At 48.0% G+C, this 59,810-nt stretch overlaps 3 protein-coding genes across 14 annotated transcripts; 2 read left to right on the top strand and 1 right to left on the bottom strand.

Moving 5' to 3' along the window:
* The first annotated feature begins 3,672 nt into the window (after positions 1-3,672).
* Positions 3,673-19,326, top strand: ZNF445 (zinc finger protein 445). 3 transcript variants are annotated; one of them, XM_084754777.1, is made up of 7 exons: positions 3,673-3,771; positions 6,748-7,306; positions 11,545-11,713; positions 12,000-12,058; positions 12,315-12,441; positions 14,225-14,335; positions 14,994-19,326. In XM_084754777.1, exons 2-7 carry the CDS (start codon positions 6,869-6,871, stop codon positions 17,006-17,008), a joined length of 2,919 nt encoding a protein of 972 aa, XP_084610903.1. In that variant the 5' UTR covers positions 3,673-3,771; positions 6,748-6,868; the 3' UTR covers positions 17,009-19,326. The 3 variants fall into 3 exon arrangements, with proteins under 3 accessions (XP_084610903.1, XP_084610904.1, XP_084610905.1); XM_084754778.1 differs by having other exon boundaries at positions 3,685-3,771; positions 6,708-7,306; XM_084754779.1 differs by lacking the exon at positions 3,673-3,771 and adding an exon at positions 3,805-4,058.
* On the bottom strand, positions 18,982-58,741 carry TCAIM (T cell activation inhibitor, mitochondrial). 10 transcript variants are annotated; one of them, XR_014773994.1, is made up of 12 exons: positions 53,652-55,274; positions 52,067-52,199; positions 48,032-48,188; positions 40,808-41,060; positions 38,739-38,861; positions 36,528-36,625; positions 36,290-36,381; positions 34,975-35,207; positions 33,280-33,411; positions 32,018-32,272; positions 26,947-27,127; positions 18,982-20,577 (listed from the first exon to the last, which is right to left on the bottom strand). XR_014773994.1 is itself a non-coding variant. In XM_084754784.1 (11 exons), exons 1-10 carry the CDS (start codon positions 53,729-53,731, stop codon positions 32,035-32,037), a joined length of 1,539 nt encoding a protein of 512 aa, XP_084610910.1. In that variant the 5' UTR covers positions 53,732-55,274; the 3' UTR covers positions 18,982-27,127; positions 32,018-32,034. The 10 variants fall into 10 exon arrangements, 8 of the variants coding, with proteins under 8 accessions (XP_084610910.1, XP_084610914.1, XP_084610911.1 ...); XR_014773995.1 differs by having other exon boundaries at positions 25,233-27,127; XM_084754784.1 differs by having other exon boundaries at positions 18,982-27,127.
* Positions 25,418-29,663, top strand: LOC311582070 (uncharacterized protein C3orf86-like). Its single transcript, XM_084754798.1, has 2 exons — positions 25,418-25,527; positions 27,969-29,663. Exon 2 carries the CDS (start codon positions 27,971-27,973, stop codon positions 28,361-28,363), a length of 393 nt encoding a protein of 130 aa, XP_084610924.1. The 5' UTR covers positions 25,418-25,527; positions 27,969-27,970; the 3' UTR covers positions 28,364-29,663.
* Positions 58,742-59,810: the final 1,069 nt, after the last annotated feature.

The raw sequence follows: 59,810 nt of genomic DNA on the forward strand, positions 1-59,810 counted from the left end.
CAAGGGAACTTGGGGACTTTTCAGCTCCCTACCTTTCTCATGAGAAAGGAACACAGCAGGACATTGTGGTTTAGCTCAAGCAGAATACACATTTATCATGGTTTAGCTCATGCAGAATACACATTTATCATCCCTGTCATTGTTTTATTCTATATATGTCAGAAGAGGGCATCAGACCCCAGCATAGATGGTGTGGTTGCTGGGAACTGAACTCAGGACCTCTGGAAGAGCAGTCAGCGCTCCTAACCACTGAGCCATCTCCCCAGGCCCCGCTGTTCTACTCTAAGCAGCAAGTGTTGATTTAAGAGCTAGGGAAGACAAAATGGCTGTTCTTTTTTTTTTTTTTTTTTAAGATTTATTTATTATTATTATGCATACAGTGCTCTGCCTGCATGTACATCTGCAGGCCAGAGGAGGGCATCAAAATGAAAGACCCCCGAAGGGAGACCCTCACTCAAGCCTCGGGATGGCGTGCACCCAAAGATACACAAACGACCGTCTTGCTGTAAACACACGAGGTAGTTTATTGGCGGAGCTCCGGGTCGACACGTATCTCACGCAGGAGACAGAGGGGTCGACCCAGAAGCCCAGGGGTTTGGGGTTTATATGGGCAAGGGTCGGGGGGAGTGGGAAGTTTTGGCGCGGCCACACACAATTGGTTGTTTCAAACATTTGAACATCAGCAAATTGCATAGGCAGATCTGGGGTAAGCTCAGACTTAATCATACGGGAACCGTCCTTGGTTCCTGTTTTTCTTGAAACCCGAGGGTAGATGTTTTATCTGAGCTGACAACACATCTGGTTAAACTCAAACCTGGAACATTGTATGCGGGCCTCAAAGAGGATTAAGCAAACACCATAAAATTGGATGAGGGGTCTTGGCTCATTACTCACTTGATCACGTCCGGTACCTGCTTCTCTCAGGAATTTGTCCTTGTGTATCCTCCCTATCTTTTATGGCCAGCCGGTCCCTGGAACACTCAGTAGGCCTTTGTCTCTTATCTCCGCATTCTTTGTGACTTATCATCTGGGACCTTGGGCTAGCATACCTGTCGACCTGCACTTATGACTTAGAGAGCTCTGCTGTTCTGGTTGCTTTAATGCTAATTAAAATTTTTCCCTTTCAATATCACGTTATAGATGGTTGTGAGCCACCATGTGGTTGTTGGGAATTGAATAATTGAACTCAGGACCTCCGGAGGAACAATCAGTGCTTTTAACCACTGAGCCATCTCTCTAGCCCAAAATGGCTGTTCTTATGTTAGGTAGCAAGGCCTAGGTATGTCCAGGCATGTCTCATGTTGGTGGGCTCCAGCAGAGAGAGGTGGCCTTTGTCTCTTCCTTGAGGAGGAATGCAGGTTTTTTTTTTTTGGTTGTTTTTTTGAGACAGGGTCTCTCTGTGTAGCCTTGGCTGTCCTGGGCTCACTTTGCAGACCAGGCTGGCCTCGAACTCACATTGATTTGCCCACCTCTGCCTCCCAAGTGAGTGCTGGGAGTAAAGGTGCGTGCCACTATGCCAGGCCTCTGGAATGCAGTTCTTATGTTCACCAGTCAGGTGTAGTAAAAGATAAGATCTGACGACTCCAGGCGGATCTCCAAAGACAGAAGGAAGAGCTCGGAGCCTCTGGTCAGCGCATGTGGACGGTCAGTCCGACGGGAGCCACCCTCCTTCACAGCCCTCCTCCTTCCTTTCTTTATCCTACTAATCACACCTTGCCTCATAAACTTCCTGTTCAGATTCTTCAACAACAAACCCAAAAGATTTCTAACCAGACTTTTACTTTTTAAAAAGTCTATTTACTGCAGTGATGTTTTGCCTGCATGTATGTCTGTGTGGGTATCAGATCTTGGAGTTACAGATAGTTGTGAGCTGCCATGTAGGCGCTGGGAATTGAACCCTGGTCTCCACACTGCTGAGCAGCTTCCCCAGCCCTCTAACCAGGCTTTTAATCAGGTCCCTATTACAGGAAGACCAGCCCCTAGCTTTGGAGCCAGAAGCCTGAAGCGCGGAAAGATGCCCTGACAGTCATTATCAGAGTTGCTCAGGGAGCGCCCCCCCCCCCCCCCCCAGTCAGCAGGAAGCATTCTTATGATAATGCCGCCCCTTCTAACCCCTCTCCAGCCTCCTGAAGCCACTCCAAGGGGAAGGTGGCTCAGCCAAAGCTGCCTGCGCCTGGGGAGGTCTTGTAAGACCCGGGAGGCTAGGTCCTACCTCCAGGGGCCCAATCAGAGTCCAGTCCAATGCAAAAGCAGGGGATGGTTTATTGATCCGTTGCGACAGGGCCTACCAAGCTCTATTGAGCTGGAGACGCCCGCATGAGCAAAGCTTGGGTCTTTTATACCCATACAGATGCAGAATTAAGTAGAGTTGTTGGACCATGATTGGGTCTTAAGAATGCCCTTTAAAATGATTGGTTACTAGTTGTTTATCCCTGAGGGAGCAAGAGCTCAGCGTGGTACATCATGTGCTGTCAGGTGTTGGGGCAGGTATGAGGGTGTGGTTTTTCTCAGAAAGTATAGAACAGCCCTCAGGGCCACCTAGGAAAGTACTGAGTGGCCAGGGTTGAAAAACAACTTTTCTATCTTTTCAGTCTTCCTGTCCTGACCCATGGAGGGGGTGAGAAACCCCCATTACTCCCTGAGCAGGAAAACCTACCAGACCCTGAATTCCCAAGCTGAGCTCTTGAAATTCCACCAATCTTCATCCTAGAAATCGCTGCCCCTTAAGAAACCCTGCCTGCTTTTCAATTTGCTGCTGCTGCTTCTAGAGCAGAGGCGGCAACTCCTGGGTTCCTCCCTCTAGATAAATGATAAATCTCTTCTGTGAGCTTTGCTACTTTGTGGAACGTAACACTTTCCCCAGAGCAGAGCTGCAACAGAAGTATCAGCTCCTGCCGCTCAAATCAATAAAGCTGCTCTGGTTAAGAACATTTGGTGCAGCCGGGTGTGGGGGCACACACCTTTAATCCCAGCACTAGGGAGGCAGAGGCCGGCAGATCCCTGTGAGTTCAAGGCCAGCCTGGTCTACAAAGTGAGTCCAGGACAGCCAGGACGGTTACACAGAGAAACCCTGTCTCAAAAAACCTAAAACAAAACAAAAAACCAAGAACACGTGGTGTTGGACCGCATAACACTAGGCTGACCGGGCACGTTAATCAGAAAGACCCGGACGGTGAGTTTCCAGATTGCTGGGCTTGGACCTTGGCGATGAGCCTCACCAATGAGTCTGGCATAAGAAAGTGGCCAAGTAAACGAACAGAGCTTGCTGGCTAGCTTTAGGATGGTGGAAGTGTCTCATAAGGCAATCTAACGGGTCAGCTAGGGCGAGAGGAGGAGGTCAAGACCTTCCAGTGCCATGTTTGCCGTGCCTGGGCCTGTTAGTGCCCTTCAGTGTCTGCACAAGGGGTTGCCAGGTAGTTTACCCTTTACTCAATACACAGGGAGGAAAGAGCTCCTCAACACCCATCTCCCTGACAATGTTCTTCTTTTCTCCCGACACAGAGGGCAGCAACGCATGGAACGCAGGCCAACACGTAGCTTGCAGCCACACCGCCTGGCGAGACGCGAGAGCTCAGCCATCAGAGGGCGCCAGGGCCGAATCCGGGCGGAGAGCAGCTGAGATGGCACTCCTCCGGTTTTCCTAGAGAGGCCCCAGAAGTTCCGCTTCCGCTGTCCTAGAGCGGCCACGGTGGGGGGCGGTCGGGGGCAGGGAAGTAGCTCCGCGGGTCCGAGGCCGTCCTGCTGGGAACGACGAGGGCTCCTGACTCAGTGGTGAGCGGCCGGGCGAGCGCGCTGCCGGCGGGCGGCGGGCACAGCCGCGGTGTCCCGAGCCCGCGGGACGCCCCGGGGCTTCTCCGGGACGCGGGGAGGGTTGGCGCGGTGCTGTGCAGGAGCCTCCATTTCTCGCGGACCCTGGAAGTTCGGTGTCCGCCATTATGGCTCTAGGCGTCCTAACTTCCTGACAGACATTCCACACGCCGGTGCACGTTTAACTGTGTGGGTCGGTTATGCTGTTACTTAAAAAAAAAAAAAAAAAAAGCTCGTTCTCCGTTTGTGAGGTAAATGCTTGGAACCTCTTGGTGTGGTGACTCCAGCCTGTAGACACCGTCACTGAGGAGGCAGAGGCAGGAAGACCGGGACGTTGCAATTTAATGAGCCTTTCTCTCAAAACTTTAAAGTATAAATGATAGGAATAACTTATAAGCCGAGAAGGCGCGTTTGAAATTCAGCTTTGATAATGTAAACTGAAAAATGCTCACAGTCCTAGCCGCATTTGTTTTTATATTTTCGAGACAGGCTTTCTCTGTGTAGCCCTGGCTCTCCTGGAAGTCACTTTGTAGTGTTGGACCTTGGAGTCCAATTTGGGAAGGGGGTCACCGCGAGAGACCACTCAAGCCACACAGGCTGGAGGTATAGGTAAAGTTTATTACTGACACATCAGAAGTCCCAGTTGTCGCTGTGTCAGGGTCCCTCAGCACTCGGGAGGTGGAGGACCCCGAGCAGCTGGGACAGGCTAGGTTTAAAGGCAAAAACCGCAAAGCAGGTGGGGTTATCAAGTTAAGCCATATGGACTTTAGGACATCTGGCGTTGGGAGACCTCTTGTGGGGACTTGGGTGGGGGTCCCTAGCGCAGTTACTGGAAACCGTATGGGATGTCTGATATTTGGAAACTTGCATGTAACTATTCTGGGAACTAGAGGTTAGCAGTTCGGAGAACTGGGAGAAACCTCTGGGGTCAGAAGTTTCGGTTCTAGGCAAGCAAACAAGCATCTTATATTTTATAATTTTTCAGTTTCTCAGTAGACCAGGCTGACCTCGAACTCAGATCCGCCTGCCTCTGCCTGCCGAGTGCTGGGATTAAAAGCGTGCGCCACCACGACCAGCTTTTGTGAGTGTCTCTTGCTCCTGTGTTGGTTCCAGTAACTGAACTGAGGTTCAACTGAAGGGGAGCCTTGACACCAGACTTTACCAGTGGGCATCCTGTAGGCTTTTCCTGCTTGATTCATTTTTCCTGTGAAGTTCTGGTCACGACCAGGCATAGCCATACCGTTAAGGCTTTGCCAATGGGCTGGAGAGATGGCTCAGGGGTTAAGAACACTGACTGCTCTTCGGCCCTGAGTTCAGTTCCTAGCAACCACATGGTGGCTCACAACCATCTATAGTGTGATCTGAGGAGCTCTTCTGGCCTGCAGGTGTACATAGTAATAAATACATAAATCTTAAAAAAAAAAAAAAGACCTTGACAAGATTCTTTTTTAGTTTTATTTTAGTGTGTAAATGTTTTGTCTCCATGTGTGTCTATACATCAGCTGTGCCTGGTGCCTTTGAAAGCCAGAGGAGGTTGTCAGATCCCATAGGACTGGGGTTATGGACAGTTACAAGCTGCCAGACGGGAACAGGGAATTGAACGGGGTTCTCTGGACGGAGCAGACAGTGCTCTTAACCACCGAGCCATTTCTCCAGTCCCCAACATCTTGACCTGTTTTTGAAGTATTTTGCCATTTGCAGTTTTGGAATGTTGTTCTATCTGGTATTTTCTTGTGCTTAAATAAGGTTGGGGTCTCCTTGTTACTGGCATTTGTCAAATTTCACTAATTTTATTTTTTGGCTTTTTGAGACAGGGTTTCTCTATGTAGCCCTGGCTGTCCTGGACTCACTTTGTAGACCAGGCTGGCCTCGAACTCAGAGATCTGCCGCCTCTGCCTCCCAAGTGATGGGATTACAGGCGTGCGCCACAGCTAGGCTGACTTCTTATGTGGAGTGTGGGCATGGAACTCAGGTTGCCATGCGGCAGGTGCTGTTAGCTCCTAAGCTAGCTGCTCCTGACCTGCTTGAGTCTGGCATTCTGTCTTTCACTGATTTCCTCTGTCCACTGCTGGGATTAAAGGCGTGTGCCACCACCACCTGGCTCTGCCTCCTTAATCTCTATGTCTGCTTTCCATCAATCCACATTGACTTGACTTCTGAAGCTATCTGTGTAGCTGTAAGTCTTGAAATCAAGTAGACCGCACTTACAAGATGGCTAAGCAGTTGTAAAGGCACTTGAGCTTAGTCCTAACCCACAGGCTCGGAAAGAATGGACACCAGTAAGTTGACCCCTGACCTCTGCATGCATGTTGTGATACCTAAACATCAAGACACACAAAAATGTAATCAACTCAGGTGCCTGTGTCTTTCACTTCAGTGTTCAAAGTATTCTTTAGCTTATCCCCTTTGCCTTTCAATATAAATTGTATTATTTTCTTTACGTAGCTCTTCTCCTGCCAAACATCTTTTCTCTTTTCTCCCTGTGGTTCTGGGGACTTGTATGTGCTGGGCAGTTGGTCTACCACTGAGTCACATCCCCAGCTTCTTCCCTCCCTCCCTCCCTCCCTCTCATCGTCTTGATATTTTGGTGGGAAGTAAAGTAAACATCAATGTGGTGAGAATTGATAGCTTTCATGCTGTGTCTCCCAATACATGAACTAGTGAGCTGTGTCTACTTCCTTGGCCTTTGTTATCAGCTGCTTGTGTTTTCTAGCCTTATGCATGTCTTCGTGCATTCAGGGACGCTTTGCTAGCTTACCACCCTAGGTCTCAGTCTCTCTGTGCCTGTGCTCCTGCACACGTGTCTCTCACACATCCCAGTGATAACCAGCTGCCATCCTGTGTGGTGAACACTGTTTTATAGAACACAGAAATACTGTGAGAGTGTATTTTCTTTTTAGTCCCAGGTGTAGGAACATTGGTCGCTTCCTCTCTTCCCAGTGACTTCTGATGTTCCAGCAAACAACACTGTGCAGTGCTGAGAAGATACTCCCAGGACAGAGCCGTGACTCAGTGAGAGCAGCAGACTCTGTGCTCATCTGGGTGACTCTGGGCAGGAACGATGCTTCCGCGAAGGTGGTACCCTGCCCGCTCAGCTCAGGCTTCAAGTGAACAAAGGCAACTTCGTAAGGTAAAGAAGGAAGAGGAGGAGGAGGAGGAAGAGGATGGCGGCTATATTTCAGTGCAGACTGCCAGGCCACAGACACTTAACCGCCCTGGCCAGGAGCTGTTCCGCCAACTCTTCAGGCAGCTTCGCTACCACGAGTCTTCTGGGCCCCTAGAAACCCTGAGGCGACTTCAGGAGCTCTGCCGCTGGTGGATGAGGCCAGATGTTCTTTCCAAAGCCCAGATGCTGGAGCTGCTGGTGCTGGAGCAGTTCCTGAGCATCCTGCCTGGAGAGCTCCGCACATGGGTGCAGCTCCACTGCCCTGAGAGCGGTTTGGAGGTTGTGGCCCTGCTGGAAGAGCTGCAGAGGGATCTTGATGGAGCACCACTGACGGTAGGTGGCTCACAGTCTGTCCTGCTGCCTTTCTGTGGGTGAGATGGTTCTTTGAACTGTGAGCTTGAGAAATGTAGGGGCTCTCCCCTTGGGAATTCTCTAGATATTTGAGCATCTGAAAACTGGACTCTGATCATGCACCCTTTAGCAAGGTGCTCTTTCCACTTTATACATGAAGAGTACAGTGAGCAGGTATTGATTAGTCATAGAATTCGCTTATGGATACAGTGCTTTATGTCATGGACAGTCCATCTCCCCATGTGATCTGATTCTGCCTGATGCTGACCGTGGCCTTGTAGAGTGGTAGAGCAGGAGGGAGCTGAAGGGCTAGGTTCCTGAGCACTTCATGGAAGAGCACCAGGGGCAGTGTGGGAGCACTGCGCTGCCTTCTCAGAGGGTTTGAACACGGTGTGGGAGCACCTTGGCCGGGGAAGTTGGAAGACCTCGATTTTCAGCTTTGTTCTACAGCTGCAGCTTTACTAGGCTTAGAGACACTGTGTGGGCCTCTCCCCAGGGAAGACCTCTCAGATACAGTCTGTGCGCCTGTTTAAAGTCTTTATTTCAGCTGGCTGGTGACTACATCTGGGTACTGGGAACCCAAGTATAGTCCCAAGCCTTTCTTAGGCTTTGTATTTAAGCAAGAAAACCACATCCTGGCTGGAAAATCCCCAGAGTATCTTTTTCAAAGCTGTAAGCTAAGCAGATAATTACAAAAGCCAAAATATGCAGCTAGCAAAAATGGTGGTTTGCTCATTTTTGCAAAGAGCCTATGTAGTCATAGTCAGTGTTCTAGTGCTATGAGGAGACTCCTTATCCAAGGCAGCTTTATAAAGGCAAGTACTTAATTGGAGGCTTGGTTACAGTTCCAGAAGTTTACTTCATTAACACCCTGGCCACGTGAGCAGGTACTGGAGCAGTAGCTGAGAGCTACAGCCTGATCCATTGGCAGAGAGAGGCCCTGCCTGCTGTGTGCTTTTGAAACCTCAGGGCCCACCCCCAGCAGCACACCTTCTACAACAAGGCCACACCTCCTCCAACAAGGCCACACCTCCTCCAACAAGGCCACACCTCCTCCAACAAGGCCACACCTCCTAGTCCTTTTAATCCTTTCAAACGGTGTCATGCCCTGGTGACTAAGCATTTAAATATGTGAGCCTATACCCTTGACTTGTGTTTCTTTATGGAATTGTTTTAGTTACTGGCACTTTGCTCAGTAAGACAAATCTTATCTGAGGTACTAAAATGGAGTCACCATAGTTACCCTTTCAGGAGCTGAGTTTATTGAGAAAGAAAGGCAAAAAGGATGTAATTATGAGGGTTTTGTTCAGTAACTGTTTGAATGCTTTGACATGTATCTAGTCCTGACTCCTAGTATAGAGAAACAGGAAAAAAAAAATATCAGCCTGGTCTACAAAGTGAGTCCAGGACAGCTAAGGCTACACAGAAACCCTGTCTAAAACACACACACACACACACACACACACATACACACACGCGCGCGCGCGCACACACACACACACACACACACACACACACACACACACACACACACGGGGGTAGGGGGGGACTGAGTGTGTCCCAGGCCTGTCAGTAGAGTGGTGCCGGGCTGTTTTCTGCATTTTTATTCCTTTTGCACACAGGAAACTGTTCCTTTGCCTTTTGAGGTTTTATTTTTGTTTGTTTGTCTTTTATTTTTGAGACAGGGTTTCTCTGCCTGGCTGTCCTGGTACTCACTTAGTAGACCAGTCTGGCCTTGAACCTACAGAGATCCATCTACTTCCCAAGTGCTGGGACTAACTGTGCACGCCATCACATCTGGCATCTTTTGAGTTTTTCAAAAAGCATTTACCATTTTTTATGCTTTCAACATTTATATAAAACAGCCTATATGCTTAATTCATGCTTTGAAAATTAATAATATTTCTGGTTTATTCCTCAAATTTATTACAAAAATTAAATTGAGTAACATTTGCTCAGTCTATCGGTGGTAAGCAGTAATAAATCAACATAAGTAATGCGTATTAAAGAAAAAATTGTCTTTTTAAAAATATAAAAATATATTTATCATTTTTTACCAAAACAGCAGGATATTCACAGGGACTGATAGTAATTTATTAAGTGACATAAGATAGAACATTTACAAGAGTGTATCTTAGTTATGGCTTAGGGTTAGATGTAAAGGTTCGGTCTGTGGTAGCCTAGTGGCTTCAGTCAAAGGCTTGCACGCGCCTCTGAGCTCACTACCTGCAGTCCTGTGTGCTCCCTCTACATCCAGGGCCGAGCCGCCCTCCCTCCTTCTGTTGGCTGAATGAACAGAGGAGGAGAGTTCTCTCTTGTTTTGTTTCTTGCTGACCCTTCAGGTTAGTATTGTCTCTCTAGTGGTGGTGCTGTCCTGTCAGGTTTACAGTTTGAAAGCCAGCTTCCCTGAGGCCATTGCACACTTCACTATGCTTTCCCTGAGGCCATTGCACACTTCAGTGTGCTTTCCCTGAGGCCATTGCTCACTTCACTATGCTTTCCCTGAGGCCATTGCACACTTCAGTGTGCTTTCCCTGAGGCCATTGCACACTTCACTATGCTTTCCCTGAGGCCATTGCACACTTCACTATGCTTTCCCTGAGGCCATTGCACACTTCAGTGTGCTTTCCCTGAGGCCATTGCACACTTCACTATGCTTTCCCTGAGGCCATTGCTCACTTCACTATGCTTTCCCTGAGGCCATTGCACACTTCAGTGTGCTTTCCCTGAGGCCATTGCACACTTCACTATGCTTTCCCTGAGGCCATTGCACACTTCACTATGCTTTCCCTGAGGCCATTGCTCACTTCACTATGCTTTCCCTGAGGCCATTGCACACTTCAGTGTGCTTTCCCTGAGGCCATTGCACACTTCACTATGCTTTCCCTGAGGCCATTGCTCACTTCACTATGCTTTCCCTGAGGCCATTGCACACTTCAGTGTGCTTTCCCTGAGGCCATTGCACACTTCAGTGTGCTTTCCCTGAGGCCATTGCTCACTTCACTGTGCTTTCCCTGAGGCCATTGCACACTTCAGTGTGCTTTCCCTGAGGCCATTGCACACTTCAGTGTGCTTTCCCTGAGGCCATTGCACACTTCACTATGCTTTCCCTGAGGCCATTGCACACTTCAGTGTGCTTTCCCTGAGGCCATTGCTCACTTCAGTATGCTTTTCCTGAGGCCATTGCACACTTCACTATGCTTTCCCTGAGGCCATTGCTCACTTCACTATGCTTTCCCTGAGGCCATTGCACACTTCAGTGTGCTTTCCCTGAGGCCATTGCACACTTCAGTGTGCTTTCCCTGAGGCCATTGCACACTTCAGTGTGCTTTCCCTGAGGCCATTGCTCACTTCACTGTGCTTTCCCTGAGGCCATTGCACACTTCAGTGTGCTTTCCCTGAGGCCATTGCACACTTCAGTGTGCTTTCCCTGAGGCCATTGCACACTTCACTATGCTTTCCCTGAGGCCATTGCACACTTCACTATGCTTTCCCTGAGGCCATTGCTCACTTTACTATGCTTTCCCTGAGGCCATTGCACACTTCAGTGTGCTTTCCCTGAGGCCATTGCTCACTTCACTATGCTTTCCCTGAGGCCATTGCACACTTCACTATGCTTTCCCTGAGGCCATTGCACACTTCAGTGTGCTTTCCCTGAGGCCATTGCACACTTCACTATGCTTTCCCTGAGGCCATTGCACACTTCAGTGTGCTTTCTCTGAGGCCATTGCACACTTCACTGTGCTTTCCCTGAGGCCATTGCACACTTCAGTGTGCTTTCCCTGAGGCCATTGCTCACTTCACTATGCTTTCCCTGAGGCCATTGCACACTTCAGTGTGTTTTCCCTGAGGCCATTGCTCACGTCAGCGTGCTCATCTGGATCCACTGTGAACCCTTGTTCCTTTAGCTTCCTTTCACTTCTCACCTTTAGACCAGGAGTCAACTAGTGTAGACGCGGGAGGTTTCACTGGGGCATGAGAGGGTTGCTACGACTGACTTGCCAGGTGCGTTCTATGTGAGGTGGGAGCCTGTCCACTCTCCTCGGGAGAGAGGCCAAGGCATGAAAGCTGCTCCATCGCCTTCCTCTCTGGGTCCCTTCTGCCAGGAAGTGATTAAAGGACCTGGTTGCCCACCTCTTTACATATCAGCCATGTAGCATTCTCCGAGTTTGCTTTCTCATTCCTGTGGGAGTGTTCTTATAACATTTTCTTCTTGCCAGGACCCAAGCCTTGCTCAGAATCCAGATGTGCATTGGATAGGCACCGGGGCTCTGCAGCCTGCACAGACATGGTCCCCTGCTGCACGTCTCAAGAACAGCTCTGCTCTGGATGACCACGAGCAGCCTCCACATGGACTAGGAGTTTGTGACGTCCTGGTTGAGCAAGCTGGTACTCCCTGCCTCGTCTCTAGCTCTGTGACATGCCTCCTGTGTTATCATCTGTTCTCTCACAGGCACCTTTTGTGGCCTAGCTCCATGTTGTCTTGATGGCTCCTGTCATTTATGTCTGGTGGCTTCTATCCCACTCTTCTTTCCTGGTCCCCATAGACACTGCGGGCATATTGTGAATCGTGAATAGCAGTCTGCCTCCTTGTAGGTCCAGAAGTTCTCTAGGAGAGTAGGCCTCACGGATGTCCAGAGCTGGGTGCCTCTCTCATGCCTCTTCTCTCCTTCAGGTTCCGCCGCTGCCTCAGTGCCTGCCTGTTTCCAGACAGAAGAGGGCACAGGCTACCAGGTAATAGCCGGCGAGCCTTGGGGGCGCAGTGTAGGCGGGCCCGGGGGCTTTGGGTCTTCCCTGGTGTCTGACGCACTGCTGCCTTAGTGCATAGTGCACCTCTCTTCGCCTTGGCTTGTCACAGTTCCCTGCAGGGTGATGTCTTTTGCCTTTGTCAAATGTATCCAGTGTCAACTCCGTCAGGCCCGTGACCCTCCTGATAGCTAAGGGCTGTGGATCAGCTCCATGTCAGTGTTTTGCTTTGTTTTGTTTTCAGGAAGCTTTGACTTTCCACGATGTGGAGGTGACCTTCTCTAAGGAAGAGTGGGGGTGTCTGGACTCGTCTCAGCGCAATGTTTACCGGGATGTCATGCTGGAGAACTATAGGAACGTTGTTTCTGTGGGTGAGTCTTCAGCATCCCTGGCTGCCTCCACTTTTGCCTTTTTCTTTTTTTACTCTTTAAAAAAACACTCATTTGTGTGCATGGATTGTATGCATGTAGGTGCTTGTATGATATGGCTCCTGTGTCAGAGAAGAGCAGGTGAGAGTGGTCTCTGCGCTGCCATGTAGTTCCTATGAATCAAACTCCAGCTAGGCTTGGCTGTAGGTGCCTTTACCCACTGAGCCATGTTCACCGGCCCTTGTTTTTTAAATGTGTAGAAAGGGGCCTCACCTTAGATTTTGGCTCTGTAACCACCAACCTTATTACTTAATCTGTCACTAACCTCTCCCTCTTGAATCATAGAGATGGTGATGTCTGTCATGTGGGTTATTGAAAGACTAAGGCTGCCTCAAGTTCTAACAACAACAATAATAAATATTCTTCATATATATATGTGTCAGAACACATTGTAGATGGCTGTGAGCCACCATGTGATTGCTGGGAATTGAACTCAGGTCCTCTGGAAGAACAGTCAGTGCTCTTAGCCACTGAGCCATCTCTCCAGCCCACATACAGATATTTTTAATTGATATAGCCAGTTGAGTAGTCGTATGCTTCTTACCTCTGAAGAGTATCCATTATTGTTATTGATGTTGTTAGATATTTTACTTTATGTGTATGGGTATTTTGCCTACATATATGTCTGTGCACTGTGTTAAAGGATTATTAATATTTAATATTGAATTATTATTTTAGTGAAGTTAGTGGTTACTCCTTTAACCAGCTTTATATCCAAATAACCACACAGAGAGATCAGGATGTATTTAATTACCCTACAGCACAATGCTGCGCAATAATTACTCCATCCTAAACCTCCATGCTGGTGTAGTTTCTTTCCATTCAGATTTCCCACATTGTACTTGCTTTCAAATCATCTCCTAGGCCTGGTTTATTTCTCTTGATGTTTCCCAGTCTCTCTTCATGGCCCCGTCCTCTCCTTCTTTCTCTTTCTCCTCCCACTCACTCAACCAGAGTGTCCCACCTTAGTCTCTGTTATTGCTCAGCATTGGCTAGTTGGTTTTTATTGACAACACAGAGAACAAATGAGACATGCTACACAAACTTGAACCTGGAGATACTTAGAATAAACATCACAGTGCAATGTCTGGACTGATCCTGAGAGCAGGGTGAAGAAACCAGCATGTGAATGAACACGGGTGGACTGTGCACAGGCCACAAGGACATTGTGCCAACACAGACTAGAATGTTTGTGGAGGTCAGAAAAAGGCAGCCGATGCCTTGGACCTTGAGTTACAGATGGTTGTGAGCCGCCATGTGGGAACCAAGCCAGATCCTTTAGAGGAACAGCCAGTGCCTTTTAACTGGTGAGGCATCTTTCCAGTCCTACCTCTGGAGAATTCTTGAAGCTCCTTTGCCTGTGGCTTTTCTCAGTCTCTCACCTCTCTGCTTAGGGCAGCAGTTCTCAACCTATGGGTTGCAACCCCTTTAGCAAAGGTCTGTCTCCAAAACTCTCTATGTTAAGATTCATATATAACTAGCAGAATTCCGATTATGAAATAGCAGTGAGGGCCACTACGACCTGAGGAGCTGTGTAAAGAATTGCAGCAGCATTAGGCAGCTTGAGAACCACTGGCTTAGGCCTGTCAGAAATGGCTGTCCAGCCAGCCCTGTCCCAGCCTCTTCCAGTTGTCTTTTTGGCCTCCTCTGTTCTCTACCAGGACTTTAGGTCCTAGGGAGCAGCTCTGTGTGGCCTGTCTCTCATTCCAGTCCTTCTTTTCTGCAGTGAGGTCACCTCCCAAACCTGCTCTCATCTCCTGGCTGGAGGCAAGGAAGCCATGGGCCGTGAATATCTGCACAGTTCAGCTTAAGAGGGACTCAGATGCTACCCCGGAAGGTGAGCTCTATAAAACCCACCATGTCCTGCCCTCTTACATTTGCTCTTTGTCCTTAGCCCTGGGTCCCTCCCTCCTGCTTGGCCTATGTAGGCCATTTCTTTCCAGCCTTGCCCCACCCTGCCGTCTTACGTCAGTCCCTGCTCATCATAGGCCTGTCCTCTTCTCCACGCAGTTGCCGTGCTCCTGTGTGCCTGAGCTAACCTGCATTACCTGTATCCATCCAGCTTAGTCTTCGGGGCTTCCATTCCGTTCTGCTCTTTTTCACTGTTTGATTCTCTTTCCTATGGTGGGCTTGGCACACCTGCTCTTTCAGCCGGTCCCTCCTTGGCGCGCCATGCTTTAAGTGTGGTGCTCCTGTGCCATGGTTTTTTCCTCTGCTGTCTTGCTATGAGTATTCCTCCTTAGCTCTTTTCCCGGCACCATATGGATTCAGTTTCCGTGTCCCTCCACTGTTATATCTGGGCCTTGTTTTTCCCTTTGCTGTCACGTGGACACTCTTTGTTGACTTTGTCTTATCCTTGACTGTTTTGTAAAAAGGTAATGACAGTCTGGCAAGATTCTTCCTACCAAGAATTTTATTTTGTAGTTCATCGTTGCCTTTTCCAGTTTCAAACATAGAGGGAAAGTACATTTGTGTGTGTGTTTGCTTTATTCCAGAAGGTGCACTCCAAATTAAGCCAAGCAAGTTCATCTTGAAACAGGACCCTTCAGAATCCACAGAGACCTTTGCTGTGCAGTCAGTATGTCGCAAGACAAGTGTTTCTGAGGGAACAGGGCTCAAAGAATCTTTTGAACAGAAGCTCTGTGGAGGCCCTGTACAAGTGAGAGAGATGAAGGAAGGAGCCGACATTAGTCACAGGCCAGGAGGAGAACCTGGGGTACTGGAGAGCAGTGATGCCCCTGATGTAAGACATGTTAAGGGTGTGAGTGTGCCTAGGAAAATGCTGGCCTTTAAACATGGCCATGACAGAAGCTTCAGAAAAAGATCACACCATTATAACAAGACATACGGGGAAGGGCTCAGAGACATAGTTGAGGGGCTTGGTGTATCTGAGAGTGCTGGACTGAAAGAAAGAGGAAAGGACACACATGGGAAGGCCTTCAGTCAGAGCTCCCATCTTGACTGTCCTCAGATGTATTACAGTCAGGACAAACTGTTTAAATGCAGGGTGTGTGAGAAAGCCTTCAGGTGGCGCTCAAACTGTGTGCGCCATGAGAAAATTCATACCGGAGTGAAGCCGTACAAATGCAGTTTTTGTCAGAAAGCTTTCCAACGTCGGTCAGCCTACCGTCTGCACGAGAAAACCCACACTGAAGAGAACGTGGAATCCAGGCAGTTCAGAGGAGGCCTCCCCTGCACGCTGGATCGCAGCCGGTGCGGGAAGGACTTCTGCTGTAAGTCCTACGCTTGCGAACACCAAAGGCTTCACACGCAGGAGAAGCCTCACAGATGCACCAGGTGTAAGAAAGCCTTTCGGTGGCAGTCGAACTTATCTCGTCATAAGAGAATGCACCAGAAGCAAGACTTGTGTAAACAAGACAAATGTCGAGAAGACTTAAAGCAGAGTCACAGTCAGTCCCAGGTTCTCTCTCCTGTGGAAGAAACTTTTCCATGTCAGAACTGTGGGAAAACTTTTACACAAAAGAAATCACTCATTGAGCACCAGAAGATTCACACAGGGCAGAAAACATACCAGTGTAGTGCTTGCGGGAAAGCATTTACCTATAGATCTTCTTACATTCTGCATATGAAGCATCATGCTACTAAAAGAAAGCCTGCAGGTGGCCTAAAAAGCCAAGACACTGCGTTTCACATTCCTCAGAGTGGTCACGACACAGACGAGCCTAACAAATGTAAATACTGTAGCAGAACCTTCCGCAACCTGTCGTTCCTTCTTATTCATCAGAGAGTTCACACTAGGGAGAAGCCCTATAAGTGCAGGGAGTGTGGGAAAGCCTTCCGGTGGAGTTCCAATCTCTCTCGACACGAGAGGGGACACTCTTTGTCCTGGCGGTACGCATATCATGAGAGGAAAGAGACTTCAAATTTAGAGTCAAAAGCCCTCAGTCGTCAGAAACCCTTTTGGTGTGGAGAATGTGGGAAATCCTTCACACGCAAAAGAAGCCTTTTAGACCATGAGGGGGTACACACTGGAGAGAGACGCTTCAAGTGCAACTTGTGTGAAAAATCTTTTGATAGAAACTATCGTCTTGTTAATCACCAGAGGACGCACGCTACAGAGAGAGCTTTTCAGTCTCAGTGGCACGACACAGATTTTGTTGGGATCCATGCCCATTCTGTTGACCAGAGAAGAAACAGCAGAGCACTGCAGTCTGAATGGAGCCTGTATTCAGACAGGCCTGGCTTATCTTACTCTCGCGATTTAAGATTAAATATTCAAGAATTAAAACTAAGTGGAAAGCAGCCCCGTAGAGCGTGTGAGAAGCCTTCTGACAAGAGCCCCAGCTTCGCTGTGCTCCAGGGTGCACCCGCTAATGGACACTACCACAAATGCAGCGTTTGTGGCAAAACATTTAGCAAACATTCACAGCTCATTAGCCACAAGAGATTTCACACTAGAGAGAGGCCCTTCAAATGCAGAGTGTGTGGGAAGACCTTCAGGTGGTCTTCTAATCTGGCTCGTCATATGAAAAACCATGTCAGAGATTAGCCTGGGGTCCCTGGTGACAGTGGGGGTGGGGATGGCTCCTGGTTACCTTTCTAGAGAACCTTAGAGGTAGGTACTGGGAAGAACTTTGCGAAGGCCCAGGCCTTTTTGGTTTGGGGCTTCTTGGTGTAGAATTGTAACGACTTAGAAACTCAGTGACTCCTCAGTCTACCTGCTCAACAGTGGTGCTGGACAAGATCACTTCTCTGGAGTTCACAGAGTCAGGCCCAGGACTGGGACAGCCAGATCTCCTTGGATAACGTGCTGTTTGTGACGGAAAAGCACATCTCCGCGGGCTGGTAGGCTGTGTCTGCTGGGAAGAGGCCGTTTGGCTCCACAGTTCCTCTTTAGGTTTGCCTTGTGTTGGTGCCTCTTGTGTTGACTTTAAAAGCAACAGCACCAAGAACATGTCTCCTGGGGAGCTCTGGCTGGGCCTTCAGCTCACTTGGTTTTGACAAGTGAAAAGGACAGTGTGTTGGGCTCCACTGCTTGATCTAGGCAGGCAGCCTTAAGGCATCATTTCTGCTGTGAGCACCCTGCTGTGCCAGTGATCTCTATAGTCACTCATTGAGGTAGGTCATATTCTGGTAGGTGTTGAGGACAAAGTAAACCAGAGTAGAGTGACAGAAAATCTGGTTAGATGTGGATTGTAATTTTAAACAGGCTGCCCAGGAAGGACTGCTGAAAAGATGAAAACTAAACTGGTGCCAGCCAGGTGTTGGAAGGCAGTGGCGTTCCTAGGAGTTCTAGAACATCTAGGGCTACATAGGAAAACCTCATCTCAAGAAAATAAAAACTGTAATTGACTGAAAAGCTAAAGGGAGTTGGGTGGGGGTGAGCCATGCTGATGTATTGGGAAAGGACACAAGGCGGAAGAGATAGGATCTTGTCTGGTGACTTTAGCGGGTAGTGTAGGGTCCTGGGTGGAGCAGAGTGAGCTGTCTGGCCACAGTCTCCACAGAGGTGGTGCACAGTAGTAGTTCACAGTCAGGGGCACCCTGAGACCTTGCTGCACTCCCCTCTGCTTCCATCCCCTTTGAGGCCCAGGCCTTACCTGCTGGGGTCACGGGCTCCCAGTGGTGCTGGTTACTGCAGAGGCACATGGGAAAGCTGTGCTTGGTGCTTTTGCTGACAGATTTTGCAAAACAAACAAAAAACACTGCTTCTCCAAGCTGGGAAAGAGTCTGTACTCGAGTGTTTGTGTTGCTGTTGTCTGGGTGCAGTTCTCAGTGCCCACATGGCGGGCTGCTCACAGCCACCTGTAGTGTAGGGATTCCATGCTGACTTGACTTGTACCAGACATACAAGCAGAGCACTCATTAGTAAGAAGAGCAGTTAGAAATCTGCATTTTAAAATTGCCTCTCTGTAGGAATTTAGCTCTAAGTCAGACGGGCCTCAGGTCAAGACTTGGTGAGAGTCGCACTCAGAAGTCCACAGCTGCTAGGTAGGCGCCATGCAGCGTTGGCCGACAGCCTCTGGTCGTCTTAGCAACTGTGTCTATCTTAAACTTGAGCTTGGACTGGAAAGCACAGACTTCTTTGAGCACGGCCTTTCTCTGCACTGCCTGAGGAACTGACGTGGGAATGAGGACAGGCACATGGGCCCAGGCCCATGGAGGAGTGGGTGTCAGGTGGCCTCTTGGTCTCCTGGTCAGTGTGGTAAGTCCCATCCTTACTGAACTGTCAGGCCATGGTGTGCAGCCGCTGTGTGGACTATGTTCCTGAGACATTACCTGGGTCAGTGTGGCGAACCCTAAGTCGTCAACTCACTGCAGCAGTGCTGAGCTGGTGGGACGGGCAGAGCCCTGCTTCCTCACACAGGACTGCAGGGTTGCACGGCCCTCACTGGCGGTCCATGCCCGTAACCCTCATGTGGGAGGGGTGCCGAAGCAAGAGGCACCCGCAGCAACACCACGACCAGTGACTGTGGAAGAGTTCTGTCCTCCAGCTGCACTGAGCTGCGCACGCTGTATATAGTACACCGTTGTGTAAAGTTTAAGCTTACTAGGGGGTGGGCACATCACTTCCACTGGTTTGGGCTTCATTGTATCTGAATGTGGAGTGTAGTATGGGCCTCGCGGTGGGGGGGGAGCAGTAATGAAATGCATGTATAGCCTTGGGACTGGTGTCATGTAAACATTCCTCGTGTATGACAGTTAATGTTTTGCACAACTTTCTGTTGATTCAAAAGGCATGAAGTGAGTGTAAACTTATGAAATGAGACGACATTCCTCATGTATGATAGTGTTTTGCACAACTTTCTGTTGATTCAAAAGACATGAACTGATTGTAAAGTTATGAAATGAGATGATGTGTGCTAAGCACGGTTCCGTGTTCTCTGGGTATGCGGCGCTGGTAAAATCAGAATGGATACACGGGGCTTCACTTGCTCTTCTAAGAACCATGTTTGAGCTGTTGTGCCAAGCACAGCAGTGGAAGCAGGCGGATGGCCAAGACCGCTGGCAGGCAGGCCTTGTGGTGCATCACGGGGGTTGGCACAGAGCTAGCAGCGGTGGTGGAGCGGACCCCAGCAGCTGCAGAGGCAGTGCTATCATCGCTGCCTGGCCACTGGGCCTCTAGCGGTGGTTCCCGCCAGAATAAATGGAGTTTCAGAGGCCCTCATAGGGGTATGGCGAACAAGAGAGCACAAGTCCCCGCAGCCAGCAGCAAGCCTTTATAAACCCTAGGACAAGGGGCAGGGGTTTTGAGGGTGAGCCTGTCTGAGCTGCTAGGGCTAAGGGTGGCAGGATACTTAATCTGCACACAGTGGTCCAGTAAACAGGACTTAATTATCCTGTGTGAGGGGATGACTTCTAGGCACAAAGGGAATTTGCTGGAGGCTAGGATCTCAGAACAGAGTTGGGTACTTGTAGGAATTTGCTGTGCTTGCTGGTCCAAGTTCCTTAGGAGGAAAGGTAGGGCATATAATCTTCCCTGAGGGCTGTGTGACGCTCCTTACAAAATCTGTGATTGCCCGATCAGGTGGAGTGAGCCCTGCTAAGAACAGAAGTCAGCCTCCATGGACTGAGCATAAAACAGCTCTGCGGAGAAGTCAGACAGACACCCTCCCTTATTGCGCACAGTCCCACAGGTCAGTGTCTCCCTCCGCTCCTTAGATGGGGTCTCACTGTAACTGTGGCTGTTGCCCTCCACTCCTTAGGTGTGTCTCACTGTAACTGTGGCTGTCGCCCTCCGCTCCTTAGGTGTGTCTCACTGTAACTGTGGCTGTCGCCCTCCGCTCCTTAGGTGTGTCTCACTGTAACTGTGGCTGTCGCCCTCCGCTCCTTAGATGGGGTCTCACTGTAACTGTGGCTGACCCGGAACTCACGCTGTACATCATTTTGGCTTCAAACTCACATCTGTCTCTGCCTCTGCCTCCAGAGCGCTGGATAAAGGTGTGTCCCACCACACCTGGCTCCTCTCAAGTTCTCAGCATTCTTATCTGCTAAATTCGTTAAGCAGCTGCAGTGTGACAAATGCGATGTGCCACTTTGAAGAAAACCAGGGTGTTCTGTGTCTCCTCAGCACTATCTCCAAGTTAGGAGATTGTGAGCTATTCTCCATTCCTCTTGCTGAAAAATAGTCAAAATAGACACACACACAAAGACACAGGCAATTCTGACGATGGCAGGGGACTTGGGACAGTGATGCTTGTTAGCCATCCCACCTTCCTGATAGATGGAACAAATGAGTATTTATGTGCCAGGTACCACATCCCAGTTAATACTAACACTGCTAAAAGTGCCAGAACTGTCAGCCAGGGAATAGTGAAAAGCCAAGAACTATACCAATTATTTAAAAGCTCGGAACTGCATATAAAGAGAAAAAGAATGCCAGGGTGTATTGAGGGCAGGAACTGCTCTATCATCCCAAGACCAGGAGAGTTGTGATGGTGTCTGTTCCCACATTTGAAGTAAGGATGCTGACCAAGTCCTCTGCCTTGCATCTGGGCAAGCTGGTAAGGAAGTCCAGGCTCTGCCCCCATGGCACCTTGGGGAGGAGGGAAGTTCCACCTGTGTGAACCCTGGGTTTTGTTAGTACACTGGGTCCTTCATTCTGAGGAGTCACTTTCTGGTCTTGTTGCTCAGGCTAACCCTGACTAGCAGTGCCTACTTAGCTGGGAATGGTGAGCACTTTCGTACGTCGTAGTGCCTTTGGTCTACAGATCTCAGCTGGCTTGGGTGGTGGTATTTGGTCTGAGGGGAAAACCACAAAACGAGAGCAAAGGAAAGTGACTATAATTATTCTAGAGTTAGACTGGCAGAGAGGGCCTGTAGGGATGAACTCAGGTCTGAGGGGTGCTGCTGTGTGATTGTAGGGCCTTCAGACCCACGGTTTTGAGGAAAGGTGACAGTATGAAGCAGGTATCCTTGGGGAAGGAGATAATTCGTAGTGAGACTGGGTTGCAAATGTTGGTCAGTCCTCCCCCCCCCCCAGAAAAAGAAATATGTGAAGGCATATATTCACAGTCTACATCCACTGAAGGCATATATTCGCAGTCTATATCCACTAGCCCCTTGGAGAGGGCATGAGATAGGATCCTGGCGCCCAAGTCAGGTGACTCACACAACCTGTAACTAACTCCAGAGCATCCAGTTCCCTGTTCTGGCCTCTCTGGGCCCCTGTGCTTGACCATGTGTACATATTCACATACATTTAAAAAAAAAAAAAAAAGACTTCAACGAACAACCAAATTCATATCTCGATGGATCACGAAGTGTGACTGAAGAGGTCCAATATATTCCCATAATTGCATCATATGGGCAAACTTTCCTGACAAATCCAGGGAACATTTAGGAATGGATGTTGCAGAATATTTGATCCCACTGTGAGCCCCAAGATTTTGAACAGTAAAAACCTGTTTCAGTTGTGGAGTGGCTTAGCCCTAGCACACATCTTTAATTCAAAAGCTTTTATACACAGATTTTAAGGAAGAAAACCTGCTAGTTCAGAGAGTCAGAGAAAGCTCACAGCCAGCCTTCATACTCAGCCCATGTCCTAAAGTAAAAAGCCAAAAACTGAAAGCTAAAAACAAAAAGCTCAAAGCCCCCCAAAACAAAAGTTTGCTAGCTTAGCAGACACACCAAGAAGAAAAGGTCAAAAGCTAAAAGCCAAAGAGCTCTTCTCCAGGCCATCTTAAATATCTTTCAGCTCACAGTCCCTCCTTCCTGTTTAATATCCCTTGTCATCTGGTTACTTGCTCCGCCTCTTGACCTAGGGTTAACTTTCTAAAATCCTCTTGGATTAAAGGTGTGTGCTAGGGCTGAGCCACACCATAGTCACCTGCTTACAATAAACAAACTTTTTGGATTACAGGTGTGTGTGAGGACTGATCCACACCAAATAAGAAACAGGTTTGTACAGTTCATAATCTCTGAGTTCACAGTGGGATAAATTCTGAAATAAATGTACTTTAAGGATGTAGGAATATGACTCAAGATTAGTGGGGCTCAATGTTAGTCAACACTGGGCAGAATTTAGGCACTGCTGTGCTGTACCCAGATCTTGAGACCCCAGAAAAGACCACCAGGACTCAATACCAGTGCAATACACACTAGGACCTTTAATTTTCTTTTTTGACTCCAGCTGGATTCTGACTGGTCACCAACACCATGGTATCCAGAAAGAGCCCCAAACTCTGAGCTGAGGGTAAACTTATAGGTTCCTATCTCTCCCAGCACCCCAAAGCAGGGGAGTTCCGGCCCCGCAAGCACCTGTTGGCTGAGTAGCATAACGGGGTCTAATGTCCAAAGGTGACAGCTACAGAGGAAGGCGCCAACACCACCCATGGCTTAGCTTTCTTTATTCTCTGTTCACTACCAAGGAAGTGTCTGGTTTCTTATTAACCCTATCTACGATGGGCAGGAAGGAACGTAACCGTAAAACTGGGTCTCTTAGCAACTCTGTCTCTGGTGGGTGGAAAGGCTGGTTTCTCCCTGCAGCTGGCCAGATTATCTCCTGTAGGCCTGTTTCTTAACCTTTGCCCCAGGTGACCCTGAAATCCCCATGCCCTGTGAATAAGTGAAGTTGCCAGGAGCTAAGAGTTCATGCTTTTCAACAGCAGTGAACAGTCTTCTCCATCCTGTCTGGCAGCCTAGAGCTGGGGACTGTGAGCATCTCCTCTAAGCCAGGCGGAATGCACGCAGACACTCTGAGAATGTCACAACTGCCCCAGAAGGTCTTGTCTCAGCAAACCACTCTAGAGAAAGGCAGCTACTCAGACGTGAGATTTTAGATGGCCTTGAAGCTATTCTCAAAACAGGAGGGGGAACCTCTAAATTAGCGAGAGCTGTGGTGTGATTGGTACATGTACAATCCTTCATTTGCATTCGAAGAGACTGGAATTCTGGATCTCATGGCCAAATAAATAACACACCCTGAGGTCATTAAGAGCACTGTTTGCTCTTCCAAAGGTCCTGAGTTCAATTCCCAGCAACCATATGGTGGTTCACAACCATCTATAATGAGATCTGGTGCCCTCTTCTAGTATGTAGTATACAAGCAAAACATTGTATACTAAAATAGGTTAATTTTAAAAAAAGATAAAAAAAACCCAAAACAACCAAAAAACCCTGTTTTCCTACTGTGTGCTGTGTCCATTTAACCTGCCCTCTTTGGTTTAACTTTGGTTTCTTGAGACAGGGTTTCTCTGTGTAGTTTTGGCGGTCCTCAGAGATCCTATTAAAGAGGTGCCCGGCTACCACCAAGCCGCTTGTTTAAACTGCCTTTAAGTTAAGGTAACAATGTAACAACTAGCTTGATTTGCCTTGGCAATCACTTTTACAACGAAGCTAGTATACAGCTTTAATTTTAAACTACATAGTCTTCCATGCCTCTAACCCAGGAAGCAATGTATGTATGTTTGTATGTCTGTTGTAGTAGTAAGTGCTAATAGGTTGAAAGCAACCTTATACAATACATACCTGCCATAAATGCTAGAAACATCATACTGTTATTTTTGATAAGCGAATGTTTGCTTTTTTAGTGTCTCTGAGTCAGTGAAGTCAGTAATGTTTAATCCTGTGTAAAACTCTGTAAAGCATCTCTCATCTTCTTCCTGTGGTGCTATCTGTGCTGCCCAGTAAGAGAGAACAAAGCCCTTCCTTAGACACACACACAAGGACAGATTCACAAGACAGCATTCATGCAGGCACAAATTCAGACTTTACAACAGACAGACTGTTGGCCTTCCTGCTTTGGATGGAAAGGTGTACACAGCTCTGAGAGGAAGCCTCCTGGGCAGAGGCATGGCAGCTCCCAGGAGGATAGTCCCAGCTGAGCTCAGGAGCCTCAGCCCCAGGTCACTTATTTGCTGCTTCTGTTTAGGGCACACCAGGCAGAAAATCTCATAAAAGTGACTGGGAGGGTCCAGGGTGTAGAAGGATGAATTCAGGGATGGTCACCTCTGCTCCCAGGAGAGGACAGCGGAGAACTGAGCAGATACAGCCTTTTTAGGGGAGTGGTGCTCTCTAAGGTAGAGACTTCCAGGGTGAGGATTGGTGGGAGCCCAGGGACTGGGGGTTTTTCCTGTTCAGAGATTGGTGGCTTTTTGTTCAGACTTTTAACCTAAAATTAGCATAATCTGTGAAGACTCCTATCGAGGCTCTGGAGATTATGTTTCTGACAGTTACCGGAGCCTGGAACGGCTGTTATGACAGTTAGGAAGGGCCTGGGGGAGGGGCCTGGCCGCTTTTCCTGCCCTGAGTAGGTACAAAGTTTACAAAGGCAAGAAAGCCTGCGCTGCTGCTTGAGCTGGCATCAATAGAGAACACAGAGCACAGACGTGGAAGACACAGGGCTCCAAAGGAGCGGGCTTCCCCCTCGTTTGACACTGATACATCTGGGGTACTCTGAGGTTATTACTACTTTGTTTAAATTGACACAAAAGACTTTCCCCAAATTGTCTTGTCTGCTGAGTAGAGCAGGCTGAGCTTGCTTTTTGGATTCCCCAAGATGTGTCTGCCTGGCTATACTCTCCCGCCCCCCCCCCCCCCTTAGTTACAATAAACACTCTTCTGCCTTATGGCAAGCGATAAGAGGCTTGAAGGGCTTAGTCCTCCCCCACCCCCAGGTCAGAGGGTCTGAGGTGTACCTGGGCTGGGGCAGGGCCTGGGCAGATGTGAGCAAGTGGGTAGGGCCTTGTTGTGATGAAGACAAGGGCATGGGAAGGGTGTGAGGCATGATGGGAGTTGTGTGTGTGTGTGGTCTGTGCTGAGTTTGTACTGACCTGCCATATTCCTGTTCCGGGAGAGAAGCCATGTGATGGACTGCCAAAACGCAGGAGCTATGGGAAACAAAGGCAATGCCAGGGCTACCTCCAGGCTGGGATAGAGAGGCCCAGGGCAGTGGTGTGTGCTCCCCAGGAGGCATCAGGCCTGGCCAGGATGGAATGCTTTACATAACAAAGACCAGGTTGCTAGGAACACCTAGCTTCTAAAGCCAGCTCTACTGTCAAGCTACCTGCAGGTTCCACCACCCCATAACCTTCCAACAAGTGGGCTGCAGACCTTCAACTCCTGCAGGTCAGCCACAAGGCCTGGGAGGGCTGGGTGGGGTGTGTGGGAGGGAGCTCCTTTGCTGTGCACACAGAGCCTCACAGAGAATGCAGGAGTCAGGGTGGGGCTGGTTGGCCTGGGGGATACATCCAGTGGAACCCCTTCAAGTTTCTCAAGGCCACAGCTGCTGTATCCATTCTAAAGAAAGCAAAGCACTGCGGAACTCTCTGGAACCTAGACTGTGGGGGGCAGCACTCACACACTTCCTGAGCTTCCTGTTGCTGCTAGAACAACTGCTGACCTATTGATCGTTAGCATAGGTCTGGAACTCCTGACCAGGCTCCTGCCTCCACCTCAAAGTGCTGAGTCACAGCTGTGCCACCATGCCTCCCTCACTGTATCGACAGCTGCGTCTGTCACAGTGTTAGAGTCACTATCCAAGCACTCTCAGAGGGAGCAATGTTGCAGGGTGAAAATGTTTTATTATGCTTTGGCCAAGATGCTTTCCGGGGAGTAGGAGGAGGAAGTGGCCCTCAGTTGCAGCTGGGGGACTCTTTTAAGGTCTCTCATGAGAGAGCAAGCTAAGCGAAGCCTAATACAAAGGTGGAACTCCTGTGGTTAGCACTTAGCACAAACACCTTGCGGAAAGTTCCTGAAGCCATGTCGCTGGCCAATTTGAGAATGCTCCATTTCTCAGGTCCTGGTGACCTAGTTCTCAGGAGGTCTTTGTGCTCTGTTGACTTGAAACAGTTTAACAATAGGAACATCAATCTCACTTCACCTAAGACACACAAACGTCAAGATCATGGAAACAAGAGCAAGAAAAAGGAAGAGCGGAGGCCGCCACCTCAGCAGACACATACATACACAACTCAGTGAAGGCAGAAATGGAGGCGTCTAACAGCCCCCTCTCACGGTTTCTACTTAACCCCTCCCATGTTCACTTTAGCAATAGCAAGTCAAATCATTCTCCTGTCCACACTGTTTGGGGAGCCCACTCATAGTATCCCAACCGGAAGTCCATACCAGCAGGCTGGGACTATACTCGGGTATTTGGGACCCAAGTGGAACCCAAGTGCTTAGATCAAGGGGCTTTTAAAGGCAAAACTACATCCTCTAATGTTGCTTGGCAGCTTCAGGGGAGCGTTTTGCACAAGCAGGCAATTACAGAAGCCGAGATAAGTCAGCTGGGACACCCTGACCTCGGTTCCCCACAGGGCTTCCCATCAGGGAGGTCAAGGCCCATAACACAGGTACGCGCGGAAGCCCTCTTGCCAGGTCAGTTACTTAGCTACAAGTTCCGGTGTACAGTCAGTTTTGATGCACCACTGCGCTGATTACACATGAACACGTCTTAGAACACTTAGCAAAGGCAGTGTTTTTGTGTGTGTGTGTGTGTGTGTGTGTGTGTGTGTGTGTGTGTGTGTGTGTGTGTGTGTGTCTTACTTGGGAGCCTTGAGCTCACTGTGTAGTCCAGGCTGGGCCTCCGCTTCTTTGAATCCTGGGAGGACAGGCAATGTCCACACCACTCTGCTTTTGTCTTCTTTCTACACCCTATTTTCCAAGCGATAGTCACTTACTCATTATTGCTTCCCTTATAAAATGAACTTAAGGAGTGGTGGCCAGCCTGTTCAAAGAATAAACAGAAATTACTGTGTAGAAAAATTAGAAATGTAATCATTTACCTCCCATTGACACTGTTAACACATGTACACAGGGATCTGACTGGGTCAGGGGAACCGGTAAAACCCTCCATCATCCGTGGGATTGGCATGGCTTGCGCAGCAGACTCAAGTCCTCGCTGTAAGCTGCAGTGTCTTTACATCCAATGCACCCTCATCTTCTCACACACTAAGGTCGTCCCTAAGACCTGGTGTAAGAGGAATGCTGCGGAGCAGGCGTTAGCCTGCACTGCTCCTGCGGAGGCTCAGGGTAGCCATACACCTTAGGGTTCTACTCCTGTGAGAAAACTCTATGATAAAAGCAACTTGGGGGAGGAAAGGGTTAATTCCAGGTTCCACCTCAGGTCACAGACTCTTATCACTAAGGGAAGTCAGTGTACCTCAGAGTAGAGAACACAGAGGAACACTGCTTACTGGCTTCCTCGGTTTGTTTTCTTTTATACCTCAGAACCCTTCTATGTCATTAATCAAGAAAATGAATCTGAGCATGATGGCACAGGCCTTTAACCTCAGCACTTTGGAGGCAGATCTGGTCTACACAGTGAGTTCCAGGACAGCTAGGGACAGAGAGAGAGAGTGTCTCCCCCCCCCCCCCAATGTCTGTCTGTTTGTCACCCCCCCCCTCTCGTGTGTGTGTGTGTGTGTGTGTGTGTGTGTGTGTGAGAGAGAGAGAGAGAGAGAGAGAGAGAGAGAGAGAGAGAGAGAGAGAGAGAGAGAGTGAAAGACTACTCAAACATTGAGAGCAGCTTTTACCTGCGCCTCCTCATGCCGTTTTCTCCATTTTAGATATGTCTAGGAGTCAGCCTGAACAGGAGAAGAAGTCTCTAGACTCTTTTGTCTGGGTAAATGAGATCACTGGAGAAGTCACCTTCCCTCCAGGGGAGGAGAGCACACCGGCAGCCTCTGGAGAGAAGCTCCCTGCAAGGTCGGGGTCTCCCCATGGGCGCAAGCCCCTCACAGCTGACGCTTACAGTCAGGCTTCCCCAGCGAACCCCGAGGATGCAGGGAAAGGCCCTGGGGCAAGAAACCCCCTCCTGCCCGACCCCTTCTCACTTGGGGGCGCTCTGCCAGCGCAGTGCCACCTGGGAGTGTCCCCTCCCAGGCCCAGCCAGTCTCCTCCCTGGGCCCTGCCCTGCAAGCTAAGGAACATCCTGACAGGAAACAACCGGTTTTCCTTTTGAGCCAGGGAGTGCCTAGGGGGTCTCTATGAAGCGCCTCTCGGAGCCAGCGGCGCCAACTACACCTGCAGCTCTGTCTCATCCCGAGAAGCACAGGTTTTACAGACACCTGCAAACTGCTTTCAGACCCAATACAAACGTTTCTGAGATTTTTACAGACTGCCTCCTCAGCTGTCCTGACACTTTGAGGATGAACACTGCAGTTCTGGTGCTGGAGTTGAATGTGGGGCAGAAGCCGGCCTTGGGGTGAGAACGGGCCAGGCTGAGTGGGGCACTCCTGGACACAGGCACTGCCAGGCACTTGGAGTGGAGTTTCAGAGTTCCTTGAAAAGGTGGTCACCTCAGACTCTTTCACCATTTTCACTATGTGGACCAGGCCACCTGCCAAGTGCTAGGATTCCCAAATTTAGAAATGTTTTAATTTAGTGTGCATGGGTGTTTTTCTATATGTGTACACACACACACACACACATGCCTGGTGCTCACAGAGGCCAGTGGAGGTACAGCTATACACAGCCACTCAGGTGCTCTGAAGAGCAGCTAATGTCCGGGAAGCCATCTCTCCAGCCTTGCCATGCTTTTCTTGAACAAGCCTTCCTGAACCTCTTGAGATGAAGACTAAACAAGAAACAGTGTTGTGAGGACTGGAGAGTGGCTTGGTCCTTGTTCCCTGCTGCTTGCAGACGCCAGCTGTCACTGCTTGCTGCTAGAAGCTAAGTGTCGAAGAGCTTGTCCTGCCAGAGAAAAGGAGCCCAGCAAACGTACCGGCTGCCACGCCCGGCCACCTAACGACACCACCGCACCCTCTTCCTACCGCCAGGATGGCTTTAGTGGCTACAAATAAACCTGTATAAAGTTAGGAAAATACCTTCTGAGGACGGTCAGGGCTGTCCTACTCTCTCTCCGCTGACTCATGAGGAGGTGGGCAGTCAGGTGACAACAGTGCCCAGCTAGGAAGAGCTAACAAGGCCACAGGTTAAAGGCTTTGAGGTGATGAGGGATCTGCTGACCTTGACTGGATGCTGCTGTGCTTTACATGGTGACAAGGTGACAACACAGCGTGACAACACTTTTCCAAAGGGAATAAGTAGCGTAGGTAGAGACAAAAGGCCAAACATAAAAGCTGGATTCCGTAATAATTGGTCTATGACCATTTGCAGCCCCTAGTGGCCCACAATGCTTTACATAAAAGGCCAGTCTGCTGTGATGACAGGTTCACCTGTCCCTACAACACAAACTCACAACTTTCTAGGGCTAGCAGGATGGCTCTGCAGGTGAAAGCAGCTGCCACAGTTTCTCTCTCTCTCTCTCTCTCTCTCTCTCTCTCTCTCTCTCTCTCACACACACACACACACACACACACACACACACACGAGCTGTAACTCAATAAATACTGACCCTAATAGGCACAAAGTCCCAAGGTCAATCTCCAGCACTACACTAAAAAACAGGGTGGGGTGTGTACATCATCAGATGACAGTGTCATCCTGCCAGCAGTAAGGTTCTCAGGGTGCAGGTGGTGTGGGCAAGCAGGGTCCCTGCAGGAGGCGGGACTTCACTGTCAGTGTGGTGGGCCCGGGCTGTGCACTCAGGGCTTGATCCTGGGGCAGGGCTGCCCTTGATGCCATCAAGTGACCTCAACAGTGAGGTGCTGAGCAGCACAGGCTGTCTCCCCCCAGTGGGCTTCCAGCTCCCCTACAGAGTAAGCCAGCACCACAGGGCCTGCCCTGCCCCCCAGTGAAGACCCTCTGGCTGGTGTGCACTCAGTCCTCAGTACAGGAGTGAACTGGCCCTGCCCTTCATCTTGCCCACTTCTCAGATGTTCCCCTCTCTCCTGGGCGCAGAGGGGCCTTTAAAGGGCGGGGGAAGGAAGAGGGCTCTGTAGCCATGCTGGGAACAGCCTGGAGCTGAGGGCCTGGCCCGGCTCTCCTGAGTGTGCGTGGGGTCCGCTGTGCGCAGAGCTCCGGTACCTTTGGAGACCATTGTGCACCAGAGGCTGTCTGTGCTCTCTGAGGCGGGGACAGGTCTGAAGCAGCTGGAACCATGGGAAGCACCATTGTGGTCAACAAGGTGGTGTTTATTATTCTGAGAAAAATCCAGTTCAACATATGTGACAGAAGAGTCTACGTCAGCTCATGGTAGAAATGGCACAATCCGAACAAACTTCCAGAAAGTTCTATGTTTGAGGACCACCCCACAAAGACAGGCTTCTCTGTGTCTAACAGCCCTGCTGTCCTGCAACTCACTCTGTAGACCAGGCTGCCTTCAAACTCTCAGAGATCCACCTGCCTCTGTTTCCCAAGTGCTGAGATTCAAGCTGTGCTTGAGCACTCCTTCGTAGAGAAAGCACAGCGGCACTTGTCACACCAGCACGAATGAAAAGCAACAATGGCTAAACAACCCTCTTACAAACCAGTTCTTATTTTGAACTGTTTAAATAACTGATGCCTTATAAAGGTCCAAAACATGAAAAATATATTTTTAGCATCTCCTTTGTTCTAATGCACTGTGGGAAAAATTCCTTGGACTTCCTCAGGGGAAAAGTGCAGCAGGCCTCCGACTGTGCCGGAGATGCCAGAGAGCAGAGCAGGCAGGCTGTGTTTCTGAGGATGAACCGCACAAGGCTCACCCAGGCCAGAGCTGCAGAAGTGGTGGAGCTTCTTCAGGGGCCTCAGGCTACGTGACAACACTGCATCTGACCCACTCTTAGTGCTCCGTGGAGCCAGGGCCTGTGCCTGCCCAGCACATGCTCTACTCATATTTTAACTGGTAAAGAAATCATGTATTTAATTGCTCTGTAAATAGAGCAGTATCAGACAGTGTTAATATCATATATTCAATAGGTTTGTTTTTTAAAAAATATAAATTTTCTTTCTCTTAAGCAAAATTTGGTTATTTAAGCTCTGCTCCCCGTCAATGACGTGTTTTGGACAACTGTCCACTGTATTATGAAGATGCATGCTGCATTATGTTGCATGTGAAAAATGAGTTTTATTCATAAAGAGCTATACTGAATGAGGCCAATTTATATGCGCACATTCACTCATATAAAAATATATAACGCTTACAGAACCCTCTATTACATAGCTTTAAAATAGTTTCTTTTTTTCTTCTAACATCTTTTTGCCTAGCCATCAGTATTATAAGACTAGGAAGATAAAACTTTTTTTTTTTTTTTTTTTGGTTTTTTGAGACAGGGTTTCTCTGTGTATCCCTGGCTGTCCTGGACTCACTTTGTAGACCAGGCTGGCCTTGAACTCACAGTGATCCGCCTGCCTCTGCCTCCCGAGTGCTAGGATTAAAGGCGTGCGCCACCACGCCCGGCTGATAAAACTTTTGTTTGTTTTTTGTTTTTTTTTTTTTTGAGACAAAGTTTTTCTGTGTAGCCTTGGCTGTCCTGGACTCACTTTGTAGACCAGGCTGGCCTCGAACTCACAGCGATCCCCCTGCCTCTGCCTCCCGAGTGATGGGGCTAAAGGCGTGCACCACCACCGCCCGGCCGAGAGAGAAAACTTTTTAAAAACAAGTCACTTAGCATAAAATCACTAAAAACAAAAACCTACCCCAGTTTCATAGCAGCAGTTAGAAACTTTGTTCTAACACGTAAATATTAACATTATGGCAAACTGAGTTTAAATAAATTCAACACTTTCTCACTTCTTCAGATATCTGTGTTACTTCATAACTTCTTCCTTCCAATTCCATGGGATGCACAGGTCTCCATCTTGCATAACAGAATAAAAATGTGACACACAGAGGTGCATCCCACGCAGATAAGGCAGCGACTGTTCTAGAAGCCTCTTACAGCAATCCACCATTTGTCTACTAGAAATGCTGGGCTCTTTATATAATTTCTCCAGAGAAAATTTCTTTGTTGAAGCCTCTATCAATTCATTTTCAATAACTTTTAACCTATTAAATAAAGAACTGTCATAAGCTATGACTAAATAAAAGATAGAATACAAACATTCTTTTTATTTTTGTTTTTTTGTTTTTCGAGACAGGGTCTCTCTGTGTAACCCTGGCTGTCCTGGACTCGCTTTGTAGACCAGGCTGGCCTCGGACTCACAGAGATCCACCCGCCTCTGCCTCCCGAGTGCTGGGATTAAAGGCGTGCGCCACCATGCCCGGCTGAATACAAACATTCTTAAATGTTGAGGTGATGGCACACCCCAGTTATGTGAAAAGACAAGCCAAGAATTACCCTGAGTCCAGTACTGACTTATTTTCACATTTAGCTCTAAATATATTAGTCTTTTTAGCATCAATGAGGTAAAAATAATATATAATTTACTCCTAACTTACAGAGATTTATTGTCTCTAATGTGTTTGGGTGCTTTGTCTGCTTTCAAACACCTCCCCTAGCCGCTGAAGAAAGACCAGGAGTGTGACCCTCGCTTGGAAGCGAGATCAGGCTCTGCCTGCCCTAAGTTGCTACTCCTTCCCTGCTCAACCATGTGAACCCACTGTCTGTCTGTCTGTCCGTTCCTTCCTATGGACCCACTCCTACCCTTTCTCCTCTATAGTGGACTCAGTGCTGCAGGTTAACACCTATGAGGAGGAAACCACTGGTTCTCAAGTGATGAAAAGTTGCAAACAACAAAGAACAGGACTACTTCATGAACTACAGCAATTTATACTTTAAAACTGAAATACAGTAAGGTTAGGAAGATGGCTCAGCAGTTGTGGCTCTTCCAGAGATGCAAGTTCAAATCCCAGCACCTACATGGTGGCTCAAATCTACCTGTAACTCCAGCTTCAAGGGGTCCAAAGCCCGTTTTGGTTTTCACTGACACGACACGACACCCTACACATGAATAAAATAGCTAAAAGGCAGAAATGCTTTGTTATCTGCTTAACAGTCAGGCCCTCACACACCAAAGAGGGTCTTCAACCTCTTGAAAACGGGCAGGACTTACGTCTCCCTTCTTGTCGTGTTCTCCCTTGCCTGCTGGGCTTTGGTCCTCATGAAGGCCTGGAAGCTTGCTGGGTCCGAGAGTGCTGGGATGTTAAAGTGCCCGAGCTCATGCAGGCTTGGTGCGCATGTGTCACTGAAACGAAGCGTCTAGTCAGGCAAACAGCACCACTTCAACACACAATGCTGCTGCTGCTGCTTCTTTTTTTTCCCCCAAACATAGTTTCTCTGTGTAGTCTTAGCTGTTCTGGAACTCACTCTGTAGATCTTGCTGGCCTCTACCTCAAAAATTCACCTGTCTTTGTCTCCCAAGTGCTGGGATTACAGGCATGTGCCACCGTGCCCAGTGACAAGCTTTTTAATCTCAAGTGACTGAAAAGTTATCATCAGAAAATACATGTTAAGTCAGGCAGTGGTAGCACATTCCTTTTACCTCAGCACTTGGGAGGTAGAGACACGTGGATCTCTGAGTTGAAGGCCAGCCTGGTCTATATAGTGAATTCCAGAAGAGCCAGAAAAAAAAAAAAAAGAAGAAGAAGAAGAAGAAGAAGAAGAAGAAGAAGAAGAAGAAGAAGAAGAAGAAGAGGAAGAAGAAGAAGGAAAGGAGAGAAAGAAAAAAAATCCACCTCAGAATGATAGCAATACTGATGATGGATGATCCACTGTTCTGTGTGACGCATGGCAGTGACCTACTTCAAAGAGTCTGTGTGTACTTGATGCTACATTTAAATACATGGCCAAGTGCAGGTAAAGAGTACATGCATGCGCACACACAATGTTAACTGACTTAACACCCCATTTTTCTATATGACTGACTTCTCTATCAGTGGCTAGATCTTCAAAGACTATTCTAGAAATTCTTTCTTCAGTCCTTCGGTTGGGTTCTTGACATATGCAGAACAGGGCTGTGAACACAATTTTTTTTGACAAGTAGTGACGGTCTTTTGTTTTTGAGACAGGGTGTAGAAGGAATCTCTTGTGTATTGTATGGATGCAGCACCTGTCAATTAAAACACCTATGGCCGGGGCACCTGGCAGGCAGAAGGGATTCTGGGATAGAGCCAGGCGTGCAAGATCCAGCCAGCAAGAAAGATGTGAGGACGATGGACTCAGGGTCCCTGAGGACAGGTAGCCAGCCACGTGGCAGACTGAAGATTAGAATAAAAGGGTTAGAGAAGAACCTAGCTGTATGGCCTAGGTATTTGTACAATAATAACTGAGTCGTGTGAGACTTTTTATTCCAGGGACTTGGGAATGGGAGGGAAACCTCCCACAGCAACAGGGTTACGCCTGTTAGCTCATGCTGGCCTTGAACTCATAAGCGGTCCTCTGCTTCTGCCTCTTGCGTACTGGGATTAAAGGTGTGTACTAGCTGGCCTCCATTTTAAAAATCATTTAAAAATTATACATCTAAATAGATATATAGTCTCTGTGTCTGTCTGTGTCTGCATGGGAATGCAGTGCATGAGGAGATCAGAGGCACTGGCTCCCCTGGAGCTGCCTGACATGGGGCCTGGGAACTGAACTGGAATCCTCTACAGATGGAGTATCTGCCCCTAACCACTGAGCTACCACTCCAGCCTCTCATTTCTTCTATTATTATTATTATTTTTTTTTTGATTTATAAGAACCACAAAATGAAACAAACCCAGCGAGATGCACTGAGGTTCACACGCCCCATGCAGCTCCAGACACTCACCTGCTGAGGATCATCTGCAGGCCTCTCAGACTGTGAGGGTGCAAAGGTGGCCGGCTTCTCAGCAGCCGGTTACAGAACACATCGAGGAGAGAGCAGTACTCCTCAAGTGTGAATGCTGGCTGCAACTCCTCAATGTAAACCACTTGGATGCCCCCAAGAAGATTGCTTATTTGGTCCTCTAAGGCCGACATTCTCCTCTGAAGGTCAAAATAACTTGGCAAACTTTCAAAAAGCTATAGTATTGGGGGAAAAAGAGACATTTAGTTTCATATTACTATAACTTTAGGAGTCTAATAAATGGAACTGATTCGCTCACAGAGGCAGGCAGATCTCTGTGAGTGAGGCCAGCCTGGTCTACATGAGTTCCAAGACAGCCAGGGCTACAGAGTAAAACCCTGTCTTGAACAACAAAACCAAAACCCAAACCAAAATCCATAAAAAACATAGCTACCAACATTTATCATTTAATGCAAATTAAGCTTAAGGTGAGATATACTAGAGTGTCACAATTAAAAGCTTTTGCCAAAGCTGAAGATATGACTATCTTTGACATGATGAAAGGACACAGGCCAGCAACGCCACCCAGGGATTTACTCACTAGAGGAAAAGTGCATTTCCCGTGTCACAGTGGCTCACACCTGTAATCCCAGGACACTGGAAGCTGAGGCAGGAGGATTGCTACAAATTTCAGTCCAGTTTGATTCACATGGTTCTAGTCCAGCTAGGGCTACATGTGAGATTCATTCTAAAACAGACAAAGAAACAAATAAAAACCAAACCAAACTAAACAAACACATTCACTTCAGGGCTGGAGAGGCAGCACTTGTTGCTGCGTTCCGTCCCTAACCCACAGAGCGGCTCACAACTGTCACTCTGGCTTCCGGGCAGCCCATGGCCTGTCCTGACCTCCTCATGAACTAGGCACATGCGGTACTCAGACAAAGCACTAACACATAAAATGAATAAGTCTAAAAATAAAATATAACAATGAAAAAACTGTTCATGCCTGTTTTATTTGTAATTTTTAAAAGCTAACACGCCTGTGAGATGGGCCTACGAGTAGAAGCTCCTGCTCACGTGTGCTGTGTGGACTCCACCCCTGGATCCCAGGACGGAAAAAGAGAACCACTACCACAGTGTCCTCTGACTTCTGTGCACACACATGCAGACACACGCACAAAATAAAAAATTTAAAGAACGCTATCCTCACTTTCAAGTACTAGCGATGTGGTATTACGGGATTGGAAAACCGGAGCTATGCTTTCAAATGCTGCAGTTTGTGACATAGCAGAAGCGTGTGGAAGCAGGCCCTTACTCTCGTCCAGTGATGGTGGACGTCCATGGTTCCCAGCATCACGTGGCCCAGCGCACTCACGCCAGAGCGGTCTGTGAACACGATGGTGCATCCTGAGTAAAACACAAACCCTTGGTTAAGGCCCAGCTTGTCCTTGTGACACTGGATGAATAATTACGTAAACAGTGTACACACTCGGATTAAACAGTGGATGTGTGCTGCAGCTAACTGATGTTCTGAAACAGTGGACAACAGTTACCTTTTGCATTCTGAAGTGGCTCCAGGTTCTGGTGGGCTAGGCGGCTGAGACTGTGCAGCTGGCTACAGCGATGGGCAACTCCCCAGCCCCTCTGCCACCTAAGCCAACAAACACAACCACATTAGCAGCAGCACAATGGAGGGCTGAACAGGCTCTCACCCCAACCGCCTGGTCCTGAAAAGGTCAACAGCTCTTCCTGAGCAGACATACGTCATGTTTTAACTGATCTTATGTTTCCAAGATGGTTATTGTCTCTTTTAAACAAAAAAAGAACATTCCTGTTATTCTATGGCTGTGATGTGTGTGTGAGCAGGCCCACGGGGGTTGGAGGTCACACTCAGGATCTGGTTCTCTCCTTCCACTGTAGGATCTAAGGGCTGAGCTCAAGTTGTTAAGCTTGCATACTAAACGCTTTTTACCCATTAAATCATCTCGTCAGATTTTTTTTTTAAACCTCTATGATCTAAGTAGCCCAGGCTAGACCTGACCCTGAGGTGATCCTGGGAATTAGACATGTGCTAGTATATAATACTTGTATAAGATGATTTATAAACTCTTAACTTTATTATTGTGTGTGGGTACATGACATATGTGTGCAGGTGCACACGTCTATGTGCCACAGCATGTGTGGAGGCCGGAGAACTCTGTGGAAATGATTCGCTCCTTCCACCTTTATGTGGGAACCTGGAGGTGACCAACAGGTTTGGTGGCAAGTGCCTTCAACCTCTGAGCCATCTTGCCAGCCCCAAGTGATAATGGATTAAAAAAAAAAGATTAAAAAAAAATAATAGAATAAAAGAAAGAAAAAGGTGCAGTGTTTGAATAAGAATGCCACATAGGCTCATTTGAATGCTTAGTCTCGGCTGATTGGCAACATTAGAAAGGATCAAAATGATTAGACATGGCCTTGTTAGAGAAAATGTGGCCCTGGGGTGGGCTTTGAAGTTTTAAAGCCCTGGTGTCTGCCTGTGTGCTGCCACGCCCCCTGTCACCTGGTGTCTGCCTGTGTGCTGCCACGCCCCCTGTCACCTGGTGTCTGCCTGTGTGCTGCCACGCCCCCTGTCACCTGGTGTCTGCCTGTGTGCTGCCACGCCCCCTGTCACCTGGTGTCTGCCTGTGTGCTGCCACGCTCCCTGTCACCGTGACGGTGATGAAGTGAAGCTCTGAAACTGTAAGCCAGCCCCAGTTAAACGCTTTCTTTCCTAAGAGCTGCCTTGGTCACCGTGTCTCTTCACAGCCACAGTGACTACGACACAGGGGCACAAAGCACTGTAAGTGTGCCACTGTGTGCACGAAGCACGGCAAATGTGCCATTGTGTGCAAAGATGTAAAACAGAGGATGGAGCTTTGGAGTAGAGCTTGATTCTAGAGCATAATTTTGTGCAAATACCTGAGCTCAGTCCCTGGCATTACACAGACACACACATACGTATACTGTGGCATGTGCATGCACACATACAAATAAATAAATGTAATAAAACTTCAACTATTATGCCCAAAATATCAGAAATTAAAACTTACTTCTGTGTTTTAAACAAAAATTCACCATAGTGTTCTTACAAATTCATTTGATTATATTCACAAAATGACAATTGAATATTGGATTGTCAGAGAAATTAAAGAGCCAAATACCTGACTACTAGCACGTGCGAGCACTAGGGAACTCCTGTACTTTCACTACTGTCTTGTAGCCACATGGCCGCCTTCTGATCATCCTGTCTGTTTCCTTAGTGATGTGATTCCAGGTGCATACCGCCATGCACAGTTTTTGTGGTGCTGGGGATGAGACCCATAGCCCAGTGTGTTAGGAAGCACTATGTCACCACTGCATCCGGCCGAACGAGACTGGCCTCCTCCATAGGCTCATGCATTTGGATGGCTGGTCACTAACCAGTTGCTGGAACTATTTGAGAAGGATTAGGAGGCATGGCCTTGTTGGAGGAGTGTGCCACTGGGGAAGGGTTCTGAGGTTTGAAAGCCCAGGTCCTTCCTAGTGAGGCCTATGGTTGTGGTCTCAGCATCTAAGCTCTCAGCTCCTGCTCCAGCACCACGCCTGCCTGAGTGCTGCCATGCTCCCTCCATGACGGCCATGAACTAACCTCTGAAACTGTAAGAAAGCCCAGGTTAGATGCTTTCTGTTATAAAATGCCTTGGTCATGGCGTCTCTTCACAGCAATAGGACTAAGACAACTAGGAAATTTTCTTTATTACCTGATATCTGAAAGTTGCAGAAGGTCAGACAGCTCATTCTTCAGACGATCCAGCTCCTTCCTAAGTGGCAAACTGCTCTTCAGTTTTCTAACAGCACTCCTCTCATTGCTACCTAGCCAGGACCTAGACCCCAAACAGAGAGAAGCACTTTCATTCATTTCCACCAACACAACACCCATGTGGCTGGGGATGGGGTCAGCGGCAGAGCGCACGCCTAGAGCAAGAGAGGCCTTGCTTTATCCCCAGACTCGCAGCCAAAAATACAAACACAAAAACACAAAAACCAAACCCACAGCCCAAAATGCACACTAGGAGCAGCCCACTGTTAACTGAGTTTTCTATCAGACCTTCTTCTTGGGTCTCTACGCAACAGAGCCCTGGCTGTCCTGGACTCACATGGCAGACAAGGCTGGCCTTGAACTCAGAGGCCTGCCTGCCTCTGTCTCCCCAGGGCCACCGCTGCCTGGCTTAGGCCTTTACTCTGTCTCACAAGCCCTGCTCACTCATGTTACTGTTATGGCAACTTGTTTAAGAACTGAAAAAATTAAACTTTAATTGGATCAAACCTGTCACTAATTCTAGACATGAAACGATGGAGAATGTGAAGGTTCTTCTAAGTCTTTTACTGTTGACGGGGGCACAGCCCTGTCTCATTAGCTCTTCACTCTGCACAGTCACACGACAGGTGAGGGTACAACTGAGAACCACGAAGCAGATGTGCAAACATGGCGGTACACAGCTGTGACACACACACTGAGGGGACACGCCCCGAGGAAGGAGGCACAGCTGTGAGACACACACACTGAGGGGACACGCCCCGAGGAAGGAGGCACAGCTGTGACACACACACACTGAGGGGACACGCCCCGAGGAAGGAGTTTCAAAACTGCTTGTGGATTCTACCCTGAGACCCAGCTGCCTTGCGCTGCAGAGTACTGAAATTACAAACATGTACCCAGGTGTGGTGGCGCACGCCTGTAATCCCAGCACTCGGGAGGCAGAGGCAGGCGGATCTCTGTGAGTTCAAGGCCAGCCTGGTCTACAAAGTGAGTCCAGGACAGCTGAGGCTACACAGAGAGACCCTGTCTCAAAAGAACAAAACAAAAACAACAAAAAAGAAAACAAAGAAATAAAGCAAAATCACAACAACAAATTTTGAAAATTTTATTTATCCTTTTACTTTGCAAAATATATTTTATTAAAAATGGGCTCATATTGTACTTTCCATACTTTACAATTTGAACATCTGTCCCAATCAAAAAAACAAGGACAAAGCCCATAGTTATCAAAACATTAATGGCAGCTTACTAAACAAAGTAAGCTAAATATTTCATTTCTTTTTTTTAGACAGGGTTTTATTATGTAGCCCAATGCTAAAATGAAAGGAAAGCACTACTGACCTTACCCACATCTGGATTTTATAATTGAAAACATTCCTTTTCTTTTTTGTTCTTTGTTTGTTTTGGTTTTTTGAGACAGGGTTTCTCTGTGTAGCCTTGGCTGTCCTGGACTCACTTTGTAGACCAGGCTGGCCTTGAACTCACAGTGATCCGCCTGCCTCAGCCTCCCCAGTGCTGGGATTACAGTGTCAGTGAAAACATTCCTTTTCAATCATCTACTCAAGATGATAATTTACAAAGCTATCTGACTTTCTGTTTACCCTGGGACAGGGATTCATTATGCACTCCCTCCAGAGGGGCCTGCCGTGATCTTGTCACCTTCCTAACTACTTTCCAAAGGCTGGGGTTACAGTCATGTGCTTCCACACCTGGCGTGCTTTTCTGTAAGTGTGGACTATTAAAGTGAGTTACCTCTGAACTTTCCAAATAGACTGCCAAAGTCTAATGTGTAAAGAACTGATTTTAAAAACTAAAATATTTTGCATGTATTTGGTATTAAGCAGTAACACAAATTGGAAGTGATTTTTGCAACTTTAAGCAAGAAATATGAAATATATTTTCTCATGGCTTCTCCATCAAATATATTACTGAAATTTATTTTCCTGAAAAACCAGAAGTGTATTTAAACATAAATTATACGAGGCTGTTTAAATAAAACCTTTTACTTACGTTAGGGTTGTCTCCACTCTTGAGACATGTTCAAGGTCCTCATCAGGGTCCCTGAACCCAGTGTAGCAGTAATAGGACTTGTGCCACTTGATGGGTCTGTCGGGACTCGCCGCGGCGCCCCTGAGAGGCTGCGAGTGCACACGAGTGTTCAAGCCTTGAACGTGTTCAACAGACAAACTGCAGGAGTTGAGAATATACAACACTGTGCTTAGCAGATCGCTGGTGTGCAAAGTAAATCTGACTGCTCGAAATCCTAGAGAATATAATTCCCCAGACAATTAATACAGGTGATTACTTGTTTTACCTTAGAATCATTTTTCATGAAACAATTATAAAATCAGAATCTTTAAAAACATTTTATTACCCATTAAAATCTCCCCATTTGTAAATCATCAGCAAACGGGAAAACACTTCCTCTTCCAAACTCTACAGCCTACTTCAGCCTCACGGGCTCCTTTCTAGGCTGGCACCGGTGAGCGCCCATCCCAGCCGAGAAGGGGTGCACACTGTTCTCAGTGCTGAAGGGAGGGGGTGCTCCCATGTCCATCACAGGGTTCCTAGTGCAGAGAAAGCGCTCGGGGACACCTGCACTGGCAGTGCACGCCAGGGGAAGGTCCAGGCTATCTACCTACTGTTAGTGGTCACAGAAGCTCATCTTTTTAAAAAATTGTTTTAATTAAAATTTTATGTGTGTGTATATATGTATGTCCACATGTATGTCTGCGCATCGCATGTATGCCAGAAGAAGGTAAGATGACCCTTGGAACTAGAGTCACAGAGGGGCTGTGACCTGTCCTGCGGGTGCTGGGAACGGGACCAGGTGTGCGGGAAGAGCAGCCAGCGCTCTCCAGCACTCGCCATCTCTAGCCCAGCTTTTAAAGAGTAGCTTGAGAACTGCACGAGGGAGCTGGGGACAGAGTTTAGTGGCAGAGTTCTTGTCTAGAACATGTCAGGCCCCAGTGTGATTCATAGCCCTGACAAAAAATATTCTGCCAAGTAGTGTTACTTTTTTAAAAAATTATTTTTATTTTATGTGCATTGGTGTTTTGCCTGCACGTATGTCTGTATGAGGGTGTCAGATCTTGGAGTTATAGACAGTTGTGAGCTGCCATGTGGGTGCTGGGAATTGAACCCAGGTCCTTTGGAAAAGCAGTCAGTGCTCTCAACTGCTAAGCCATCTCTCCAGTCCCAAGTATTGTTACTTTTTAGACAAGGTCTCAGTATGTAGCCCTGGCTGGCCTAGAGCTCACAGAGATGTGCTTGCTTCTCCACCTCCTGAGTGATGGGATTAAAGGCGCATGCTATCACTTTGAGCTACAAAACCTTTATAAACACATGCTCACTGTGAGTTTCTCACCCCACCCTCCTACCCACAGGCCCCACGTGTAAAAGTCTACTAATAGGCGAATAACCTCAAACCTTTACTAGACATAACCCCTGCTAATAGTCAGCATATAGTCTTCCAACAGCATGTAGTAATCATGGAGCTACCTACCACACACACGTGGGCACTCACAGCTAAATTACATGCAGTCATGGAGCTACCTACCCACACATATGTGGGCACTCACTGTGAAATTAAATAACTAAAACTAAGCTGGGCATGGTGGTGCAGGCTTGTAATTCCAGCTCCTGGTGAAGGCTATCCTTGGCTACATGGTGAGTTTCAGGCCAGCCTGGGCTATCTAAGCAACTTTTCCTCAAAACAATGAAACCAACCTTCCCGAGCCCACAATCACCACCACCACCACCACCACCGTGAATAAAACTCAGAATCTCATGATCACATGAACTCGATTGTCACACGGCCAGTGCCTGCTCTGCCCGAGAGGTCATCTGTGGAACACTTGCTTCCCTCACACCAGCTCTGGGACAGTGCTGGTCTAAACCTTTTCTATACGCGTCCCTGAGCTACATAGGACACAATGCTTATGTGTGTCTATAAATACACACTCACTCATTTTAAATTGTTCCTTTTAGTAAAGACAGTATCATTATGGGTCTATTAGTCTGAGCCTTTGCCACTTAGCACGGTGGTCCTTTGATGGGCGGCCTGACTCCATCTGAAGAGGAAAAGCCATCTTGTTACAAAGTCAAAATAAGTTCATCCTTGCTGTCTGTAAGACTTGAGTTTGGCTGTGCCTGACCCACTTTCCAGAGTTTGACATGTCTCACACCCTCCACCCTGACAAATGTTCTGCCAAGTCAGTCTGAGATGTTCAGTCAACTTCCTATATAATCACAAATCCCTCGAGCCTTGCATTTTGGGAGGGGGCTACAAAACCCCCACTTTCTCCTGTGTTCAGTGCTGTTATTACACCCGGCTTTAGGGAGATAGCCCTGTCTAACAGAAAACAAAGCTTGGGCTGGTGGTCTTGGCTCTCACTGTCTTCCACATCTATATGAGCCTTACTCTCTTCAGCAGCTACATGCTAGTCAACTTAATAAGCACAGCGTGACATCTCTGTCACTTCCAACAGTTGCAGGCTGGAAAGTAGTTTTCACTTCTCATGTGAGATTTGAATGTGCTTCGCTTGTCTTCCTTTCGTGTCCCTTCGAGTCTGCGTATGGGAATGCTTGGGAAGGTCAACGTCAACCTCAGGCATTGCTCTTCTGCCATTGTCCACCTTATTTTGAGGGAGCTGGGTGATCCCTTAGGTGAAGCTGGTTGGCTAGCGGGCTCCCGGGATGCTCCTGTTAGCTCTCGTGCTGGGATGACAGGCATGCTACCACAGCTGGCTTCTATGCGGGTGCTGGAGGCTGAGTTCGGGTCCTGACTCTTGTATGGTAAGCACTCTGCTGACTGAGCTATCTCCTCAACATTCCTAAGATGTGAATTATTTTAAAAAATAATTTATTTAATTTTTAATTTCATGTGCCATGGTGTTTTGCCTGCATGTATGTCAGTATGAGGGTGTTGGGTCCCCTGGAACTAGACTTGCAGACAGCTGTGAGCCGCCATGTGGGTGCTGCAGCCTGTGTTCTTAGCCACTGAGCCATCTCTCCAGCCTCCAGATGTGTATTCTTAATAAGAGTCAGAGCTTAACTCATTCTTGTAGATGTACTCTGCTTGACACATTCATACACAACGCAGAACATGTAAAATAAGACATTTTTCTTAACAGGATCATTTGATGGTAAGGTGAGGACTAATGGCGGGAGAAAAAGAAAAATTCTAACTTTTTCCATGAAGGCAAGGAGGAAGCAGCTTGGACTTGAGAGCTTAATAGGAACACACCCAGCATTCAGGAGGCAGAAGCTGGGAGACTCTCTGTCAGAGGCAATTTGGTCTACATCAAGTTCCAGGCCAGCCAGGGACATACAGTGAGACTCAGCTTTTAAAAGGCAGGGTTGGGGAGAGAGCTGCAGAGCTCTTGTAGAGAAGTTGGGTTCGATTCTCAGCCCCACATAGTAGCTGACAACAATCTGCAACTCCAGTGCCGGCGTCTGACGGGCTCTTCTGACCTCGGGCACCAAGCATGCATGTGGTACCCAGACATACCTGCTGGGCAAGTATTCACCTAAAAAATAATTAAATCTTATTGGGCACAAAACTTTAATCTCAGCACTCAGGAAGCAGAGGCAGGTGAGCTTGAGGCCAGTCTGGTCTACACAGTGACTTCCAGGAAAGCAGTGCTGTTACACAGAGAAACCTTGTCTTGAAAAATAAAATATAATACCACACACATCAATAATACTGCTTGTCTAATGTGTGTGAGACACTAGGTTCAATCCCTAGCAGTTAAAAGGAAAAGTTTGTACATTTATGAACCAGACCCCCTCCCCCTACTCTCTCTTTTGAGACGACAGCGTCTCCCCATGTAGCTCTGATCTGGAACTTACTATGCAGAGCAGGCTGGCCTCAAACTCACCAGATCCTCTGCCTCTGCCTCCCAGTGTGGGATGGAAGGTGTGTGCCACCACGCCTGGCCTGCAGAAGCACTCTTACCATGGACAACCATCATCAGTGTAAAAAGGTCATCACTGGGCAGGACAGCACCTGGTCATTTGTTTGCTTTTTATTGTTATCTGAGTTACAGTCCGTTTTGTAAGGGAGATAGCCTGATTTCTTCTGGTGTATAAATGCTTTACATATTAATACTATCCTTTAAAATCATGCTTTCTTTTCCCATTTGTAACTGAATTCTCTATTTACCTATTCTTGCTATGAAGAGGTTTAGTTAACCCTCAGCTGACAGGAGAGGATTTCTGGCCTTTGCTAAGGCAGGCTCACTACAGCTGCTTGTCTAAGCATTAATTCACAGACGTTCTTAGTGAGTCTAACTTGCTCTAATGCCCACTCAGATAATAACGTTTACTTCCTCTTGGACCAAAAGAACCTAGAGCTGGAAAAATGATTTAGGTCTTTAGGAAGTTAATGTATTGTATTGACATGAAAGTAAACAAAATGCCCCAAGAAAGCAGAAGTAAAAAGGCATGGAGGCAGAAAGGCTTGTCAAGAACAGGCCGTGTGGGAGCAGGAGGGCGGGGGTGACCGACATGCACTGTATACATACGACACTGACAGGAATAAAAGGTCAATCTTAGTCATTTCAAGCTGTTAATGAAAATTCAGGATTGAAGAAACAATTTAACTTTATAAGTGTTAGGTCCAAAGTGGTCCCCAAACGGCAGTGCTGGTCTTAGTCAGGTGTCTTAGTCAGAAGGACCCTGACCAGGGAGAGGAGGGCTGTGGCTGCCTAGCAGAAGCTACCCTCTACACTCCTCAGGGTCCTTTAAGGCAGGTCTACATCTACAAGGACCTCGCTCTCAGTCGGCCCCAAAGGTCAAGCACCCAGGGCACGGGCATCTAGTTCCCAGTTTATCTCAACAGCCTGCATCAACCCAAAGGCCCCACCTGCTGACTGCTGTATAAAACGCTCTTGTTGCATCCCTCCCTGCCCAGAGACAGCCCTGGCAACTTGGTCCCCAATAAACCTTTCTTTCTCCCCACCAAGTGGTGTGGCTCAATGGACCACTGCATCCTCACTTACAATAAGATCAAAAAGCTACAGAAAGTCGGGCATGGTGGCCAACACCAGGAGTCCCAGTGCCTGGGGCAGAACAGGCAGAGCTCTGTGAATTTGTGGATACACAGTAAGTTGATACCCAACCCCCCCCCCAAAAAGTTTAAGAAATATGACTTTCAAATTTTGTCACTGTCAATCTCTGTCATGAAGAGAAAGCCAAAAAATAAGACTCCTCTAACAACAAAAGACAAAAGACGGAGAAACTGCTGAGAAAAGGAATTTGTGACTGTTTATTTTCCCTGGTAAAATAAAAGACAAGAGAAAATAGAGAGAGTGGACAGGAAGCCGCCTTTAACAGAAAACAGAGGTTTTGGGTTGTTTTTTGTTTTTTATTCATTTAAGGGAGACTGTGAATGCACCACTAATTATGTGGTTGGTTTCCTGAATTTGGGGAAATGACAGGACCAGCACACTCAGACTCATTGGATGAGCGTCACCTGGGAAAACCACATTCCTGATCATGGGATTTCTCCTGTTCTTGTGGCAGAGCCTTTCCTTCCCATCTGAGGTCCTGAGGTACTATGAGGGTTTTCTACAAACTACTGCAACTCTCGTTTTAATAACCAAAGACTGAGTCAGGAGTCACAGGCAGAATTGTACGTATTCTCTTATGTTTCAAGGCCTATGCAAGTCTTTTAAAAAGAAAGTTATTTCCTCAACGATAACAAAAGGGGTAAGCTTTTAAATCTTTTTTTGTTTTGTTTTGTTATTTTTTGTTTTTCAAGACAGGTTTTTGTGTCCCTGGCTGTTCTTGCTAGGTTTTTCTTCTGCCTGTCTGTCTCTTTCTCTTTTTATTTTTTGATACAGGGTTTCTTTGTGTAGCCTTGGCTGTCCTGGACTCACTTTGTAGATCGGGCTAGACTCAATCTCAGAGATCCGCTTGCTTCTGCCTCCACCTCCCTGAGTGCTAGGATAAGGGTGTGTGCCACTAAGCCTGGCTTTTTCTTTCTTTAAGATAGGGTCTTGTAAAACAAAAACAACAACAACAACAACAAAAATAGGGTCTTGTTATGTAGCCCAGACTATCCTCCGACTGGTAGTAATTTTCCTGCCTTAGCCTCCTGAGTGCTAGGGACAGAGCATGACAACAAACATATGCAGCTCTTCACAGGTTTTTTGTTTTTGTTTTTTTGTTTTTTGGTTTTTTTTTTTTTTGTGTGTGTGTGTGTGTTTTTGAGACAGAGTCTTGTGACAAGCCAGACTGGCTTCAAACTCAGTCTTCTTGGTCAGCACCCCAAGGACTGGGGCCACAGGTCCTGGCTGTCAGCCTCACTGCAACCCAATACACTAGGTCGCAGTAGGTGCTTGCAAAGAAGGCTGTGCAGGAGCAGCACGGGGTGGAGATCAGGGGCTTGAGTTCAAAGCCTCCCTCCATCTGGGGCCTCTCTGACAGGTGGGCATCCGTCTGGGGCCTCTCCGACAGGGGGGTATCCGTCTGGGGCCTCTCTGACAGGGGGGCATCCATCTGGGGGCTCTCTGACAGGGGGGCATCTGTCGGGCCTCTCTGACAGGTGGGCATCCGTCTGGGGCCTCTCTGAGAGGGGGGCATCTATCTGGGGCCCTCTCTGACAGGTGGGCATCTGTCTGGAACCTCTCTGAAAGGTGGACAGATGTCTGGGGCCTCTCTGACAGGTGGGCAGATGTCTGGGGCCTCTCTGACAGGTGAGCAGATGTCTGGGGCCTCTCTCTCTGACAGGTAGGCATCTGTCTGGGGTCTCTCTGAAAGGTGGGCATCTGTTTGGGGCCTCTCTGACTGGTAGGCAGATGTCACTAGGTCACATCCCCCTCACCGGGACAGAACAGAAGGAACACTGTAGATTTCAGAGACATGCCTAACACTCAGACCAACACCGGAATACTTCAGGGTTTCTGTTGCTGTTCTGAGACAAGTTCTCACTATACAGTTTACACGATCATGGCTGGCCTAGAACTCACTCTGTAGACCAGGCTGGCTTCAGATGCACAGAGATCTGCCTGCCTCTGCCTCTGCTTTTGCTTAAGGCACGTACCCCAACACTTGGCTGGAATACTTCAGGAAACAATTGTTTAAACACATGCAGCTGGGAACAGAATCAAACCATGATATTTTTCAATAATGAAGGATTTAATCCAAAGGTATTCTGGCCAAGTCAGGGTTAATGAACACTTTTCACACAAAGCTGGCAGGGTTCACCACAGAAAGAAAACAACCTACCGGCAGTACTGACAGGCTCCTGGCCTTCAGAGCAGCTCTGGGTTGTTTTTTCCCTTATATAAAATGTAAGCTGAGTTGGTTTCAGAGACTTGAAGCCTGGTTTCTGGAGATTTTCTAAGTAGACATTTAATCTCTTAAGAGAATTTTCATTGACTTCCTAGGAAAAAATATAAAGGATATTTACATGTGAATAAAGAAGAAATTACATGTTATCTTTAAGTATATTGAAGATATGAATCTACTGATAAAAATGTTGGGGGACCCAAGAGTGGTAGTGCACGCCTTCAATCCCAGCGCTCAGGAGGCAGAGGTGGGCGGATCTCTGTGAGTCTGAGGCCAGCCTCAAAAAAAAAAAAAAAAAAAAAAAAAGAAAGAAAAGTTGAGCTAGACAGACAGTGTCACGGTTCAGTTCCCAGCACCCACACGGCAGCTCACAACCGCGTGCACCTACAGCTCCAGGGACCCAATGCCCTCTTCTGGCCTCCATGGCACCTGGTCTCACTCACCCCAACACAGACACACAACTGAACATAAAATAAATACTTAAAGAAACATTGGGATTTCGGATTGTTGGTAAGAGGAAAGGTTAGCTCCACGTCATACAGCGTGCAGCAGATAGGTGCTGAGGGCGAGACACAGCGCACGCAATCATGTGAGCATCATGGTAACGGGGTTAAAGCTGCTACCTCAAAGCAGCACTAGTGATTGCATCGCGCATCTATTATATGCAGTAGCACCTCATGATAGACAATTGAGATACATTCCTATAGAAAAAAGGAGAAAAACCATACATACATATATACATATGCACATACACATTTAATATTTTAAATTTGTGTGTGTCTAAGTGTGCACGGTAGTGTTGGGTGCCTATTACAGCATATATGTGGAGGTCAAGGAACAATGTCCCAGAATTCATTCTTTCCACCATGTGGATTCTAGAGACTGAACTCGGGTTGACCACCGTGTCAGAAAAATGCCTTCCTGGTGGAACCATCTTTCTGGACATACTTTTTAAAGTGTCTCTATTAAGTCTAGGATGGCCTTGAACCGAGTTTAAGGTCTGTAAGCCTGAGTCTCCACAGTGCTATAAAGCTGCAACTTCTAAGCCTATATGGCCTCCTGTGGGGGCCATGCCAGAATCTGCCAAGTCAGAAATCCCATACTTAGGCTGCACGCTGTGACCTTTCAGCTGCTGAGCTCTGCCGGAGGAGGTCTTTGTGTTCCAGGCCATCCTTGGACTATTCATCTTTGAAAGAAGTAGGGAAGTCCCTACCGAGAAGCACCTGGAGGGTTAAGGAAGTTCTTACACAGAGCTAGTCAGGCTGCTGTGTTCTCCTTGCCTTGGGAGCTAGGGAGAGAGGGATCAGAACAGATCCTATTGACCTTACTGTATAAAGTCTGACTCGTCTGCATTAAAGGGAATCTTGATTAGAAATTTCCTGACTTGATTCGTTATTTCTCGCGTCTCTGTATTCTACCTTCAATCTGCACTCCCTCTTTCAGGTAAACCCTGATTCGATTTTTCCAGCAGGCCAGGACCCAACAGCCTCACTGTACAGCCCTGGCTGGCCTGGAGCTGTTGCTGGTCATGCTGGCAGGAACAACTGCTTTTCATTATTTAAATCTCTTCCTGCACACAATGTCTGGTCAGGAACCTCCCCAGACAGGTTGGCACACTCCTGCCACTGCGGCCAAACCTTGTTTCATACAGGGGTGACTCCTGAACCCCAGCATCTGGGCCTCCAGTGTGTGTTGGCGGTTCTGGTCGGGGAGCATCAAACAGTCTCCCTGGATCTGAGAACCTGGAGGGAGGTACAGAAGGTGGACGGGAGCGAGGACTCTATCTCCCAAGCAGTCGGATGGATCATCTACGGATGCCAGATGCCACAGGGGATTTCTTACCCTCACATCCAGCCCCAGCCTTTTGGAGTTGGACGTTGAGGCCATGGCTGATTTACACAGCGAGACACTCTCAAACAAACAAAGCAAAACAAACAGGCTAGAGCTTGGCGCCCTGCACCACACACTCCTGTGTTTGGGAAGCTAAGGCCGGAGGAGGACTGTCTTGAGGTTGAGGGTAGCCTGAGCCACATAGTGACACCCTGACTCAAGACCAAAAACCGAACCCAACATCTACCCCGAATAAAACTGAAATCCTCAAAGTTACTTTTGATGTTTTTACTTTGCCAAAAGAAATGATGAAAACATAACTTGGAAGTTAAAAAAAAAATGACTGTTGGGGCTGGAGAGATGGCTCAGTGGTTAAGAGCACTGATTGCTCTTCCAGAGGTCCTGAGTTCAATTCCCAGCAACCACATGGTGGCTCACAACCATCTATACTGTGATCTGATGCCCTCCTCTGGCCTGCAGATATACATGCAGGCAGAGCACTGTGTACGTAATAAAGAAATAAATCTTAAAAAAAAAAAAAAAAAAAGAGGGGCTGGAAAGATGGCTCAGAGGTTAAGAGCACCGTCTGCTCTTCCGAAGGTCCCGAGTTCAATTCCCAGCAACCACATGGTGGCTCACAACCACCTGTAATGAGATCTGGTGTCTTCTTGTGGTGGGCAGGCACACATGTGGGCAGAATACTGTGTAAATAATAAATAAATCTTAAAAAAAAAAAGCGTTCAAAGTCATCTTTAAAAAAAAAAATGACTGTTAAGACACGAAGAAGAAAGGGCCAGAGGGAAGCCAGGCCAGACTCAGATTATTTTTTAAGTGAACTTCGCATTTAGCTCTGAATTTTTAAAATCTATTAATATCCCATACTTTTTTTTTTTTTTCCGAGACAGGGTTTCTCTGTGTAGCCTCAGCTATCCTGGACTCACTTTGTAGACCAGGCTGGCCTCGAACTCACAGCGATCCACCTGCCTCTGCCTCCCGAGTGCTGAGATTACAGGCGAGAGCCATCACGCCCGGCTACAATATCCTATAGTTTAAAATTAGAGTATTAAAAGGAAAAGAACCACAGCAGTGTGCCAGTGTGAAGCCAGGGATGTGCGGTAGGATGCTGCAAGCATCTGGAGCCTTGAGTCTGTCCCCAGCAGAGGGAAGCTTCTGGTGAGCCAGGGAAGAGTGGGTAACAGTCAGCAGAGCCTGATGAATAAGGAGCCAGAGCACAAGGGATGGAAAACAGATGTGTAGAAAATACTGACAGGCAAGGGGAGGAAAGATTAAAAAGTAAGATCCTGGGAGAGGCTGACAGGCAGACAGTCCAAGGTGAGGGAGCAGCGAGCACAAAGGCTTGGCAGAGCGTGAGCTCGCTCAGACTCAAAGCACCAGGTGAGGGGAGTCCCCAAGACCACACTCAGGCTCAGAGGCTGACCAGGATTCCTAGAACCCGGAACTCAAGGTCACTACGGCAGAATGGCTGGCAGAGGGCAAGCCCTTGGCTGCTACATAGTGCAGATTACAGCCAGGCCTTCATGCCCAGCATGAGTGTGCTACTGAGCAGCACTGTGTACTTGAGCCTGGTACCCAGGATTTACTGTTTCAGGTTAAATCAGGGATCAATGCTAACGAAAACAAAGGGACCAATGAAATAACTCTAGCGCACTCAGCTCTGCAGCATTATCTAATGTTAAACACACGGATGGTTCTGAGTTTGCCCAGGGTTCTTTCAGCTTTCACCCCTGAGGATGAAGCAGGCGGCACACAGCGCGCGGGAAAATCTGTCTAGGGCATGCTCGGAAGAAAGGCTCCATCAGGTGACGGGAGGCTTTGTTCTCTTAAGCTCCCACTGAACTCCAAAAGCTAGCAGAGAAAACACCGTTAGTATACTCCTGAATCTGTGCGGCAAGTTTATTGATTATATAAATAACGACAGCTTTGATAAACAAGTTTTCAACTTCTGACGTTACAAACATTCACTAAATTTATTAATTTGAAACTTATTTTTTCAAGTTAGTATTGCTTTTATGCCAAACATTACCATGACAGAATAATCCAAACTTACAGAACTTTGTGCATTATGTTGTCTCAAAGGTAAATCAAGTAAACATGTAGACAAGTTAAAAAAGAGTTGCTTACCCTTTCCCTGGGGTACTGTCCAAAGAAATCAGGATGAACTGCAAAGTAGAAAGGCCTCAAGGCATTGACGGCTTCTGCTCCTGATAAAGCTCTCGAGTGAAGAACCCAGTGAGGGAGGGTCTTCTGGCAGAACCTGTCGGAGACACAGGGGTTACTACTCCGTGACACGCACACATGCACCATGCAGGAGGCGACAGCCAGCCTAAAAGTACCACAGGGACAACCACAGCAACAAGACAGAAACTGGTCCGCTGCCTGAACGGGTGGCAGGCTCCCCTAGGGCAGCGTGAGCAGCAGTGAGGAGGGTACTACCACCCCTCCACAGCTCTCTCCGGGAGCTGGCTTCACTGCAGATGGCGTCTGTCTCCCTGGAGTTGTTTTCCTGTGCAGCGGAGACTACCCTGAGGCTCTCGGGATAAAGAGGACGATGTCCTTCAGTTTCCACATTACCAGAGTGGTAACAGGGTTCTAATCCAACAACTTGACACTCTCACTCTGAAACTGTGTCTTAAACTGCCTGGGATGTTCTTGAAGTACTGTTTATTTTCTTCAATAGGAATAACACTACAGTTTTTAGTACAAAAGAAATGACTTGATTCTTGGGGGACAATTCCTTGAATACTGCAATTTATATTTTCCATTCTAATTATTCTAATTAGAAGTCTCTAAGTGTTGGGCATGCTTTGCAATCTACCAGATATGCTGAGTCTTTGGAAATGCTTTATACTGCGAAAATGGTAGAGATTCAAGAATTAATTTGAAGATTTACTTTTTAAGTATTGATTTTTATTATTTTTCTTTATGTGTATTTGTGTGTGTGACTGAATGTCAAATATGCACAGGTGTCTGTAGAGACTAAAACAGTTCACTGGATACCTATAAACAATTATGATCATAATTGTGGGTGCCAGGAACTGAACTCAGACTCTGCAAAAACAGCATGAGCTTTTAACCTCTGGGCCATCCCTCCAGCCTATGGAAGTTTTTTTTCTTTTTCTTTTTTTTTTTTTGTGTTGAGTTATTTATTTATTATGTACAGTGTTCTGCCTGCATCTATACCTGCAGACCAGAAGAGGGCATCAGATCACATTATAGATGGCTGTGAGCCACCATGTGGTTGCTGGGAATTGAACTCAGGAACTCTGGAAGTTCAACCAGTGCTCTTAACCACTGAGCCATCTCCCCAGCCCCTACAGAAGATTTCTTAACAGTCTGGAAAACTCCAGTATATTTTCAGGTTAACTAATGTTTTATTTCTGCATGCATTTGATCCTTTTATTTTTTAAATTTTTATTAATTTATTCCGATTACAACTCAATTGCCATTGATCCTTTTATAAAGTAAGTTTACAGACGGTCCACTAAGTATCATAGCAGGGGTATATGAATAAGAAGAAAAGGAAGGCTGGAGATATGGCACAGTTGGTAACGTGCTATGTAAAAAAATCTGAGTCTGATCCCCAGCCAGTGACACATAGTGAGAACCTGTCTCAGGCAGACAGACTGCAAAAGGAACTGACAATTTAACCTTTAGTCAATGCCCCCCTCACCCCGGTTTTTAAACTTATCCCTAGATACTCTCAAACTTGAGTTCTTCCCACTTTGGCCTCTGGGAGCACTGGGATCCCGAGCTTCTCGCTGCTATTTCGATTCTGTGGCGCAACATCCTTTCTCAGCGCTGCCGAAGCACAAAACCCAACGAGGCACCACTCAGACCCGTCCTCAAGTCAGCTGGCAACTGCACGCTGCCCCCCGGAAACTGGTCCCCTGCTCGCTTTGCTAGCACACTCCGTCACCGACGCAGCCGCACAGCCTCCTCACTAGTCTGCCTGCCTCTCTCCCCAAACCATGCCACTCCATCTTTCTTTTGTTGCTTTCTTAAATTTTATTATTTTAAAACTTTTTATTGATTCTTAGTGAATTTCACATCATGCACCCCAATCCCACTCATCTCCCTGTCTGTTCATATCTGCCCTCTGCCCTCACAACCGCTGCCCCCCAATAAAAGACAACTGTGAAAGAATCGTGCTGTGGAGGCTGCAGTGTGTCACGGTGTGCCACACAGCACACCCTCTTGTCCACCCAGCTTTACGTGCAAATGTTCACTGCAGTGAGTCACTGGTCTATTCTGAGGCCTCTGGCTCCTGTTACACCATCAACACTGGGTCCTTACTGGGACTCCTCTAGGCAACCTGCTGTAGCCCTGTGTGGTGGAGGTCCTGCAGCGCTGGGTCTGCAGGACCGGGCCCTTCATGGCCTCCAGCAGATCATAGATGGGGTAGACGTTGGGGTGGGCCAGCTCAAAGCCCTGGCTCTGGGCCTGGGAGGGAGCTGAGATGGCTGGCCCGCCAGCTCACCTGCTCCCGCACCACCAGGGTGAGCTCTTCAGGACTGCCCCTGCTAGATCACCCACTGCTGCAGCAGGCAGGGTCAGATTTCCTGCTCTCATGTCCTTGGGGGGCCAGCTCACCTGTGTCTTCACCACCTGGGCGAGCTCTACTCTGTGGGCCAGGGGAGGTGCAGGGCCTGCTCTCCTGACTGCTGCAGCCAGTGAGGAAACCGCCAAAGCGAAGGGTAGAAGGCAGCAATTTCATTTCTTATACAAACACTTTTGATGGCTTCCACAGTTCTGACATGGTTTTGAGTCTTATATTTAAGAGCCTCAGTAATTATTTCTTAATTAATGCTTCCAACTTGCTCTCAACTACTCTTCATAAAAGCTGAGTCGAGTGTGGGGACAGAAGTCTGTAGTTCCAGTGGAGTGGAAAAGGGAGGATCAGGAATTCAGGACTAGCCATGGCTATATAATGAATGCGAGGCTAGCCTGGGCTCTGTGAGACTGTCTCAGCATCCCTCCCAGGAAACCTCAGTGAAACCCCATGATCTTTGGTATTCTCCTGTGCCACAACCCCACCTAGCAAGCTGCATGTACTTGTGTAACTGTGCACGTCTCCTGTGCAGCAGCAGCAGGAGGAACCTGCGTTATCGTAGCTGTTTCCTTTTAAACTCTAAACATCAAGCTATGAGCTCTGTTGGCTGGGAACATAGCACCGTGCTGGGGTGGTTTAATCTTTCATACAGAACGGTTCTGTTAGGATCTGTTATCTCCTGCCCTTACACAATTTGGCTGCTCAATGTGAGTTTGCTTTCTTTCTTCTTGTTCCTGCCTAAAACCATAAAATGAGACCTGAAAAACAAGTTGCAATTGGTTCAATACACAGAGTGGACCACAGAGCTTACCTTCTCAAAGGCCTCAGGTGGCAGAACATTTCTGAATATGCACGCCAAATTCCAAGCATCCATTAACTGCCTAACAGATTAAGCAAACAGAAGAATGGAACAAGTGGGATGTGAGATTGACAACATTTTGCTATGATGTTACCACCCCCAAAGTGAAGTGTCAGGGATTAACCTAATAACACATTACAAACTACACCTGCGAGGACCTATTTACCTACTTTTCTGTTGCTGTGGAAAAATAAAAATAAAAAACAACCCGTCTGCCCACCGTGGGTAGACTCAGCTCTAGGCGGGGAAGGCACAGTAGCAGGAGGCAACCGAGTAAAATCCCTGGAAGAACTCCATCTGTCCAGATAACACAAGGGCCTGTCTCTCCCACTGCTGCGGAAGCTACACAGAGAATCAAAGACTGTCCAAGGATTGGAGATGCACTTTCAGAATGTGGACTGGGTGCTGTGGTGTGCTAGTGACACTAGCTCCAAAAGCCTAGTGTAGCCACGTCAGCTGCAGTCCACAGAATACACTACCCTTCCCTTCAGAGAAAACTCCAGCCATGCGACAGAGTGACTAAAGACTCGGTCTAATCAGACTTAGAAGGCATGCTGGGTCAATTCACCACCTTATCAATAGGCATTTACTCAACACCTATTGAGTAACTATGTTCAGGTAAAGCACTAAGAGTAAAGACAATTGTTGTTTTCACTGGAACTATAGTCATGAGGTAGGGGCAGAGAACCATAAAACAAAGACAGCAGGTGAAAAGACTTAGACCTGAGCAGAGCAGGGAGACTTCCTTGGGCTGCACCTACAGTGGGGGAAAGATGCCATGGAAAGCCCCGTCCCAAGGAATGGTCTGCTCCCTGGACAGATGGTAGGTGTGGGAGGACAAAACTCATTTACAAACAAATACAAACGACTGCTTGAATCTACTTAATCGTGATACTGTTTTCTGTTCTATTCCTTCTCCTTCCTCCCTGGATGTCTGCAGCTCTTCACTAAGTAGCTCAGGCTGGCCTGCAACTTGCTATGTAGATCCAGACGCCTCTGCCCACTACTATGGACAAGCTCAGAGCTTGTCAAACAGGGCTCTTCTCGAGCTTTGGCCTCTTGGCACAGTCTGTATTTGAAAGTAACTTATTTCAACTAAGTTGACAGCACACTCTTTCACTTTACAATTTCCCTTTGTAACTATCCTGTAAAGTTTTAGAAAAAAAATATCCCTGGAAGTTTTTTGTTTGTTTTTGGAGACAGATCTCACTTGGCAGACTTGGCTGGCCTGGAGCTCACTATGTAGACCAGGCTAGCATCCACCTCAGAGAGATCTGCCTGCTTCTGCCTCTGGGGTGCTGGGATTGAACGTGTGCACCCTCTCACCCAGGCACCAGGCTTTCCCCCCTCCCCCCTTGCTTTTAGGCTTCCTGCTTAGAGTAGGGCAAAAAGTAAACAAAAGGAACAAAGTCAGGAAACATGGTTAGATAAATCAGGCTAACAAGTTTGTTTTTGGAGCCAGGATTTCTCTGTGTAACAAGTCTTGGCTGTGTGGAGGGGACTCACTCTATTGACCAGGCTGGCCTCAGATTCAGAGATCTACCTGCCTCTGCCTGAGTGCTGGGATTAAAGGAGCCATCACCATCACCTGACTGGATAACAAGGCTTTATTTATTTATTTTTTATTTTTTAATTTTTCGCTTTCCTGGTATCTTGCTGGAGATTTAAATCATAAGCACTACTTTTTTGGGGGGGGGGGTAGGGGGTGGTTTCCGAGACAGGGGTTTCTCTTGTAGTCCTGGTTGTCCTGGCTTTGTAGACCAGGCTGGAAACTCAAGAGTTCGCCGGCCTCTGCCTCCCTCCCGAGTGCTGGGGTTACAGGTGTGAACCACTATGCCCAGCTCACAACTACTTGATGGTCAAAGATACAGGAAAGAGCACTAGTTTCAAGATGGATACAGGCACTTATGGTCCATCCTCGCCGATACACAGGCCTTGGTGCTACACTCCAGGGTCCAATTAAATACACTTAGTTTAATTCATCCAAATGTGCCAATAGACCTGGCACAAGCTATGATAAAGCTCCAAACCTGCCGTTGCCCTCAAATCATATTGCATTGCATAGCATTAGTGTAGGGCTTGCCGCTGGGCCTTCCCTGTTAAAGTATCTTTTATTCACTGGATGTAATCAGTGTCCAGGAGGCTGACTGCCTCCTCCTGCTAACCCAGGCCTAGTCCTGGAAGCTTCTAGCCTCCGTACAATCTAACCTAGGCCTAGAATGTTTTCAGCTTCCGAGACTCACTGCTCAATAAGCTCACCCTTTCTAGCTCTTTGTAAATTCTGGCTGTTGGTTCATCTCAGCTGTTTTGCTCTCCAAGCTGAGTCAATCAGCCTTCTCTCAGTTTCTCACTGAACTGCTCTGCTTGGCCTCAGAGTAACTCTGGCACCCTGTTCTAATCTTCTGGCTCCTCGTTCTCTGGCTGGTTCTCTCGTCAACCCTTTCTCTATAAAACTCTCCTGGTGAAAACAGTCTGCAAATTCCACAAACGAACTGCCACAAACTCAACGCCACTGCACTGCCTCCTCAACTCTCTCCCAACTGAACTGTCTCAACAGAACTCAGGGATCAGCTTGCCTCTGTATTCCAGCTGGGTCCCACAGACCTCGGATGTGGTTTCTTGCTGGGGCAGTCATGGTCTGGATTAACATTCCTCTACACGGAGCTGTATGGAAGGCTGGAGTTTTTTCAACACACCTAGTCTAGCACTGCAACGTCCCTGCCCTTAAAATCCCTTCATCAACACTAAGAGCTGTCAGGCATCTCCAGGTCTTTTCCACTAGGCCACCTTTAGACAGGTGCCAGCCGGCCAACCAACCAACCAACCTTTTGATGACACCTTTTAAAAACTCTGAGTTCTATATTATACTATACCGATAAGCTCGGCCTGGTCCAGTTTCCTTTATTCTACACCCTCAGATCCACTCTTGAACGCATTAGCAAGCCGGTTAAGGCTCTTCAGTGGTGTAGTGCACCACCTCGTGGGCTAGGAGTCTGACTACAGGTCTAGAGGTGAACTGGGGGGCGGGGGGAGGGGGCAGGTGCTGGCGGTGGCGCTCGGCGCAAGGCCCACGCCGGCCTCTCTACAGCCAGCTCCCGGCCGCCCCTGGCACTCACAGGCCGAGGCCGCAGGGAAAGCCTCGCAGCCGCCCCAGGAGCCCGTCGGCCGGGGCGGCAGGCACGCAGGCCGCGGGAGCCAACCGCGCTCGCTGGCCGCGGCTCCCTCCCTCCCCGCTTCGAAGCCGCGCGGTCGTGTCCTTACCCCGCCGCCTGCGGGATGCCGCCGGGGGCTGCGGGAGGCACCAGCCGGGTCTTGGCGCCCGCTAGGCCTGAGGGAGAAGGAAGACTAGCGGGCAGGTGGGAGGACGGCGAACAAAAGTACAGAGGAGGGGCCGGGGGCGGGGCCGACGCGCGCATGCGCGGTCCGCGGCCCGGGGGGGGGGGCGGGAGGGGCGGGAGGGGCGGGGCCGATCCCGGCGCTCAGCTGACTCAGGTCCTCGCGGGGCAGCCGTTGGTAGTGCGGGTCGGCTCCCCAGGTGCCGCTGGCTTGCTTTCCCCACTTGACTTTGCCTCAAGCCTCATCTGGATTTACTCGTTATTATCTGAGACAGTGTCTCACACTGTAACGGACGGACGTTGGCCTTGAACTTGCGGCAGTGCTGCTCAGCCTCCGCAGTGCTGCGGTTACAGGCGTGACACCCGCTCCCCCCCCGCCCCCCCACGCCTCGCTACTAGGCTGTTTTTAAATGTTGTGCTCTCGGTCAGCATGGGCTTTTTACTTTATGTCACGCCTGCAGCTCTGAAGTGCAGAGGCTGGAATGGTAACTGGTCTCTTTGCTGTGGCTCCCTTGGCTCGGCTGACAGGCTCCAGGCGCCAACCCCAGTCCCACCTTCCCCGGTCCGCACCTCTCCGCTGCCCACGAAGCCGGCTCGCCATGCTTCACTCCAGCTCGAGAGCGCAGGGACTTAACTTTCCTGCTCTTGTGACTTAAGGACGCTGCCTTAGCCTGGCTTGAGAACTGTAAATACTTTGTCCCCCCTCTCGCACCACTTGCCCCTTTATTACCCTACTCCGAGCGTTTTACCCCTGAAAGACTCGAGTTTGAGGCTTACAGTATTGAGGGTGAAGGTTTCATTAAAGAGGATAGGCTACAGATACTGAAGACGACTTTTGAACGTTATGGTTTTTTGTTTTGTCTTGAGACAGGGTCTTCCTGTGTAACCTCGACGGTCCTGGAACTCACTGTAGAGCACGCTGGCCTTTAACTCCGAGATGGGCCTGTCTCTGCCTCCGCTTGGCAACTTCTTAAGTTTTAACTCCCTAGTGCTTTGGGACAATCCCTGTTTGATATTTAAGTTTTGACATATTTGTTTAAAATATTTTCCTTAGCAGTATCTAACATTATCACGTATCTAACAATACCACATTAGTTACACATTGCCAAAAGTCATTCAGTA

This window comes from Acomys minous (genome assembly GCF_964271855.1).
Source record: "Acomys minous genome assembly, chromosome: 13".
In the NCBI taxonomy this organism is placed as follows: Eukaryota; Metazoa; Chordata; class Mammalia; order Rodentia; family Muridae; genus Acomys; species Acomys minous.

Coding starts and splice junctions, on each gene's coding strand:
- ZNF445 (XM_084754777.1), top strand. CDS start 6,869: ATGCTTCCGCGAAGGTGGTACCCTGCCCGCTCAGCTCAGGCTTCAAGT. Junction 12,059..12,314: donor AAGAGGGCACAGGCTACCAG/GTAATAGCCGGC, acceptor TTTTGTTTTCAG/GAAGCTTTGACTTTCCACGA. Junction 12,442..14,224: donor TAGGAACGTTGTTTCTGTGG/GTGAGTCTTCAG, acceptor TCTTTTCTGCAG/TGAGGTCACCTCCCAAACCT.
- LOC311582070 (XM_084754798.1), top strand. CDS start 27,971: ATGTCTAGGAGTCAGCCTGAACAGGAGAAGAAGTCTCTAGACTCTTTT.
- TCAIM (XM_084754784.1), bottom strand. CDS start 53,731: ATGTTGCGCCACAGAATCGAAATAGCAGCGAGAAGCTCGGGATCCCAG. Junction 36,626..38,738: donor CTGCAACTTTCAGATATCAG/GTAATAAAGAAA, acceptor TTGTTGGCTTAG/GTGGCAGAGGGGCTGGGGAG. Junction 33,412..34,974: donor CTGCAGATGATCCTCAGCAG/GTGAGTGTCTGG, acceptor GCTTCGTTTCAG/TGACACATGCGCACCAAGCC.